This window comes from Copadichromis virginalis, unplaced genomic scaffold (assembly GCF_057382275.1).
Source record: "Copadichromis virginalis isolate Kocher_CV1m ecotype Utaka unplaced genomic scaffold, C_Virginalis_male_GT1.1 unmapped_scaffold_1, whole genome shotgun sequence".
Taxonomy (NCBI): Eukaryota; Metazoa; Chordata; class Actinopteri; order Cichliformes; family Cichlidae; genus Copadichromis; species Copadichromis virginalis.
The window spans coordinates 10,777,279-10,845,599 of NW_028188589.1; the positions used below are offsets into that span (position 1 = coordinate 10,777,279).

The 68,321-nt window shown below is 41.7% G+C and overlaps 1 protein-coding gene and 1 pseudogene across 1 annotated transcript; one reads left to right on the plus strand and one right to left on the minus strand.

Moving 5' to 3' along the window:
• Positions 1 to 5,006: 5,006 nt before the first annotated feature.
• On the plus strand, positions 5,007 to 7,307 carry LOC146679829 (uncharacterized; annotated as a pseudogene).
• Positions 7,308 to 11,153: 3,846 nt separating this feature from the next.
• Positions 11,154 to 59,312, minus strand: LOC146679830 (NACHT, LRR and PYD domains-containing protein 3-like). The gene is made up of 11 exons (XM_085450262.1): positions 59,031 to 59,312; positions 58,683 to 58,869; positions 56,754 to 58,554; positions 54,216 to 54,389; positions 53,101 to 53,277; positions 48,711 to 48,887; positions 46,207 to 46,383; positions 44,000 to 44,173; positions 22,202 to 22,375; positions 15,813 to 15,859; positions 11,154 to 15,664 (listed from the first exon to the last, which is right to left on the minus strand). Exons 1-11 carry the CDS (start codon positions 59,031 to 59,033, stop codon positions 15,126 to 15,128), a joined length of 3,630 nt encoding a protein of 1,209 aa, XP_085306388.1. The 5' UTR covers positions 59,034 to 59,312; the 3' UTR covers positions 11,154 to 15,125.
• Between the last annotated feature and the right edge of the window lie 9,009 nt (positions 59,313 to 68,321).

The following is a 68,321-nucleotide window of genomic DNA, read 5'->3' on the forward strand; positions in this document are numbered from 1 at the left end:
AGTCAAATGTAGTTGGACGTCTGCAGAGATGCTCTTTATTTCAGGCGACGTTCAGGATACAAATGTTGAAGGACTGACTTACACTGTCTTTGTGTCTTTGTTTAGAAGCAGAGCGACACAGATGGATCCAGTTCTCAACCCTGTCATCACTGTGGTGGTGGGAAAGACTTTCATTGTGACCTCTGTGGAAAAACTTTCAGTTGGCAAGCTGCCCTTAAAACACATCAACGTAGACACACTGGAGACAAACTGAAATACTGCAAAGAATGTGGGAGAAGCTTCACCACATCACATCACTTAAAACAACATGAACTGATTCACAGTGGGGTTAAAAAGCACCTCTGTGATCAGTGTGGGTCATCCTTCACCACTGAAGGTCAGCTTAAATCACACAAACGAGTCCACACAGGAGAGAAACCACACAAGTGCAGACACTGTGAGAGAAGCTTCTCACATTCAAGTCATCGTAACATTCATGAACGTGCACACATGGAAGGAAACTACAGCTGTGACCAGTGTGACAAGAGCTTCAGGAATCTCAGTTCATACTCTGCACACAAACGATCCCATGTTACTAATAAACTGTTTCACTGTTACCAATGTGCCCAAACATTCACCTCATTGTCTGCTCTGTGCAAACATCAGCGCGATCACTCAGGGCTGAAATCACTCCCATCACTGGATCACAGTGAATCTGAAGACACAGAAAGATCCTCTGGTTTCTGTGTCGGACTCAAAAAGCTTGAGATCAGGCTCCACAGAGTTCAGATAGAATCATTTAAACTTGTGTTGAACTGAACTGGTTGCTGGGCTGAACTTCTACATAATACAGATCTACATGGGATCTTCTTTTCTGTTGTTTTACTGAGTCAGTTTTGTCCTTTTTTCTCTGTCCTGGTTTTGCTCGTCTGTAAATGATTGAAACTCAGTCAAATAGTTCATTGTTCTCCAGCAAAACGTTTTGGAAACTCATGTTTAACCTTTAAAACTCTGACATGTTTTAGCACACAAGGCTTCATCGGGGAGTTCACTCATGATTGGACCATGAGAACAAAGGTTTTTAGTTCTTTCAAAGAGAGTCTTGGAGATGTTTGATGTTTCTGTTTTTCTGAAACCACCTGAAAGAAAAACTATTTTTCTTGCTTTATGTAGTGTGGAAGTTTTTAATGTTTCTTCATCTGTGATGTTCTTGAATGTGTTCACGTGAAGATGGTACAAATAAACTGTCCTTTCAGCTTTAGCTCCTAATTTATTCATTATTTATGGATGTAGCACAGCAGCCGTCTCTTGATTAACACATGGAGGGCTCGGGATCTGATGGTGTCGTCTCCCTAATTTGCCCACTGAGTAAATCTCACTCATGGCCAAGAAATTGAAATAAACCTTGTTTCCCTGCTGGATAGTGATCCACTGTAACTCTGCTCCTCCTTCCTGTTTAGGATTTGTGTGGCTGAAGTAAAATTCCCTCCATCCATCACTTATCCCAGCTAACCCAAAGTGAAATAAAGTTTTGCTGGTCTTAAAAAAGCATTACAATAATGGGCATTACCAATGCAAACTGAATGATACAGAAGATGAAAGAAGAGACTTTGATCAGTTAATAAAGCTCATGATCTGGATTCATTGTGGCTGCTACACAGATACTTCTGGGTCACTTCTCTCAGTTAGGAACCTTCCTCACCAAACTGACTGTTGGACCACACCCCTGGTTTCATGAGAAATTGTTTCAGCCATGATTTCTCTTCCTGTATTTCAGAGTAAAGACTGAAGTGACAAATGGAAGCATGTTTAAAAAACACAATGTGAGAGAGACGTTGAGGTCCTTAGAAGTTACCCTGGGTTTTTCTGTCACCCTGCTAGATGTTACACACCTTGTTATTGGACTGATTTCTACTGCTGGACTACTGCGGAGAGTAACAATACTCTTACTAATTAGCTCCCTTTCACACCTTTGGGGATATTTATTTTTGTGTTTGCAGCGCTGTGAGCCAGAACAGCGAGAGAAAAATCTGCAACAGCGACGAGCCGAATGCTTACGTGAATCGCAGCAGCTGCACATGTGCTACGCTGAATTAGAGGATATCTTTGCTCTGGATTTCTATTTCTACTTTTTCATTTCTATATGATTCTTCTTGCATCTAAAGAAAGATGATTTAATTTGCTAAATGTTGATGGCTCTTCGTGCTCAGGTGTAAATGAGACGTAATATTTGCTCTTGGTTTGGTTCTCCTGTACAGAACCTTGCAGTACAACAGAAACCTAAAAACATTATTTGTAGTTGTTATTCTTAGTTGTTCTGCTGCCTAAATACCACAGGGTCTAAATTGGTGAGCGTGTTTGCCACTATATTTGCCCTGGATGTAGATGCAGAAACTCTTGCTCTGTATTTGAGAGAGAAACTTAAAAGAGATATGACCTGTCAAATAATTGCTAGTAAACGTAGCAGGTTCAGCTCTTTCAAGGTTACTGCTGAATTAGAGCTGGGCGATAGAACGATAACGATATGTATCGCGATATAACTTTTACTCGATAGAGAAATTAAGCTATCGCGATAGACCTCGCTGCTCTTGTCCTCTTAAAAAAAAAAAAAAAAAAGGTCAGCCAATCCAAATTAAGTAGCGCAGAGCCGAACCAATCACAGCCGCAGCGTCACGTCACGTGACTTGTTATGTACAGCACAAGTGCCAAGCCGCACGTGTGTTTGTTTGGGAAGCAGCCAGCGGGTAATGGAGCCAGCGCGTAATGGAGGAAATGAGTGTGCCGACTAGGAAAATCAACCGAGCGTGACCGAAGAGAAAACAGATGATGGTTCCAATGCCGGAGAGATTGTCGAACGGAAGAGCCATAGAAGTTCCGTAGTGTGAAGGTATTTCGGCTATTTCAAGTCTGACAAAAAACAGAGTAGCGTGCACTGTAAATGTGCCGAAAGCAAGTCTGGAAATACAATAAACTGGTGCATGTGTCACACTGTGCGCCACGTTATTGTTTCGGTGAAATGAATTTCTACAATGCTGTTACTGTTAATTGTACTCTCTGCAGTGTTTAAATGCTTACATATACACACAGTTACTGTCCCTCCACACATACGACTCGGTTCTGCTTCTATGCCCCAGCTTTGTTTACTTTTTCCCACGAGGCTTCTAGACTTCTGATTGGCCAACATTTCTGCACGGTTAGGAATCTAGCTCCACCTGCTGCTTTGGCATGTTCATAGCAGCGTTTTCCTTCATTTCTGCCTTTATGTGTGGACGGGATTATTTTTTAAAACGAAAACGGAAAATCTCCGTTTTCAAAAACACCCGTGTACGTGTCGACGTAGCCTCAGTCTCTGACTGGAAGCGCTAATTCGTCATTCGGCTTTTGTCAGACTAAAGTAACTGTTAAAACTGTTTGAAAAGCTAAGCTATACAACAAGGAGAGATTGAGAATTTCCTTTTAGTTCTCAGTTTATTTGATATTGACAAAAGTTTTGTCTGTTCTTCTGTAAAACAAACTAAGATTTATTTTTAGAATTAATATTTTTTTTCTAAGTGGAATTGACAATTTAGTAGTCTGTTTCGTTTGTTCTAGTTTAAAACTTAAACGCTTTAGCGGCTGCCTTTTGTCTAGTTTGCAATATTTGCCTTTATTTATCTGAAAAAGTCTCATGTTCCTTAAGTACATCTACCCTGTTGAACTTATTATGGGAAATAAATATTTAAATCAAAACAAGCTGCTGATTATTTCACATTTTACTTGTGAGCAACGGCACATTTAAATCTTACAAATATAGTTATTTGGCTTATATCGTGATAGATATCGTTATCGTCTGAAATGAAAAAAACATATCGTGATATGAAAAAATCTCATATCGCCCAGCTCTATGCTGAATGTAATGATGTGGGTGAAATGTACAATCCTGAACTCTGGCCTGAAGGGGCTCTGGTCCGGCGTTTTTATGAACCTCGTAAGCCCGGTACAGTGGTGCCAAGCTCAGTGGATCCAGCAGGGGAGATAACTGTGCCTTCTGGTACCAACGTATCAACATGAAGATGTATATTAGGATATTATCTTACAACTGTTGTGGTCTACGTTTGGGACAGAGTGCAGGGGACAAAGCTCGACGAATTGTTGTGGACAGTCTGCTTGCAGAATGTGACATTTATGCTTGCAGGAGACATGGTTGTCCAAACAGGACCTGGGAAAACTTAACTGTCTAAATGCAAGTTTTTTGGGAGTGGGGGAATCAACAACTGATCTCAGCACAGCTATAGTCAGAGGCAGAATACCTGGAGGGGTTGCTGTGCTTTGGGACAAAAAAATAGACCCTGTGATAAAGCCCATTAGACTGGATGTAGACTGGTGTATTGGTATACAATATACACAGAACAATAGTAGTTTTATCATTCTTAATATTTATACTCCCTATGAATCTTGTCAAAATGAGCAAGAATACCTCAGTAGGCTGGCTTTTATTAATGCATTTATTCAAGACAACGATACTTACAGCATATATGTTTTGGGTGATTTTAATGCTGGGGCCGGTTCTTCGTACCTCGCTAAGTAAGTTAGCTGGATTAGATTGTTGACGATTTCGCGTGATCCTGGATCGTTCGGTTCCCCGAAGCTCATCCGGGACTTGCTGTCATAGCAACAGAGCCGTAAGCGTAAACCTGCTCGGGAGCAGGTTTACTTTATGTAAACAGGATTAGATCGCGGCCACGCAGGTATGTCCGCTTCATTTATACGAAAGCAACAGCGATATTCCACCACTGTTTCACCATAAATAAATAACATCAATGTAACTAAAGATAATGCAGCACTTGATCCTTTTATTGATTTCACACAGATACATACAGATCATTCCCTAAAAAAGGGAAATGTACTATTAACATTCTATTACATGTATGTGATTATTACAGATGTAATTCATATTTCAGAGTAGTAATCGTAAATTACTTCGTGTAATCAAGATGGGAGACCACGGCTATAAAAGCGAAGGTGGATTTGGGAAGTCTGTCGCAGCCATGTCCTGTCCGTTTACGTGAGCCACCCATTGTGGAAGGTGCGAGATTGATAAGGAGAGTCCTCAGGATTCAGCGTATATTGCGGGACAGACAGGATCCTTTAGCTCAGCGCGACAGTGTGCTCATAGAGAGATATCGATTTTCCCGTGAGGGTATTATTCACTTAACCAACTTGTTGACGTGGGGGTGCAGGACCACCACCTGTCTTTTTTTTGCTCTGCCCTTTTCTTGGTTGCTGTTATGAACAAACAAACAGATTATTTCAGGGTCTCTTTCCAAGAGACGAAAAGCAATACAAGAGATAAATATTACCATTCTGTAGAATATTCTTATATTCCACTTTTACTTGTTCCCATGTTCTAGTGGGTCCTGTTGTGGCTCTAATGTGAAAGGGGATATAATATAACAATATAATATAATGTAATATAATATTGGATAATATAGTGTAATATAATAAATCTATAAATAAATAAGTGACTGAATAGTGGTATTCTCATGCGCTTTGGGTGCCTTGAAAAGCGCTATATCAATCCACTCCATTATTATTGTTATTATGAAATTACTTACGAGTTTAATTTGTCAGCAACTTCCTGCCAGCCCTCTCTCCTTGCTTTTGCAGCCTTTGCAGTGTTCCCTTGCGTTCTGATTAAACTCTGAAACTCCTGAAATCCCTCACTCAAGAGTTCTTGCTCTGCTGCCGAAAAATACCGAACGCGCTCCTTCGACATTTTCGCCGACCAATCAGAGGGTTGCCGATCAATGTTTCTACTATCGATGCGTAGCCCCTTTTACGACACCCAGTGATGTCACATTCCTGCGTCCAGCTGTACTAATCGTCAACAGCAGGTGTGTTCGGGGAACCGGATTAGCGAGCTCACGGTTAGCGCGATGGTTTGATCTTGGATGTAGTAAGCGACGTACGAAGAACGGGCCCCTGATCTCACAGACAGCAGTTCTCAGTTTGCTGACCACTTAACTCACTTCTGTCAAGTTAATAATCTTATCTTGTCTACCAAAGTGTTGCTGCCTGCAGACAGCTATACATACATAAGTGAAGCCTGGCATAGTACATCATGGCTGGACCACTGTATCTGTACAGCTGATGGACATGCAGCTTTAGCAAACATGACTATCAGGTATGAGGTAACTGTGTCAGATCATATACCTTTTGGTTTTACTGTGAATGTGGAACAAATGCCAGCAACAACTGGAAACAATATTGCTACCAGTGTAAAATTAGACTGGTCAGCTTGTAGTGAAGATGATTTCTTAGCTTATCATAGTAATACCGATATACATCTGAACAACATTTCTTTGCCCAAAGAAGCTATTTTGTGCAAGGATGTCAACTGTAAGAATGCTGTGCATAAACATTTACTCTGCTCCATGTATGATGATATAGTGACTGCTCTGCATGAAAGTGGTACACTGCTTGATAAACAATATAAGCATAAGAAACCTAACATCAGACCTGGCTGGAAAGAACATGTATCCATGTAACACGATGAAGCTTGCATAGCTTATAAATGTTGGGTCATGGCTGGAAGACCTAAACAAGGCCCAGAATTTGAACAGAAAAAATGTGCGAATGCCAGATATAAGTACGCTGTTCGCTTCATAACTAAAAATGAGCAAATGCTGAGAGCAGATTCTTTGGCCAGGAAAATGTTGTGTAATAATATGGCAGATTTTTGGAAAGAGGTGAAAGCTCTTAATAACTGTAAACCATCTCTACCATCAACTGTTGAAGGTGTTTCTGGGGCAGATAACATTGCAGCGTCATGGAGACAGCATTACAGTGCGTTGTTTAACTGTATAAAAAGTGATCCATATGAGGACAATCTTGACATGAGTAATGACACAATAAGTGTAAGGACACGTGAAGTTTATGAAGCCATTCATAGGTTGTCTGATAATAAATCCTCTGGTTTGGATCACATCACTGCAGAACATTTAAAACATGCTAGTTTAAGGCTAGCTCCTCTTCTAGCGCTCTGTTTCACTGGGTTTATGATTCATGGCATATTACCAGACTCAGTGCTGTGTATTTTACTGGTACCAGTTATGAAAGACAAAGCTGCAAAAGTGAGCTGTTTGGATAATTACAGGCCGATTGCACTAGCCAGTATTTTATCTAAGGTGTTAGAAAGAATCTTGTTTGATAGAGTTAGTGTGTTCATCTCTTCTCTGGATAATCAGTTTGGCTTCAAACCAAAGCACGGCACTGACATGTGCATATATGCACTCAAGGAAATAGTCAGGTTGTATAAAAAATTCATCTGTCCTCATGTGTTTCATTGATGCCTCTCAGGCTTCTGATCGAGTGAACCACAGAAAACTTTTTGATAAAATGAAGAGACGGGGAGTTCCTCAATACATCGTGAGGATTCTCTCTTACTGGTACGCTCATCAGAACATGCAGGTTAAATGGGGAAGCAGTATTTCTGCCCCCTTTGGTGTCAGCAATGGTGTCAGACAGGGTGGGATTTTGTCTCCAATTTTATTTAATTTATATGTTGATGATTTGTCCATACAGCTGAGAGCCTGTAACACTGGGTGTATATTAGGTAAAGCACTGATAAATCATCTCATGTTTGCAGATGACCTGGTTGTTTTTAGTCCAAGCGGTGCTGGGTTACAGGATCTTCTTAATGTCTGTACTGAATATGGTGTGCAATATGACATTGAGTACAATGCTGCTAAAAGTGCTGTTTTGATATGTAGAACCAAGCAGGATAAACAGCTAAATTTCCCTTTGTTTAAACTGGCACAAAAACTTTTGAAGTTCATAAAAAGGTGAAATACCTCGGTCACTTTATTACTGAGCAAATGAATGATGATGATGACATATACAGACAGCGATGTAAGCTCTATGTGCAGGCAAATACTATTGCACGCAAATTCAGCTTTTGTTCACTTTCAGTTAAAGTGGCTTTGTTTAAAGCGTATTGCACACCGCTATATACTGCCCCCTTGTGGTCATCCTACAAACAATGTAGCATGCAGAAGCTGCATGTTGCATATAATGATGCGATGAGAATCCTTTGCAGGATACCTAGAAGTGGTAGTGCCAGCCAGATGTTTGTAGCTGTGGGTGTCTGGACTTTTAAAGCACTTTTAAGAAAGTTAATGTTCAATTTTAGAGAATGACTGGATGGTTCGAGTAACAGTATAATTTTAGCACTTACAGATCCGACAGTGAGTGGTTCCCGTTACTCATCCAGTCTCAGAAAGCACTGGTTAAAGTGTTTGTGTACTTATTGATTTATTTTAAGTAATTGTGTTTTATGTATATTATGGTTTTATATTTTTACAAATGCTTTATATACTTATTTATATACATATATATATATTTAATGGTTTATACCTTGTGTTGTGTGTGTGTGTGTGTGTGTGTGGGGGGGGGGGGAGTTGTGTGTTTTTTTTCTTGTCTTGTTTTTATGGACATGAAGTCTGCCAATAAAGATTGAATTGAATTGATTATGAAGTTATTGAGCTGCACATACGTTACGACCTGCTTAAGTTCGAGGTCACAGCGTCTGTAGAGCAGCTGGAACATAATGAAGTCTACAAGGTTAAAGTTTTCTCTTCAGTTATTGTTCTTTCTGCTGCTTGGTTTGATGGATCTGAGAGCTTTTGTTTTTATTATTGTTATTATAATTATCATTAATATTTTACTCTCGAGAAGCTTTAAAATAGTGTTTGTGTTTGAAAAAATTGATTTAAGAATTGAACAGAAACATCTGTCCTTCTGAAAATCGCCCAAAGGCACGGAGACAAAGTCAAAGGATGCAACCTGTAACTTTCTCTTCCTTCATGTCAGGACCATCATCCATGATTTATATAAAATGCATATAGCAACAGTAGCACTTTAGTTTGGACTTTATGATTTCTGTAACTGGAAAATATTATTTTGTTTAAAGACAGAAGTGACCGCATAGTTGCAACATCAAAGGGAAATATTAATTAATTAGCATCAAGTATATTTGTTGCTTAAGCGTTTGCACTATAACTTAAGTAGGATTATAACTTTTAAGGAAGGAAAGATTTCAGATATTCAGTTCACTGTTTCAGTTATTTTATATGAAATTAAAACATTTCCGTTGGTCAAATATGATGCTCTAAATCAAGTAAAAGTTTGAAAATAAATGATGTATTTTTAAATGCTGCAACAAATGTTCACAAAAAGTAACTATAATTAAAACCAGTTAAACAAAATCAAATGTTTGAATCATGCTTAACCAAATGCCAGGCTGGAGAGCTGAACCTAAAGTATACGTAGAAAGATTTCAATATCTGAGCAGTTTTTAATGTTTTTATCACATATAAATGTCACAGCAGTGGGTCCTGGCCCAATGCTTTGTGTTTTTGGTTTTCTTTGACTCTTGTTTTTCTTGGTTTTTGTTCTTCTTATTTATCAGGCTCTCAGTAATCTTAGTTCTCCCTCCCTCAGTGTTCATTTCAGCCTGTGTTTAGTTTCTGTTCCCGTGTCCCACGTTTCATCGTTTCATGTCGAGTCAGCCCTGTCTCTCTGTTTCCTGTGTCTCCCCAGTCAGCCCCGCCTCCCTCGGGCACTCATGTGTGATACAGAGTAATAAACCTGACTACATTTGCTACACTCTCTTTATTACCTGTTACTTTAAAATTCATACACTAATTATGTCTGCCCATCTCTCTAATGTGAAGGTCAAAGGTCAACATCCCAGTGACATAAGAATAATCCCAAAGGGGCAAAGGCAGCGGTTAATTTAGCACATTTAGCATTAAGGGTACAGCAAGGATATACTTTTACTTATTGTGGCAGGGGTGTGGTCTCTGGCCTGCTGCAGTGGAGGCTGGTGGCGGGACGTTGGACGGCACAGGTGAGGGTGATGGAGCTCATGACTCTCCCCTTTATAGTGACGGAGGAGACTGGCGTGGGGGAAGCGTGTAGTGGAGGAAGCCGAGGAGAGAGCTGGTTTCTGGCTACAAAGACGGCGTCAAACCAGAAAAGATTGCTCGTGGTCAAATAATGTGTCAATCACCTGTGAATCAAACTGTGTGTGGCTCAGTTCATGTCACAGTGTTGTTTAGTATATCTTCACTTGTCTCACTCTCCTTCTGTTCTGTCCATCAGGACGATCCTCAGCGCTTACACAGATCCTCCATCGATGTTTTGGATCCAATCAGTGATCAGTTCTACGAGGAGGCCTGGATGTTCACCAGCGCTCGCTACACCTCCATCTACCAGAAGGTGAGTGTACTCCTTTGTACTCAGATTAACATTTTACTTCTTAAAATACATTTTCATATATGAGCTTTCTATTATTTCATGGGCCATTTAATCAATATTAAAATTACAAGCATATCAACAAAGGTGAAGCTGGTTTTTTCCACTTGCTGTCACACAGTCATGGAGGAATACAATAAATACATAATCAGTCATAGATCCTGAACAATGACATTAAAAGAAAGTCTGTGGCTCTAAAAACTAAACAGTATAAAGACATGCTCCAAGCTGCTGTTTCTCTCCTACTCCTCTAGGTTTTCCACTGTCGGCCATCCAGCGATGCTGGAGGGCTACCTGGCCAATGCTGGCCTACACAAAGAGGTCCCGGCTCGGAGGAGCTGAAGAAGATCCTTGCCTTCCTCGTCAGTTTCCTCTTCAGTTCCTATCCCAACAAAACCTTCTTGCACCTATTAGCTCCAAAGAGGCTATGGTGCCCGTGGAGGTCTGGACCTGAGGCCTGTGCTCATCACGTGGATAGAAAACACTCTGACACCATTCTGGAGGTCTGATGGGACTCTGACCAAAACACAGATGAAATAAAACTTGTGGCTGGAGCTTTTAAAATGACTTTTTCACCTCATAGATTAATGCTCATGATTGCATGTTAGCAAGACAGCATCTCCCCAAGGTGAAACTCTCAGGAGACATTTACTCTTAAACTGTAATCTGGTTGAGACTACTTGAGGAGATCTTAGTAGCGAGTATGTGGATTTAGTCTCTTCACCAACAGCAGACAGACCCATGCCAAGAAAGCAGACATGTTCTCAAAGAAAGCCGAGAGCAGAGATTGGAAAAAGCTAAAAAGAAAAAGCTGCAGCTTCAGACGACTATCTGCCTGTAAGGCTGAAAAAGTCCAGTTACGCTCTATTTTGGAAAAGCTCCCAGTTTTGGTAACCTGGACTTTTATTTCCCCTCTTCTGCTACAGATGTTGACTGTGACCTCAGAGGCCAACTGGACCACACAGCTGCAGCAGGAGTGAGGGAGAGGAGTCTTCATCCAGCTTCAAAGAAAACATCCAGGTAAAGTGACGTGGATCAGCGGATAAAGCCGTCTCCACTTTCAAAGGAGATCCTCTGAGAGAGAGACTCTCTGAGCCATTTTAGCCTCAAATTATAGGACTTTATAGTACAGCAACACTTTTAAAGGACAAAAATAAGATAAACTGTGACTGTAATACAAACAAAGTATTGCATGTGTTTTTAAAAGTGTTCCTCCGATGGGCAGGATATCACTATTAGACTGTCCCACCAGCCAACTTCAACAAGAGACCACAGCAGCATTCAGTGATCAGCACAGATGTTCCTCTAACACTCAGCATCTGATCCCTGTTGGTCTGTGTGCTTCTGCTTTTGCTCAGTTAGAAACCCTGCAGCAACCCGACCCAAAACTGTGTCTTCTTGTTGGCCTCAACGTTGAAGTGTCAAACGTCCAACATCTGGAAAGGAAACCACGCCAGTGTACTGTGATGTTTCACCAACATGTGGCAGACGCTGGTCCTGCCTTTCATGCTGACATCAGCAGAGAGCCCCGCCTACCTCAAAGCCTCCCCTGTCATGTATTGATCAGGATGATTATGAAGATGAGCGAGTGCAAATAAGACTGTAAAAGTCCACGAGCAGAATGTTTGGATGCTTTCTGATGATTCATGAATATCATGAGAGTGTTTGTGTGTTTTGTCTTTTCTTTGCTGACGTTTGTTACTAACAAAGACAATTTACGCTCTGTGTGTGTTTTCATCCTTACCAGCCGCACTCTAACTGCAATGAAGGAAACAAACTGTAGAAATGGTCGACTCAGTGACTTCATAAAATATTGAAGTGGTTCAGGTAGAGCCAGTTTTTAAATGACCATGAACACTGAGCGTATTGTATCTGTACAGCATGTTTTTCTATTAGACAGATTTGTAACAGAGGCCTTGCTCTCAGTAAGTTTGAAATCCTTTTCTGATTTCTTTTGTAATCTCTGATCTTTGTGTATCCTGCTCAGTTTGCATGCTGCCTGTAGGAGTTTCTGTCTTTGTATTTGAAGAGAATTCATTGAATATACTCAGCTGCTTCCCTTTGGTGCCTCACACATCACTGAAGTTTTTCAGTGTCCAGTTATTTGTTTTTAATAGCTGTTTGAATTCTCTGTATGTTTGACCCTGTAGACTGTTTAATGGACTGCTCGTCTTCCTGTTTGTAACCACTGCCTGTTTAGGACTAAAGATTTGGATTTTTGACTTTAACACAGCCTCTGCGTGTCGTCCCTTTGTGTCCTCGTCCTCTGTGAATGTGTCACAGATGTTTCCATGATAATAACACAGCTTTCCCACAGTGGCTTGCAGCAGCATTTATTCACAGCACATTTGAGAAAGGTTCAGATTAACTCGATGAGTTTATATTCAGAATGATTCTGACAGTGGGCCACTGTGAATTGTGATCTTTCATCAGGTCAATGTTTAAGTTCAGTATTTCAAAGCAGGAGCTATGAACAGTCATCATGTTGGCATTAGAATTATTATTATTAATCATTATTAATAATGTCGTTACTCATGTATAACTTTGATTAGTATACATGAATTTTATCAATAGTCAAAATAATGAATAATTCATGTATAACTTTTATTGTGTTTTGTATATTAATTATATTTAAATAGAGATGTTGACCCTGTCTCTACAGTAGCATCAGTGTAACATACATTATTGGTCCAAGCTGTCATAAATGGGGAGCCTGATCCTTTATTATGAAAACATGACGAGTATTTTTCTTGTCAGTTGGGAAGAAGTTGGTCTTTTTTTCCTTCTTTTTGCTCAGTTTGTCTTTTCTTTGGTAATTGAAACTCTGATCAAACCTACTCATGTTCACAGCATGTAAAAGCAGCTGACAGTCCGTGGCATTGTTGTTTGTAGAGGTGCAGTGTAGTGGGAGCATAAATCAAAAGAAAACAGTAACATTTATGTAATAAAACATCTGAATGAAAATGAACAGGCCCTTTATGAACTTCAAAGGGATCTGAAAACAACACTTTTTAAAAGAGTATCTTGGGGTGTAGGTGGTCAAAATAGAAAACTGAGCTGAGACTCTAAGTTCAATCCATCCATTCGTTTTTACTTAGGAGGAAGAAATGTCAGGCTGGTGCAGGCTGGTTAGGTGCATGTGGTTATCTGTGGAAGCTCCCACAGCGTGTCTGTCATTCAATATTGTGCTGTATATTGTATCTATGCAAAGATGAACAGACTGTGTGTTCACTGGTCTCTGTGCTGAAGCTCTGATGTCATCATCACTCCCTCCTCCACCCTCAGCAGTCCCAGCATGCTGCTGTCGTGCACCCCACCCTCACTCTACACCTGAGCCACAGACCACACCCTCCACCTCAATATACACCACAGTTTTCTCTGCTGTGGAAATGAGATCAGGAGGAAATCATCATTATTATTATTTAATAAACGCTCACATTAATGTGGGCTTATTTGTTTCATATTAGAAACATTAGTTGAGTGTTTTTAGTATAAAATGGTCAAAGTCCCTCTTTTTGCTCCTCCCCTCACCTGTGGATGGACGGTGCTGTTACCGTGGTGACAGCTTGGATGTGTTTCAGTCCTGCCTGGTTATCACTGCAGGAATCTTTCACATTTATTACAGGTAATAACTCTGATTTTTCTGTGTATTATGAGCCAAATGTATCCTGATACACACAGAGATGGATGAGCAGAGGTTTTTTTTGCAGTTTATGTAGTTACTATGGACTTAATGCAGACATATTATTAAAATTAGGGCTATAACAGTTGTATTGATGTATAGCAACTTGAAATGCTCCCACAAATGGCTCCACAGCATGTAAAAATATAACAAAAGCTCTGGCGGACTTGGTTCTGTGGTCAGTCTTAAAGGGTGAAGTTAAACTCTGTAATCTTCACTGTGTCACAGAGTTCAGTGAGTCCCGTTATTCACAGTATCAATCAGATCATCAGAGAACAGCTGATCAGCAATCAGTGGTGCCAACAGCGCCTCCTGTGGTGAGAGGATGCAATAATGCAATGTAGCATTTTTCCACTCAACACTTGCAGTCATGGAAACTGTCTGTTGGATCTGTGTGACGTTGCTTTCTTGGTTAGAGTTCCTCACAAATGTCCAGATGATTCTTCTAATGAGGCGTCGACCATGTTTGCAGCTCTTTGGAAGAAAACGTCGCCCTTTGCCATCCTTACTTTTCTTTGACTTCTTCAAATGCAGCTGAACTCCAGCTGGTATTTTCTTGGACTTTGCAGCTGTTTCTGGTCATCAGTTCATTCCTGCAAACCTCTGAAGCTGAACAACAATGATGCTGCATTGCTGGCTGATCCCAAAAGGTTGATTCTGTTCATCTGGACGTTTTCAGAAACGTTTGCTCACTGATCAGGTGACTTCTTCAGTCTCAGCTGACTGCAGCTTTACAAGCTTACAAACAGCACATTTGCACAATGACTGAAAGCAGCAGCACCTGATATATATGATACTAATATAATACATATACATATATAATCCATACTAATGATGAAGGAACTGAGCTCACAGTCCATTGTTCATTCAGTGAACTACTCAGTTTATTTTGGGCCTCAGAAATGCTCACTCTGTTTGTACATCACTGTCAGCAATAGACTCATTCTGCTGTGTGGACAGGAACACATGTGACATCACTTCCTGTTTGTTTGTGACTGAAGAGGAAGAAGTTTACAAGGAATCATTTAGAAGAGTTTCAAACATCAACTGATTGAATCCATGAATCTGAAAACGTGTTTGTGAGTGAAAGAGACAGACATGTACAGACTGAACTATCTGTTCAACAGTCAGAGTGTTTCTGTAACAGGAGACACTCTTTACACTCCACTCAGCACAGGGACACTGAGGAACCAGACCAGACCATAAACCCAGGATAAAGAGTTTGAGTGAATGTGGTGTTGAAGGTGTGGAGGTGGATCAGAGTGTCAGAGGAGACTCTGTAGAAGGACAGAGTGCCAGCAGGACAGTCCACATACACTGCTGCTCTGTTAGAGACAGAGGAGGAGGAGGAGGAGGAGGAGGAGATGGATGTTTCTCTGTAATTTTGACAGACATAACGAGGACCATCATCAGAGCAGATCAGACTCCAGGACTGATCATTGTATCCAAACTCACAGTCATAACTGTCTCCTTTCCTTCTGATGCTTCTGTAACTCACTGATATATCAACGGCTCCTCTCCACTCGACCTCCCAGTAACAGCGACCAGTCAGACCATTTCTACACAGCAGCTGAGCCCAGTAATCAAATCTGTCTGGATGATCAGGATATGACTGAACCTCCTCCACATGTGTCACCTTCCTGTTGTTGTCAGACAGTTGGAGCTTTGTGTTCACTGTGTTTGTGTCGATTGTGAGTTGACAGGAATCTGATGGAGAGAACAAACACAATCCAGCTGCAGTTATTGATCCATCATCTGTTCATTGATTGACACTTTGATGATGACTCCTGACATGATGAAGATGGTTGAACGTGTGCTGCTTTGTTTTCATGAATCCCATTAAAAACACACTTACACTTCCTCAGACCTGGTCTCAACCATCGGACTCCAGCAGGCTCCACCCTGAAAGGAGGAGGGGGGTCAGAGCAGCACAGTCAGCATGCACACATGGACATTACATGGCTCTCACACACACTGTTACACACTGAGCTCAAAGCTCGGCTCCACTGTTTTATTCAAAGAAATCTACATTTACTTATCAGCACATTTAAAAACAGGTTGAGCCAAAGTGCTGCACAGAGTAGAGAGAAAATAGGAAACATACACAGTAATGACTATAAAGACTGGTCAGGATTGAAAGCTACAGAGTACAAATGTATTTCCAACCGGCTTTTAAAAATGTCCAGTGTTGGTGACGACCTGATGTGAAGGGCGACTGTTCCAGAGTTTGGCTGCAGCCATCGATAAAGCTCACCTCTGTTTTTACGTCTAGTTCTGGTCAGAAGCTGCTTATCTGCAGACCTGAGGGCTCCACTTGGATTCTTTTGTTAAAGAGAGATAAGATGGAGCCAATCCATTCACAGATTTAAAGACAACCAGATCTGGAAGTGGATTCTACCACGTACTGGTAACCAGTGGAAAAAGCTGGTGATGGGTCGTCTAGCACAGACCCACCGCTGGAACCAGACAATTGATGAGGGAGAGAACTGTGACAGCGCCGTTCCTTCACTTGACCTCAGTCGCTCTCGTCTGCTCCCTCGTAACACTGCTCTTTATTGAGCTTACATGAATATGCACAAGTTCATTATGACGTCTTACACAGGTATGAACAAAGAGTACCAGTCTGTGCATAGTGTGTGTGTGAGTGTGTGTGTGTGTGTGTGTGTGTGTGTGCGTGTGTGTGTGTGTGTCTGTGTGTCTGTGTGTGTGTCTGTGTCTGTGTGTGTGTGTGTGTGTCTGTGTGTGTGTGTGTGTGTGTGTGTCTGTGTGCGTGTGTGTGTGTCTGTGTGTGTGCGTGCGTGCGTGTGTGTGTGTCTGTGTGTGTCTGTGTGTCTGTGTGTCTGTGTGTGTGTCTGTCTCTGTGTGTGTGTGTGTGTGTGTTTGTGTGTGTGTTCCAGATGTGACCCTGTGACCCCAAAGCTGGTGCTAAGAGTCCAGCGGTCCCCCTAACAAAGGGCTCTTATACTTAACCAGACACAGAGTAGGTGTCCTCCTACACCAGGGGTCTCAAACTCGCGGCCGGTGGGCCAATTGCGGCCCGCAGGACGATAGTTTTTGGCCCCACCTTAATATGAAAATGTAATGTTAGTTTGATAATGTATGACACTTTACAGTGTTGTGGGCGGAGCTGAATTAACCCACCAATCAGGGTGGGATATGGATCTCAGGGGACACCAGCCGGGCTTGATGCAAGCAGGGAAACATTTCTCAATGAGTCAAAGTTCCAGCAGCGTTGCCCTGGAGTGTTTCTTTCTTTCCTGTGCCTGGCTGGCTTCCTCCTTTCTATTGGGCAAACGCCGACATTCGCCCCAGCGCGCTGCGTTCACAACACTTCAAAAAAAGTTGTTACCCGGGGTAGCGGTCACGTCCGGTTGGGGGCTCTGTTGGCTCTCAGGTGACTGTTTCCTCGCGGCTGCGTGCAGCGGGGCTAGGGGAGGGTCTGTGCTGACGGACGTGGGTTACTGACCTGGCAACCTGGCTGCCCCTGGGTGGGTCCGGGATGGGCGTGAGGTTCTGGGGGCGCTCCGTCTCTGGGCTGGGGCCCGGGCCGGGCCTCGGGGGCTTGGGTCCTGGTTGGTGTGTCACTCAGGCACAGCTGGGGGCCGGCGGAGCTCACGGGCGCGTCACTGCAACTCCCCCTGACTTCTGCTCCGCGGCTGCTGGGCGAGCCCTCATCTGGGACTCTCCTCAGCTCTTACTGGAACAGTGGCGCGGCTGCCCCTCTGTTGGTCTTCCTTGGTCTCTTGTGTTCTGGGGGCCTCTGGATGTCTGGAGTTTTGATCTCCTCCATACCCACTTCACACCCTGGAGGACGGGGCTGTGGCCCCCCCACACTCCCTAGCAGATCATTACATGGAGAAACCTTTGGAATGCAAGCATGCTGATCCACACAGGTATGCACACATGGGTATTCACAGACGCGGACTAAAGCTTTCTTGGCTGCTGCCTCAAAGCACACTGTGCGCTGTCTATCTTGCGTGCTGCACAATATCGTTTATTATTTAGTAAATATTGATATCTATGACTAGCTAGTTTATTGTGATGGTGCTTTGTTTTCTCTATTATTATGTTGCTCTTTGTTGTTTGCTGTCTCCTCTGTTTGTTTTTTTTGTTTGTTTTTTTTTTTTTTTTCTCCATACAGGTGACCCAGGAGTTCTTTTTTTTTTCTCTCTCTCTTCCCCCCCCTTCTCACCGTCTCTTCTCCCCTTTGGTTTTCTTTCTTTCTCTCCCCCTCTTTCTCTCATTAATTCCCCCTGTCCTATTTATTAATAAAAAAAAATTTAAAAAAATGACAAAGGATGAACTGAAGCTCTGCCATCACGTAATGTCGCATACTGAAAAAAAAAAAAAAAAAAAAAAAAAAAAAGTTGTTTTTTTAAGTTGCTGCCCAGCGGGACATTATACGTATATAGATTTATACACACGTCAGTGGGATTTAAAGTTATTTTTCCACAGAGAGAGATCTCATATTAACTCTCACAGTGATGCGTAGGCGGCGGGATAAAAGAAAAGTCATGAACTCAATGCAGCCCAATTTAGTCTGCAGTCACATAGCGACACCTGTTCATCGGCAACAACAGTCCCCGGTAACCCGGACTAATTATAGGGTCGCACCGTAATTTGTGGCTCCATGTTTTTATTTGCATCACTGCGTTTGCATTGCAGCAAACATGAACATTACATATATTTCAATATAATGTAAAAGCAGTCAAAACAACTAACATCAGAAACAGCTGATGTTATTTGTTATATGTCACGGTGTCGTTTCTGCTTCTTTCTCCTGTAACAACAGCCCGGCGCCGTGAGCAGTCGCCTTTTTTGCGCTCGCTATCCCTGCACTTTCTACCATCTGCAAACGCCACGGTGTTCGTGTCGTCATGAAAGACATGAACATCGAGCGTAAAAACAAAGGAGACTGCTACCGGCTTTTTATCTGCCGATCGCCGTGCTACGGTTGCAAGAAAAAGAAGCAGAAATGACGTTCTCTACGCGTTGAGACGTTCCCCGTCCGTCGGCTAAACGCTTGATTGAAACTTCAATGCGACAGTGACACCAAGTAGAATTATAAATGTCACATAGCCCCAAACATGTCTTTTTCAAAGCCTGCGGTGAAGAGAAAGGTTGGTGATGAGCACCGACAATTTCAGGAAAAGTGGGAAATGCAATATTTCTTTGTTGAGCACAGGGGCACCCCGACCTGTCTTATTTGCACAGAGAAAGTTGCGCTGCACAAGGAATACAATTTGAAACGTCATTACACAACTAGACATGCTGAGCTGGATGCAAAATACCAGGGAGACGAGAGAGCGAACCGGGTTGCCAGTCTTAAAACAGATCTACTGAGGCAGCAAGATTTCTCCAAGAAAGCAACCAAAGAGAATAATGCAGCAGTCGGAGCCACGTGGTTAGTGAGATGATTGCTAAAGCAGGGAAGCCATTCACAGAAGGTGCATTTGTCTAAAAGTGCATATTGCAGGCTGCAAATATAGTCTGTCCGGGAAAGAAAGGTCAGTTTAGCAACATCAGCCTTTCTGCCAACACCGCAGCAGATCGCATTTCTGACCTGTCAAGTGACATTTATGACCAACTGTGTGAGAAAGCCAAATGTTTCAGTGTATACTCGGTCGCTCTTGATGAGACCGCAGACATCACCGACACTGCCCAGCTCCCAATGTATGTCCGTGGTGCTGATGACAGTTTTGAAGTGATGGAGGAGCTGCTCACAGTAATTCCAATGCATGGCCAGACCACCGCTCAGCAGATATTTACAAGCTGTGTGATGCCATTGAGAATGTTGGTTTGCCATGGAAGAGGTTTGTTGGAATAACAACAGATGGAGCGCCATCAATGACAGGGAGGAAACATGGACTGGTGGCACAAAACAAACTGGAAGAGGAAGGCGTGGAGGAGGCCATTGCTCTGCACTGCATCATCCATCAGCAGGTCCTTTGCAGCAAATGCCTGAAGTTTGACAATGTGATGTCTATTGTTGTGAAATGCATCAACCAAATCAGATCCAGGGGCTTAAAGCACCGAAGGTTCTGTGCTTTTTTAGAGGAAATGGAGTCAGAATATGGGGATGTGCTCGACTTCACTGAGGTACGTTGGCTCAGCAGGGGAAATGTATTAAAGAGACTTTTTGAGTTGAGAGCAGAAGTGAAGCCTTCATGGAGAAGGATGGAGTTAGTGTTCCTGTGCTAACTGATCCCAAATGGCTCATGGACTCAGCTTTTCTTGTTGATATGACACATGAGCTTAATGTACTGAACAAGACGTTACAAGGCCAGGGGCAACTTGTCAGTGCTGCCTATGACAACGTGAGAGCATTCTCCACAAAACTGGCGCTCTGGAAAGCTCAGCTCTCTCAGACAAACCTTTGCCATTTCCCAGCATGCAAGGCACTCGTGGATGCAGGCACACCATTCAGTGCTGACAAGTATGTTGATGTCATTTTGAGGCTACAGGAGGAATTTGATCACAGATTTGCTGACTTCAAGACACACAGAGCCACCTTTCACATTTTTGCCGACCCCTTCTCCTTTGATGTGCAAGATGCCCCTTCTGTGCTTCAAATGGAGCTCATTGAGCTGCAGTGCAACTCTGAACTCAAAGCAAAGTTCAGGGAAGTGAGTGGAAAAGCAGACAAGCTTGGACAATTTTTGAGAGGATTGAGCCCTAGTTTCCCTCGGCTTTCCCGAATGTTCAAGCGGACCATGTGCCTTTTTGGTAGCACATACTTGTGCCAAAAGCTCTTCTCCACTTTGAACTTCAATAAGTCCAAGTACAGGTCCAGACTTACGGATGATCATCTTCAAGACATACTGAGGGTCGCAACTGCTTCCTCCCTCAGGCCAAATCTGGCTCGGCTATGCGAGAGGAAACGCTGCCAGGTCTCTAGCAGCAAGGAGTAGGCAAGAGAAGCCATGTTCAGAAGAACAGTTCATTTTCTACAGTGTTCCATTCATGTTCAGAAGAAGGTTATAGAACTGTTAATACAGACATTTCAATCTAAATACAGCAGATATAGAAGACTGAAAAAAACACACAAGTTCACTGACTAAAAATATCTTATTATTATTTTATTTATGTATTACAGATTGATTTATTTTCTTATTAATTCTTAATTTGTTCATTTTTCATATTTTGTGTTAAAAAAATAAAAATAAAGAGATTTGAGAAGATTGGAATTTTTTAACCATGCCTTTCTTGTGGAAAACCTAATGCGGCCCAGCCTCACCCAGACTCTGCCTGCAGCGGCCCCCAGCTAAATTGAGTTTGAGACCCCTGTCCTACACCATAAATCAGTAAGAGAGGGTACGACCTCTCTCATGGCCCCAAGTGGTGTGTGCATGCCAGAGCACTCTGGAAGGCACACAGAGTCTTTACAGACTACTCAGGATCAAACCTCTATCATCATGCAATCGATTATACAACTCTAAGCATATATGAGTAAATATTTCTAAGCATCAATCAACAATATAAACCTTACAGCTGGTTTTAATAACAGAATTCATTTGTTTCTCAAATGAGAAAGAGCTATCGAGAAACACTCCTAAATCTTTAGTTCTGAACTTTTCCAGTGGGCCAAGGTCAACATTATTAAATAATGCTAATTCTTTTCCTTTACATTATAACAATGTGAGGAGTTAATGCTAAGTATACTGCCATTAGCGGCTAATTCTAATTAGGGGTGAATAATTATTAGTAGCTAATGCTAATATTGTTTTCCCTTTCTTTATACAACTTGAGCAGCTATTGCTAAGTAGGCCACTTTTCTCTGCTAAGGATTTGTGTGACCATGATGGAAACTCTGATAAGCTAATGCTGCTAAGCTAATGCTGTTTATGGGCCCTGTTAGAATCAATATTTCATTCTCATTCTGTTGTTTGAGAACAATAACAGAAAAATGTGCACTTGAGAACAAATTTATTGTGAATTCAACTGTGAATGTACAGTTTGTCATTATTTAAGCTTCCATTTCCAAATGTTAGCTGACACTTTATTAGGTACACTGGTATCTATATCAGGTACACCTGTGACCTAAATGTTCCTGCAAACAGACTCCTTGGAGACCCCTACATAAATATCCATGAACTATCCAACTAGACTAGTGTGTCTGTCCCTGAAAATATTCCTGCATGTGTGATTGTTCATGTGTCATCTGCAGGAAACAAACAGGAAGTGAGTGAAAGACACAGGAAATGTTTCCAGCTCTTCCTCCTCTATCAGATTTTCTCTCCATACCTGAGAGTGTCCAGTCTCCAGCCTGGATCCTTCAGTCCAGCCGACAGCAGCTTAATTCCTGAGGGACCTGGATGATTGTAGCTCAGGTCCAGCTCTCTCAGATGGGAGGGGTTGGAGCTCAGAGCTGAGGCCAGAGAAGTACAACCTTCCTCTGTGATCAGACAGCCTGACAGACTGCAGACACACAAAACAACAATCTATCTGTCAACAGTTGTTTTCTCTTTGTCACAATAACATCTATCCATCCATTTTAACTTTATTTATAAGTGACAATACCCAACAGACAACAACAGTCATCTGAAGCTGTTTAACAGTGTAAGGTAACCGCCTCCACTGTGAGAAGCACTTGGTGATGGTGGGAAGAAGAACTCCCTTTGACACAAAGATCCTCCCAGTGAAAACAGGCTCCAGGAGGAGCATCTACCATGACTGGTTGCAGGGTGAGGGGAAAGAGAAGAGATGAGCTCAGAAAGACAAGAACAAAACAGAGAGACAAAAGTTAAGGACATGTAGTAGTGACATATAAAAGCATCAGGAGTGAAAAGAGGGGAGAAGAAAGCAGAGCATCATGGGAAGTCCGCCAACAGCCTGAGCCTATAGCAGCATAACTAAGGGATGGTTCAGGGTCACCTGTGCTTTGTCATCTCTCTCAGGTGATGGACAGCTCAGATGATGACCCCGCCTACGTGGTCAAATTCAAGTCTACATTCAGAACAGACCTGGAGACACGCAAGCATAAAAGCCAACATAGCCAGATTCAAGGAGCTCAAGTGTTTACCCAGATCTTACTGAACTTACTGCAGGAACAGAGGGTTGTTGGAGGGAAACCTGTGGAAGCAACAACATCCGAGCATCCAGAGAAGAAGTTGGCCCTGTTGGTGCTTCATCAGAGTGTGAACAGGAGGAAGACTCAGCTGAGAACAGTGTGGTGGATACAGAGCAGAGCCCACCATCAGTACAGAGGCCTGTCCATTAGAGTGCTGCTCCAACATGCAGCACATGTACTTGGCCACAGCTGCAACATCTGTACCTGTGAAAGCTTCTTCTCTGTTGCTGCTCATATTGTACAGAAGAAGAGAGTTTCTTTATCATCAGAAAATGTCAATGAGCTTGTGAGTCTTAGCAGCTGGCTCGGTGCAGAGGAGGAAGAACATGTCAGTCAGAGGAAGATAAATGCAGTTCATGTTGTCAACTCAACCTGGACTGTTGAAAGAGTTTTTCTTTGTCTTGTTTCTGACTGAGATTCTCCAAAGGAAATCCAGCACAAACACACACTTCACACACTCAAAGTCCTGCACAGTAAATGAGCTGATGAGCGTTTGTGCTGCTGCCTGATAACAGAACAATAGTTCTGCTGCTTCCTGTTCTGGAAACACACATTTATAAATGTTCACTTGCTGTTGATCAAAGGTATGTTGGTGGCTCTGGACGCTGAGGGGAACTTTGTAAAAAACTAGATCAACTGTTAACGTCCTGGCAGAGAACTTTGATTTGATATTTGATTAGATTCATGTTTCAGCTCAGACTGACAGAAATATTTGAACTGCTGCTGTGTTAATGAAAAGGGGTCAAATAGCTGATATTTGTGTTGAAGAGAGTTAAAAAAAAGTTTAACTGTTAACTGAAAGAAATGTTGCCATAAGCGGGATTTGAACCCGGGCCTCCCAGTCTGAGAACGGGTGCTCATCTAACTGAGCTAAAACACAGGTCAACCTGGCAAGGAAAATCAGTGAGGCCACTGATGATATGGCAGAAATGGGCAAAAAATATTGGAAAAAAAATTCAATATCTCAAAAAGTATAGAAGTTATGAGCACCAAAAGTCATAGCCGGCATTAGCAGAAAGAGCAGAATTTTTTAAAGTTTGAATGGCGAAAATCGGATGAAAACTGTGGGAGTAGTTCCACGGCGAAAAGTGTACGGAAACACCCGGAATAATAAAGAATAAAGAGAAACAGGAACTCAATAGTGTGGATGCCTTTGAGGGCATCCACACAATAAGTACACAATGCACTACTTTTGAACTCATGACTGAATGTTGCTGTAACAAAGCCATTAATGTGATTCAAAGTGTTCATGGTTTCCCAGCACAACAAATGATTGCACAAGTGTGACTGATCCACTTTCTAATGTGTGTGTAGCCCACACTGTGTGTCACTGTGTCACAGGTGAGTCTGTGTGTCCAGGTTCTATGAGGACAACAGGATATAGTGACTGAGTCCAGCAGCTTAAAGTCTGACTCCATCCTCCATTTAAATAACTCACAGCAACAACTGAATAGCTTTGCCTTTGTGTAGCTGACACTTCATTTTAATGTCCTTCTATTCTGGTTCATCTGGTCTCAGTTTCTATAAGCACACAGGTTTCATCAGGGACTCTATGACCTCAGTGATCTTTGCTGGGCCTTAATGCTCTGAACAAAGCTGCACATCACAAGACTAAATAGAAATGAATCAGTCTTTCATTAAGTGTGCCTATGCCAAAAGGCACACTTATTACTATTGCTCGGATTTATTATTATTAAGTGTGCCTATGCCAAAAGGCACACTTATTACTATTGCTCGGATTTATTATTAAGTGTGCCTATGCGAAGGCACACTTATTACTATTGCTCGGATTTATTATTATTATTATTATTATTATTATTATTATTATTATTATTATTAAGTGTGCCTATGCGAAGGCACACTTATTACTATTGCTCGGATTTATTAAGTGTGCCTATGCGAAGGCACACTTATTACTATTGCTCGGATTTATTATTATTAAGTGTGCCTATGCGAAGGCACACTTATTACTATTGCTCGGATTTATTGTGTGGCATCCACACTATTGAGTTCCTGTTTCTCTTTATTGTGTGGATGCTTTAAGCATCCACACTATTGAGTTCCTGTTTCTCTTTATTCTTTATTGTGTGGATGCTTTAAGCATCCACACTATTGAGTTCCTCTTGGGACTTCCGTACACTTTTTGGCACTTAACTACTTCCGCAATTTTCAGCCGATTTTCACCGTTCAAATTTTAAAATATTCTGCTATTTCTGCTAATTCCTGCTATGTCTTTTGGTATTTTTCACTATTATACTTTTTAAAATATTAAGCTTAATTTGTCCCATTGAAATGAATGGGAAACTTCTGCAATTCTGCTAAAATTTGCTTGTTTCTGAAACTTAACTACTTCCTCATATTTTCACGTAGAACAACCATTCAAACTTTAAAATGTTCTCAAATTATTGGGCTATTCAGGTATGATTCAGCTTTTTCAAATCTTTTACCGTTTTACTTTTATGCCTCTTAAAGTTTTCAGTTGCAAAATTGTGATTTTTCACAAAATACATGCGTTGTTATGGTTGCTATGCACTTGGCTTCCAGTGTGCCACTGAAGGTTTTGCAGTCTTCTCTTCATGTCCGAACAACTTCTTGCTACTTGCTCAATTTTCACTCAACTTCCACAAATTATACATCAAAACGTAGGTATTTTTGCTGGGTTTCCGAAAATGTCACTATCATTGTTGTGGGATTTATAGAATTTTGGCAAATCTCCTCAGACCAACACAAAGTCGCAAAACTCTCCATAGAAAGTCAATGGAGAGCTTGTTCAAAATCACCGCTTGATTTCTGTAATGAGAGGCATATTCGAATCGTCATATCTCCTTAACGAAGCAAAGTTAAGACATAAGGCTTGTCCCAGTATATCTTCAGACACTCCTGACGCTCACAATTCAAGAATTATTTTCTGACCTATTACCGTTCTGAAATGAGTTAGACTTGTTTGAGGGTAGGAAATTCGTCCTTCGCTCAGATTTCTTCAGATTTCAAACTCTGGAAATGAACCACTTTTTTCTCTCGTCATATCTTTTTAATGGATTTCCACAGAGACCTGAAAATTTCCATGATTGTTCACCAAAGCCTGCTGTCTCTTACGGTGAAAGAATGATATTGATACTCCAAATAGATTTAGAGTTAGAAAGCGTTGTTTGAGGGCAAGTCAAGGCAGTTTTTGCTTCGCTCTACTCAGTTATGGTGCATTAGAAGTCAATTATCTTTAATAATTCATATTTTAATGATAAATTGTCAACACTTTAAGATTCCCCCATCTCTTCTGAACAAAACGGTGTAAGAATGACCGTTCTAGCCCCTACGGTTAGGAAATTATGGTCATTTGTTTGAGGGGAGTTGTCATTATGAGAAATAGACTGCAAAAATCCTGTCTCTCTGTGCTGCGTGCACCTGTTTTGGCGGGAAAAAGTGCACAGGCTCTCTGATTGGTGGATTCAAATTCAGCAGCTCCAAGGCTGCTTGACTGAGCTAGAAACTTACTTCTCTCTCCGTGTGTGTGTGTGTGTGTGTGTGTGACAGAGAGAGAGAGAGAGAGAAAGGCTTTTAATGGGATGACCTCATTCTAAGCTTCAAATTCAATATATTTAGACTGGTTGACTGAATTGGATCTTGTGTGCTGATTCACCCAGTACAAGAATTATGCTTCTAGTCCACCTAGTTTTTGAGTTACACAACGTTTTGTAACTCCAAAAAACTGCGTTTTTCGCCTCTCACCGCGATCTAATTCTGACTCCTCATCACCCTGTTTTTCAAAGCGGCTCCTCTCTTTCCCAGTGGCGCAGTTGGTAATGACACGGGTCTGCAAGCCAAAGATCGTGGGTTCGATTCCACCTTGGTCAACATGTTTTTTTCCCTACAAATTAATACACTGTCACAGACCAGTAATTCATATTCATCATTTATTACAATTCTGCAAACTTTTATGATTTTACCAGCTTTTCTAATATGGACCTCACATTCTTGTTAACACTCCATGGCACAAATACTCTTCCCTTTAGGCTATTTCTCCCATTTTAAAGTATTACTCCTCCATAATTGTAATTCTGTTAAATCAAAGTACTTTTACTACATCTTAGTACTTCTGCTCAATCATAGTATTTCTGCTAAATCATAGTATTTCTGCTACTTTTTGGTACTTGTGCTAAATACAGTATTTCTGCTAAATCATACTATTTCTACTATATTATATTTTTCTTTCTAAATATAGCATTTCTGCTATATAATTGTATTTCTGCCAAGTATTATGTTTCCTCTAAGATATTGCAGTTCTGCTAAGTTATTCCATTTTAGCAAAGTCATTTTGTTTCTGAAAAGCTTTTACAATTTCTGCAACTTTTCAGCTTTTTCAGCTGGTTTTTGCATGCAGCTTCAGCTTTAAGCATCCACACTGCATTTTCGCAGGAAATGCAAATTTTTCTAGTTTTTATTATTATTATTCTAGTTGCCACTTTTTCTGCTTTCTTTGGCACTTAACTACTTCCACAATTTTTATGCTATTTTCACCGTTCAAATTTTATACTATTCTGCTATTTCTGCTAAACATCGCTATGATTTTTGCTATTTTTTGCTATTATACTTTTTAAAATATTCCACTTTTTTCCTTTAATTTGTCCCATTGAAATGAATGGAAAACTTCCAAAATTCTGCTAAAATTTGCTCTTTTTTGAAACTTAACTACTTCCTCATACTTTCGCCTAGAACAACCATTCAAACTTTAAAATGTTCACAAATTATTGGGCTATTCAGGTATGATTCAGCTTTTTCAAATCTTTTACTGTTTTACTTTTATGCCTCTTAAAGTTTTGAGTTGCACAATTGTGATTTTTCACAAAATACATGCGTTGTAATGGTTGCTATGCTCTTGGCTTCCAGTGTGCCACTGAAGCTTTTGCAATTTTCACTTCACGTCCGAACAACTTCTTGCTACTTGCTCAATTTTCACTCAACTTCCACAAATTATACATCAAAACGTAGGTATTTTTGCTGGCTTTCAGAAAATGTCACTATCATTGTTGTGGGATTTATAGAATTTTGGCAAATCTCCTCAGACCAACACAAGGTCTCAAAACTCTCCATATAAAGTCAATGGAGAGCTTGTTCAAAATCATCGCTGGATTTCTGTAATGAGAGGCATATTCGAATCGTCATATCTCCTTAACGAAGCGACTTTAAGACATGAGGTTTGTCCCGGTATATCTTCAGACACTCCTGACGCTCACAATTCAAGAATTTCTTTCTTACCTATTACCGTTCTGAAATGAATTGGACTTGTTTGAGGGTAGGAAATTTGTCCCTCGCTCAGATTTCTTCAGATTTCAAACTGTGGAAATGAACCACTTTTTTCTCTCGTCATAACTTTTTGTTGGATTTCCACAGAGACCTGAAAATTTCCATGATTGTTCACCAAAGCCTGCTGTCTCTTACGGTTAAAGAATGATATCGATACTCAAAATAGATTTAGAGTTAGAAAGCGTTGTTTGAGGGCAAGTCAAGGCAGTTTTTGCTTCGCTCTACTCAGTTATGGTGCATTACAAGTCAAATATCTTTAATAATTCATATTTTAATGATAAATTGTTAACACTGGAAGATTCCCCCATCTCTTCTGAACAAAACGGTGTAAGAATGACCGTTCTAGACCCTACGGTTAGGAAATTATGGTCATTTGTTTGTGGGGAGTCCTCACTATGAGAAATAGGCTGCAATAATCCTGTGCCTCTCTGTGCTGCGTGTGTAAAAAGATGCACCTGTTTTGGCGGGAAAACGTAAACAGCCACTCTGATTGGTGGATTTAAATTCGGCAGCTCTCTCCCTCTGTGTCTGTCTGTGTGTGTGTGTGTGTGTGTGTGTGTGTGTGTGTTTAGTGGGAGAGAGAGGACCCTGCCCTTATTTGGCAGCATGTCATTGTAGGATTTAAATTGAATATAGTTAGACTGGTTGACTGGATTAGAGCCTGTGTTTGTGTGTCCCTCTGTGCATTTCTGTTTCAATATGCCTCCATATTTGTAATTTTGTAAGATATTACTATTCTGCTAAATCATAGTATTTCTGGTACTTTTCGGTACTTGTGCTAAATACAGTATTTCTGCTAAATCATACTATTTCTGCTTTTCATAAGATTTGTGACTAATATAGTATTTCTGCTAAATTATAGTATTTATTCTTTTTATAGGATTTGTGCCTAACATAGTATTTCTGCTAAATTATAGTATTTATTCTTTTTATAGGATTTGTGCCTAACATAGTATTTCTGCTAAATTATAGTATTTCTGCTTTTTATACTATTCGTGCCTAATATAGTATTTCTGCTTTTTATAGTATTTGTGCTAAAACATAGTATTTCTACTAAATGTAGTATTTATGCTTAATCATAGTATTTCCATATATTTCTGCCAGGTCCCCAGGCAGCCAATCCTCTGTGAGGACTGAGAGATTAGAATTTTCAAATCAGGGCCTGCACGGCTTCCCAGCCAATCATATATGTGTCCTGAGGCATTCAAATTTGCATATTGGGGCCTTCATGGCTTCTAAGCCAGCCAATCATATCAGGGCTGAGGAATTCAAATCCACAAATCAGGGCCTGCACGGCTTCCCAGCCAGCCAATCATATATGTGGCCTCAGCCATTCAAATTTGCATATTGGAGAATTCGTGGCTTCAAAGTCAATAAGTCATCCATGTCATATATCTCTAAAAATTCATATGTTAATGATAAATTGTAAACACTGGAAGATTCCCCCATCTCTTCTGAACAAAACGGTGTAAGAATGACCGCTCTAGCCCCTACGGTTAGGAAATTGTGGTCATTTGTTTGAGGGGAGTCGTCACTATGAGAAATAGACTGCAATAATCCTGTGCCTCTCTGTGCTGCGTGTGTAAAAAGATGCACCTTTTTTGGCGGGAAAACGTAAACAGCCACTCGGATTGGTGGATTTAAATTCAGCAGCTCTCTCCCTCTGTGTCTGTCTGTGTGTGTGTGCGTGTGTTTGTGTGTGTGTGTGTGTGTGTGTGTGACAGAGAGAGAGAGAGAGAGAGAGAGAGAGAAAGCCTTTTAATGGGATGATCTCATTGTAAGATTCAAATTCAATATATTTAGACTGTTTGACTGAATTGGATCTTGTGTGTGTGTCTCTCTGTGCATGTGTGTTTCCTCATGTGTGCATATTTGTAATTGTGTGGCTGTCATAAATTTTTTTGCAGATTTTTGTCATTTAACTAGTATATTTGAGGGAACCTCAGCATGTTCAGCATTTTTTCAGCTGTCCATTTTGCTTTTCCAATTTTTCTGTTTAACTTATTACTATTGTGCTAAATCATACTATTTCTGCTATTTTATAAGATTTGTGCTTAATATACTATTTCTGCTTTTATAGGATTTGTGCTTAATATAGTATTTCTGCTTTTTATAAGATTTGTGCTTAATATAGTATTTCTGCTAAATGTAGTATTTCTGATTAATTATAGTATTTCTGCTAAATTATAGTATTTCTGCCAAATTATAATATTTGTGCTAAAAGATAGTCTTAATTGAAAATTACAATATTCATAGTTCATCACAGTGTCTCTGGTAAATCACAATATTTCTGCTCTGTTGTACTATTTTTCTAAATCATAGTGTTTCTGTAATGTTTAAGTATTTTTGGCTAAATATATTCTTTCTGTTATCTTATACTATTTCTCCTAAATTCTTGTATTTTTGAGAAGTTATCATGTTTCTGGTAAGTTACAATATTTCTGCTAAATTCTGCTATGCTATTGTATTTCTGCCAAGTATTATGTTTCCTCTAAGATATTGCAGTTCTGCTAAGTTATTCCATTTTAGCAAACTTCTTTTGCTTCTGCAAAGTTTTTACAATTTCTGCAACTTTTCAGCTTTTTCAGCTAGTTTTTGCATACAGCTTCAGCTTTAAGCATCCACACTGCATTTTCGCAGGAAATGCAAATTTTTCTAGTTGTGTGGATGCTTTAAGCATCCACACTATTGAGTTCCTGTTTCTCTTTATTCTTTATTATTCTAGTTGCTTCCGTACACTTTTTGGCACTTAACTACTTCCACAATTTTCAGCCGATTTTCACCGTTCAAATTTTAAACTATTCTGCTATTTCTGCTAATTTACGCTATATCTTTTGGTATTTTTCACTATTATACTTTTTAAAATATTAAGCTTTTTTCCTTTAATTTGTCCCATTGAAATGAATGGGAAACTTCAGCAATTCTGCTAAAATTTGCTTGTTTTTGAAACTTAACTACTTCCTCATATTTTCACCTAGAACAACCATTCAAACTTTAAAATGTTCTCAAATTATTGGGCTATTCAGGTATAAATCAGCTTTTTCAAATCTTTTACCTTTTTACTTTTATGCCTCTTAAAGTTTTGAGTTGCAAAATTGTGATTTTTCACAAAATACATGCGTTGTTATGGTTGCTATGCTCTTGGCTTCCAGTGTGACACTGAAGCTTTTGCAGTCTTCTCTTCATGTCCGAACAACTGTTTGCTACTTGCTCAATTTTCACTCAAGCCCCACAAATTATACATCAAAACGTAGGTATATTTGCTGGCTTTCAGAAAATGTCACTATCATTGTTGTGGGATTTATAGAATTTTGGCAAATCTCCTCAGACCAACACAATGTCAGAAAACTCTCCATATAAAGTGAATGGAGTGCTTGTCCAAATTCATCGCTTGATTTCTGTAATGAGAGGCATATTCGAATCGTCATATCTCCTTAACGAAGCGAAGTTAAAACATGAGGCTTGTCCCGGTATATCTTCAGACACTCCTGACGCTCACAATTCAAGAATTGTTTTCTCACCTATTACCATTTGGCCATAAATTACGTTTGTTTGAGGGTAGGAAATTTGTCCCTCGCTCAGATTTCTTCAGCTTTCAAACTCTGGAAATGAACCACTTTTTTCTCTCGTCATAACTTTTTGTTGGATTTCCACAGAGACCTGAAAATTTCCATGACTGTTCACCAAAGCCTGCTGTCTCTTACGGTGAAAGAATGATATCGATACTCCAAACAGATTTAGAGTTACAAAGCGTTGTTTGAGGGCAAGTCAAGGCAGTTTTTGCTTCGCTCTACTCAGTTATGGTGCATTACAAGTCAAATATCTTTAATAATTCATATTTTAATGATAAATTGTCAACACTGGAAGATTCCCCCATCTCTTCTGAACAAAACGGTGTAAGAATGACCACTCTAGCCCCTACGGTTAGGAAATTATGGTCATTTGTTTCAGGGGAGTCGTCACTATGAGAAATAGACTGGAAAAATCCTGTCTCTGCCTCTGTGTGCAGGCACCTGTTTTGGCGGGAAAACGTAAACAGCCACTCTGATTGGTGGATTCAAATTCAGCAGCTCCCAGGCTGACCTAGAAACTTACTTATCTCTCCATCTCTCCCTGTGTGTGTGTGTGTGTGTGTGTGTGTGTGTGTGTGTGTGTGTGTGTGACAGACAGAGAGAGAGAGAGAGAGAGCCTTTTAATGGGATGATCTCATTCTAAGATTCAAATTCAATATATTTAGACTGGGTGACTGAATTGTATCTTGTGTGTGTGTCTCTCTGTGCATGTGTGTTTCCTCATGTGTACATATTTATGATTGTGTGGCTGTCATAAATTTTTTTGCATTTTTTTCATTTAACAAGTATATTTCAGGGACCCTCAGCATGTTCAGCATTTTTTCAGCTGTCCATTTTGCTTTTCCAATTTTTCTGTTTAACTTATTACTATTGTGCTAAATCATACTATTTCTGCTATTTTATAAGATTTGTGCTTAATATACTATTTCTGCTATTTTATAAGATTTGTGCTTAATATAGTATTTCTGCTAAATGTAGTATTTCTGCTTAATATATTATTTCTGCTAAATTATAGTATTTCTGCTTTTTATAGTATTTGTGCTAAAACATAGTATTTCTACCAAATGTAGTATTTCTGCTTAATCATACTATTTCTATATATTACTGCCAGGTCCCCAGGCAGCCAATCATATATGTGGGCTGAGGAATACAAATTTGCATATTGGGGCCTTCATGGCTTCTAAGCCAGCCAATCATATCTGAGGGCTGAGGAATTCAAATCCACAAATCAGGGCCTACACGGCTTCCCAGGCAGCCAATCATATATGTGGGCTCAGGCATTCAAATTTGCATATTGGGGCCTTCATGGCTTCTAAGCCAGCCAATCATATATGTGGGCTCAGGCATTCAAATTTGCATATTGGGGAATTTGTGGCTTCTAAGCCAGCCAATCATATATGTGGGCTCAGGCATTCAAATTCAATATATTTAGACTGGTTGACTGAATTGGATCTTGTGTGTGTGTGTGTGTGTGTGTGTAACAGAGAGAGAGAGAGAGAGAGAGAGACCAACTTTAGGGCATCATCTCATTGTTGGAAAAACATTTAATATATTCAGACTGGTTGACTGGCATAGACCCTCTGTGTGTCTCTCTCTCTGTGCATTTGTGTATACATATTTGATTTTATGTGTAATTGTTGGCTGTTCCTTCTTGTTTTTTTTATTTATTTTTATTTATTTATTTTCACAGGTGAACAACAATTAGTTTTGAGGGAACTTAACCATATTCTGTTTTTATTCATCTTGTCATTTAACTTTTCCAATATTTCTACTTCAGTTATTGCTATTCTGCTCAATCATAGTATTTGTTCTAAATCATTGTTATTATGCTATATTGTAGTATTTCTGCTAAATCATTGTATTTCTACTATATTATATTTTTCTTTCTAAATATAGCATTTCTGCTATATAATTGTATTTCTGCTATATTTATAATATTTGTGCTAAACCAGAGTATTTGTGCTATATCATAGTATTTCTGCCAAATGATAGTATTTCTGCCAAATTATAATATTTGTGCTAAAACATAGTCTTAATTTAAAATTATAATATTCATAGTTCATCACAGTGTCTCTGGTAAATCACAATATTTCTGCTATGCTATTATATTTCTGCCAAGTATTATGTTTCCTCTAAGATATTGCAGTTTTGCTAAGTTATTACATTTTCGCAAAGTTCTTTTGCTTCTGCAAAGTTTTTACAATTTCTGCAACTTTTCAGCTTTTTCAGCTACTTTTTGCATGCAGCTTCAGCTTTAAGCATCCACACTGCATTTTCGCAGGAAATGCAAATTTTTCTAGTTATTGTGTGGATGCTTTAAGCATCCACACTATTGAGTTCCTCTTGGGACTTCCGTACACTTTTTGGCACTTAACTACTTCCACAATTTTCAGTCGATTTTCACCGTTCAAATTTTAAACTATTCTGCTATTTCTGCTAATGTGTGCTATGTCTTTTGGTATTTTTCACTATTATACTTTTTAAAATATTAAGCTTAATTTGTCCCATTGAAATGAATGGGAAACTTCTGCAATTCTGCTAAAATTTGCTTGTTTTCGAAACTTAACTACTTCCTCATATTTTCACGTAGAACAAGCATTCAAACTTTAAAATGTTCTCAAATTATTGGGCTATTCAGGTATAAATCAGCTTTTTCAAATCTTTTACCGTTTTACTTTTATGCCTCTTAAAGTTTTCAGTTGCAAAATTGTGATTTTTCACAAAATACATGCGTTGTTATGGTTGCTATGCACTTGGCTTCCAGTGTGCCACTGAAGGTTTTGCAGTCTTCTCTTCATGTCCGAACAACTTCTTGCTACTTGCTCAATTTTCACTCAACTTCCACAAATTATACATCAAAACGTAGGTATTTTTGCTGGCTTTCCGAAAATGTCACTATCATTGTTGTGGGATTTATAGAATTTTGGCAAATCTCCTCAGACCAACACAAAGTCGCAAAACTCTCCATAGAAAGTCAATGGAGAGCTTGTTCAAAATCACCGCTTGATTTCTGTAATGAGAGGCATATTCCAATCGTCATATCTCCTTAACGAAGCAAAGTTAAGACATAAGGCTTGTCCCAGTATATCTTCAGACACTCCTGACGCTCACAATTCAAGAATTTTTTTCTCACCTATTGCCGTTCTGAAATGAGTTAGACTTGTTTGAGAGTAGGAAATTTGTCCTTCGCTCACATTTCTTCAGATTTCAAACTCTGGAAATGAACCACTTTTTTCTCTCGTCATATCTTTTTAATGGATTTCCACAGAGACCTGAAAATTTCCATGATTGTTCACCAAAGCCTGCTGTCTCTTACGGTGAAAGAATGATATCGATACTCCAAATAGATTTAGAGTTAGAAAGCGTTGTTTGAGGGCAAGTCAAGGCAGTTTTTACTTTGCTCTACTCAGTTATGGTGCATTAGAAGTCAAATATCTTTAATAATTCATATTTTAATGATAAATTGTCAACACTTTAAGATTCCCCCATCTCTTCTGAACAAAACGGTGTAAGAATGACCGTTCTAGCCCCTACGGTTAGGAAATTATGGTCATTTGTTTGAGGGGAGTCGTCATTACGAGAAATAGACTGCAAAAATCCTGTGTCTCTTTGTGCTGCGTGCACCTGTTTTGGCAGGGAAAAGTGCACAGGCTCTCTGATTGGTGGATTCAAATTGAGCAGCTCCCAGGCTGCTTGACTGAGCATGAAACTTGCTTCTCTCTCCCTGTGTGTGTGTGTGTGTGTGACAGAGAAAGCCTTTTTATGGGATGATCTCATTGTAAGATTCAAATTCAATATATTTAGACTGGTTGACTGAATTGGATCTTGTGTGTGTGTGTGTGTGTGTGTGTGTGTGTGTGTGTGTGTGTGTGTGTGTGTGTGTGTGTGTGTGTGTGTGTGTGAGAGAGAGAGAGAGAGAGAGAGAGAGAGACCCTCTTTAGGGCAGCATCTCATTGTTGGAAAAAATATAATATATTCAGACTGGTTGACTGGCATAGACCCTCTGTGTGTGTCTCTCTCTCTGTGCATTTGTGTATACATATTTGATTTTGTGTGTATCTGTTGGCTGTTCCTTCTTGTTTTTTAAATTTATTTTTATTTCTTTATTTTTTTTTCACAGGTGAATAACAATTAGTTTTGAGGGAACTTAACCATGTTCCGTTTTTTTTTTTCAGCTTGTCATCTTACATTTTCCAGTATTTTCACTTAAGTTATTACTATTCTGTTCAATCATAGTATTTGTTCTAAATCATTGTTATTATGCTATATTGTAGTATTTCTGCTAACTCATACTATTTCTACTATATTATATTTTTCTTTCTAAATATAGCATTTCTGCTATATAATTGTATTTCTGCTATGTTATAATATTTGTGCTAAACCAGAGTATTTGTGCTGAAACATGGTATTTCTGCCAAATTATAGTATTTCTGTCAAATTATAGTATTTGTGCTGAAACATAGTATTGATTTAAAATTACAATATTCATAGTTCAACACAGTGTCTCTGGTAAATCACAGTATTTCTGCTCTGTTGTACTATTTTTCTAAATCATAGTGTTTCTGTAATGCTTAAGTATTTTTGGCTAAATACATTCTTTCTGTTATCTTATATTATTTCTCCTAAATTCTTGTATTTTTGAGAAGTTATCATGTTTCTGCTAAGTTATTCCATTTTAGCAAAGTTCCTTTGCTTCTGCAAAGTTTTTACAATTTCTGCAACTTTTCAGCCTTTTCAGCTAGTTTTTGCATACAGCTTCAGCTTTAAAGCATCCACACTGCATTTTCGCAGGAAATGCTAATTTTTCTAGTTATTATTTTCCTTTTTCCGCCTGAAATTTTGGACCGTAACTCGTCCCACAGTTTTGAGACAAGGTTCACATATGTTATATCATTTTGTGCGGCTGGAGCTGGAATGAGTTGCTATGACTTTTGGTGTTTATTACTTCTATAGTTTTTTAAATATGAATATTTTAATGCAAGTTTTTGCCCATTCAAATGAATGGACAACAAAGTGAAACTTAAGGCAAACTTCATTTGTGGTGTGCTGGCTCACTCTAGTGGTATGTCGGGAGTATTAGCAACAGATTTTTCACAATGTTGGCTAGCTAGCGCGGCTAGCTAGCCGGCTAGCGCCGCTTTACTCAAAAGCACCCAGGCTTGGCGTCTCTAACTCCTTTCATCCCCGGTCGCTCCGCAAACAGTCTTTGTCTTAGCTGGACTTATTTTTCGTTTATATGGGCCGATGATGCTAGTAGATGAGGAAAAACTGAGTTGTTTGGTGGTGGCTAACGCGGAGCTAGCTAGCCACCGGTATGTGTCTCTTTCCCCTCGTATGTGGTGAAAGAAAATGCGAGGCGGCCGCTGATCGACCGGTTTTCAGGCGAGAATGTAAGTGTGTAAACGTCAAATATCTGCTCGTTTTATCAAGAAGTCCCATATTTTATCAAGAAGTCCCATATCTCTCACGATTTTACTGCTAGCGCCGCATGGCAGCTAGCTGGCTAGCGCGGCTTGTGTGACACCCAGGCCGGGCTGGCTCACACATAGGCCGGCTCACGCTCTCGTTCAACCCCCTAGTCTCTCTTTATGACTCTTGTTTGGCTGCTGGATTTATTTTTCATTTATATGGGCTGGTGATTCATTTATTCATTTTAGTAACTGTAAAAACAGTGAAAGGTGGTGGCTTGTCCAGATGCTGTTCATGTGGAAAAAATAACTCGGTTGTTTGGTGGTGGCTAACGCGGAGCTACAACGGAGAGCAGCGGTTCTCTGTCTGGTTTCACCCCCCTCACCCTCACGCCGCCAGTACGAGTGTCCGGTGAACTGAATGTCAGGTAAGATGTTATGTATATTTTCTGGTCGTGTCCAAATTCATGGGCTGCATCCTCCTGAGGAGGTCGGGTAGGCCGGAAGTAAACGGGCATGAAATTGGACGGTCTAGCCTTCAGATTAGCGTCGCCGCTGTCTCGGTGGAGTTTAATAAACTCAGCCGTCTGCTCCTTGCTATCTAAAATATAACAGGACACTGGCGTAAATCCTCGACTGTCTCATACTTATGTTTAATCAGGTTTCTATTTGACGTTTAGTCAGCTGTGTAAAAACCAAGGAGGAGGGGGATTAATAAAGTTTTATTTTATCTAATCTAATCTAATAGCTTTAATCTCAGCCAAACCGATTTACTCACGAACAAACAAAACACTGAAAAAAGCCCAACAATAACATTTGTAGGTTGTCTAAGTGAATTATATATTACATTTAACCCGAGTAGCGAAAGTCCGCGATGATGTGCCGGGAGTTGTGCCGTTCTCGGCCGCATCAGTAACCCTCGAGCTGGTGGGTAGCAGACGTCTCCGAAAACGTCGAAGCACTTTGGCAAATATGCGATATATTGATAAACCGAGCAGATATTTGATGTTTACACAGCTACTTTCTCGCCTGAAAATATGTTAAAAGTTTATTTTGTGACCCAGAAAGATTAGTAAGAGTAATTTTAAAACTTAGTAGCGGCCGCCATTGCTGGAAACTTTTTTTTTCTTTTTTTCAAACTTTATTGAAATTACAAAATGAACAGCCAGTCATTCCAGTTTAGCCTGAATAGTGGACATACAAGACAAACAAAAGCAACAATATACAGTACAATGAAACAAGAAGGACAAATAAATAAAGGAGAGAAGAAAGAAAAGGGGGGGGATGTGACAGACTTCATAATTTAGTACTTGTGACAGCTCATTTGTTAAACATTTCTGAATGAATTTCAATCAGTGATAAACCTTTCTTATTGGAAGTTCATTTAAGAGAGTTTAAATAATCAATTTCAATCAAAAAGAAATTAAATGATGGGGTTGAGTTTTGAAATTTACATTTATGTATATGGAATTTCCCTAATAAGATATAAAGATTGACAATGGCACATTTTTCTTTTTCTTTAGTTTCAAAATAAGTGATAATGTTCTTCCCTTCAATTTTGATTTCGTATGTTGTCTTGCACAGTATATAATTTTCAATCTCTCTCCAAAATGTAGCACTATATAAACAGTCATAAAACAAATGAGTAACACTTTCAAGTTCAATTGCCATTGCTGGAAACTGGAGTATGGCTGGGCCGCGCCATGACGTAATCGGTCTACAAATGCGGCCTCAGGAGGATGCAGCCCATGAATTTGGACACGACCAATAAGTCGTACAGCTGGGTGGGTGCTGTGTTACTGATGGTGAACTTTATTGCATTCATAAGGTTAGTTATTGGGTTGCCAACCGCCCCGTGCAAACGAAATCGTCCCGCATTCAGAGAAAATATTACGCGTTTCGTATTGAGCTGAAAAGGAACACAGTTTGTCCCGTACTTCAGGTAGAATGGAAGAAGACACAAAGCTGGATTTATTCTGTCGTTACTCAGCCTCCCCTGTCATTCTCTCGCCTGTTGCAACTTCAATCGTGAAACTGATCAATGATTGGCTTTTCTCTCTTGTTTGTTTATCGCGCTAAACAACAGCAGCACGTTTAAGCTTGATCAGCTGTTGTTAGAATTCATTTGATTTTAATTTCTATTATCAGCTAATGTTTGATGGAGCCACAGCTGAAAAAAAAGGGCTGGTCCTAACCATGAGATGTCCTTACTGAGTCATCAGAGCTGAACTGGTGATGGAGAAACAGGTTTACCTTTTAGGTGACATGAATGAGTTGAAGGGAAGTTATGAACTGTTTCTGAGAGACCACTAACACCAAGCTCCTTTTTTTTGTGTAGCTGACAGCTGGTAACTGTGCAGGGGCGGATCTAGCACAGCTTTTGCCAGGGGGCCAGGTAGGGCATTAACAGGGAGAGGGGGACACAAAGATATACTTTTCTTTCTTACTCTCATATAAAATATTTAGCTTTTATTCAATAGTTATCTGAATCTTACAACCAAAGTTTGTATAATAATACACAAGATTGGCTGTAGACCATTGTTAATCATTCAGAACACTGTGTAAAAGTAACAAAAAACAAAAAGTGAATGCAAAACTGCATAAATATTTATTTTACGTGTTTGATGTGTGTGGCAGAGCGTGGCCTGCTGTGCCGCTGCAGGGGAGGTGGACCCACCTCAGCGGCATCTGCAATCACGCCTCTCAGGCGTAAAGTCTGTGCTCTCTCGGCTGTTTCTTTTTTCTTTTTTTTTTTGTATGTGTCGGGCTGTAAGATGAAAAGCTACAGCCGGCTGTGTGGGTACAGCATCTATGTGTGAAAAGTGGTCCATAACGTAATGCTTCAAAGCGTGTTCATGCAAACATTGTCGGGTCTGCTTATGAACCTCTGCGCACAGCGTCTACAAATCGGGGCTGTACGAAGTCACCTCATCTTTACACAAAACTGTAAGCTGTCATCTGTGAGGCGCGAGCGGTGTTTGGTTTTACCATAGTTCATGGTGGAGAATGGCTGCTCTGCTGAGTTTTGCTCTCTGTAGCCGTTTGAATGGCAAACTACACTGATTAGCGGCGGCATAGGCACACTTAAAATTTCTTCAGAAATTTTCGCTTTCTAGTTCTCACTGCTGTTTGACTTCAGCTCTCAATGTCCCACCATAACCCATGGAAAGAATTACTGTCCATCCAGGCTGCTGAACATGAAGCTGATGAAGGTGGAGTATTGTGAGGGCTGATGGAGATGATGATGAGAAATCCAGGAGCAGTGGGTGGATGGCAGCATCAGCATGAAGGATCAGTGTGAGAACACATCATCATCCACAAAGGAAACCAGTCTGAGTGTCTGACGCTCTTGTTAGAAAGACGCAGTCCCAGCAGTTAGCTTGTCTGCTAGTTAGCTGAGAGCTAACTCACTTGTACATTGAATACCAAACTGTGTAAACCAGGGGTGTCAAACATATGGCCCGTGGGCCAAATCCAGGCCTTGAGATAATTTCATATGTCAAATATTGATGAATTTTCAGGCTTGCTGATAATCAATGTGAGCACGGCTGAGATTTTAAACACTTTAAGAGACAGACTGGGATCATACCATTATGTGAAAGAAGACATGTCCCATAGACAGCAAGGGTAGTGGTATAGACCAGGGCTCGTATCCCTAAAGAATCTTTGTGTAAAAAGTGGCTCCTAGCAGCCAAATTATAAGAAAATTCTCAGAATCATGACGTTTTCTTAAAATGTCCCCTAAAAGTGACACGACAATCCCAGTTAATATAAAATATAAAATAATATATTCCTCAAGATTCCTAGCGCTTAAAAGGGCTCCTAAGGCGAGATCTGCTAAGAGCAGGGAAGAGGACTTTTAGTGGAGTTCCCCTAAGCAGCTGCACAAAATGGCCAACAGAAGAGGCAGGAGTGATGTCCTGCAAACACTGCATGACAGGGAATTATTGAGATGCTACAGATTGGATCGTGCAGGAATCATGTTTGTGGTGGATCTCCTTAGAGATGCAATTACTTCACCAACTCGACGCCACAACGCTATTACACCGGAGACGAAAGTAATCACAACACTGAGGTATTTGGCAACCGGGCAAATGCAACAATGCAGCATTGATGACTTGGGTCTGTCCCAATCCTCTGTCAGCAGAGTCATCACCCAAACACTGACAGCTTTGTCACAACCTAATATTGTGACACAATTTGTTTCATTCCCGCTGGATGCCCGCACTTTACACACACATAAAAGGGCATTTATGGACATTGCAGGATTCCCTGGCGTTGTGGGTGTAATTGATGGAACACATGTGAGAATAATTGCGCCATCAGAGGACGAGGCTGTCTTTGTTAACAGGAGGAATTTCCACAGCATCAATGTGCAAATAGTCGTCAATGCGGCCTGTAAGATTTTGGACATGGTGGCTAAATGGCCAGGCTGCACACATGATGCGAGAATGCTCTCCGAGAGTGGCATCAGACAGCTTTTTGAGAGACGCTATGTGCCAGCTAATTGCCACTTGTTAGGGGACAGTGGCTACCCATGCAAACCATGGCTCCTTACACCTTACCTCCAGCCACGCCAAGGGCCTATAACAGGTAAGCCAAACAATACAAAAATCATGGAAATGAAATGCAAGCAATATGTTAGAGCATCCAAGTAGTGCAATATTTCCATCAAATAATTAAAGGTCTCTGTATTCTATTGTAGGGCCCACAAGACAACAAGAGCGGTGGTGGAGCGGTGGTGGAGCGTGGCATAGGCCAGCTTAAGAGGCGCTTTCATGTTCTCCACGCAGAGGTGCGTCTGAGGCCTGAAAAAGTCAGCAAAGTCATCATAGCCTGTGCAATATTACACAATATTTGCAAGGTTAGACAGATTGCAGAACCTCTGGAGGATGGCGATGAGGATGAGAATGAAGACAACGATGAGGATGGTGGTGAAGAAGATATTTACATTCCACAGGGGAACCTAGCCCAGAGTGGACTGCCTTACAGGGCAAACTTCACAAATTTACATTTCAGGCAAGCTGTAGCCCCATGTCTTTTGAGAACTTGTGATGGTATTAAGAACTACCACAGTTTTACTACACATCACCTGCAATTGTTAAATGCAAGACACAGAACACAATCTGTAAATGGTTTATTTTTTAGGTGTTCAATTTTAAGGCGGTAGTACTCCTCCTGAAGGGAAAGGACTTTTTTTTGTTGTTCACACACATCAATTGTGAGTTGCAATCTGCTCTCCTGCAGGGATGCTGACGGAGCAGGTGCTGCGGATGGGAATGGTGTTTGATCCGCCGGGCTATCCTGATATTGTGTCCCAGGAGTGCCTCTTGCCTTGGCTAGTGACAGTTGGGCCAAATTTTCCTCGTAACATACCTTTATGTTCGTTCACCAACTGGGCCAGCAACAAACCTATAACCCCTACAGCTTACTATTCATTTTCCAGATATTTTCTTGAATGTGAAATATTATTTACAATTACAGTATCCCTAAAGATTCTGAGAGGATTCTCAGAATCTTTAGGGATACGGGCCCAGGTACACAGAGAAATGGGAGCTGTATTGAAATGCAAGCGTGTCAGGAAAGAGTGAAAAGGCAAAATGAGCAGCATCTGGCTGCATTTCAGTGATATTGGAGACCACAAAGCTGAGTGCAACATTTATACAGGAGATATACAGGAGACGCTGAGAGTAGAACTGATAAAATTAGGAGCTGGCTAAAGACAGACCCATTTTTATTTCCACCCATTTTCCATTGTGGAGGACAAAAGGTTTCAAACTGGTCCAGGTCTTAAACCTCACGTGTTCTTCCTAATAGCAGTAAATGGATAAAAATAAGGCTTTTATGAAAACACTGAATAAAACTTGCTGCCTTTAAAAAGACTAAATGTACAGTTCAGTATTGAATATTACATAAAATAAACTATATATAAAGTGTGTCTGAATGGCAGAGATGCAGAAATATGTGCATGTAGCACAGAGCCACGGCTCAGTGTCTGAATGAGTCTCACAGACCTGAATGTGCTGTTGAAGCCATTTATAATTATAACGTAATTCTTTACTCGTTTGATCTGCTCCTTACCACAAGCCACCAGACGTAGAAGGTTTTGGACTTTTAACTATATTTTCTGAAGTTTTACAACTTTTCTTACTGTTAAAAAACTCGTTATGGCCATTCATGCTGTACAAAGTAATTAGACATGTGTGGTATCTACAGAAACGTCAGAATCTCAGCTAAAAGTTCACAAAACCATCTCAACAACCACCAAACAGCTGAAACAGCAGGTGAACAGATTACACAAAAAAGATGTAAACACAAATCCCCCTGATCATCTGTTTTTTAAACATGAAGCGTAGTTTTGGACGTTCATTTACTGCTGGTTCAGTGAATTTTGGTTGGACAGTGATGAAACCTGCAGCCTCAGAATCTGTGAGAAGTCTGCTTTTAGCACACAACAGCATTGTTGTGTTGTGTGCTGTGGATTCACCTCTGCAAACTCATCACTGTTTCACCATCATGTTTCTACTTGGACAATAACAAAGGAAGCAGTTCCCAGGAACTACTTCCTGTCTTGTTAACATAAGAGTATGTTGCCCTTCAAAACACCTCCACTTCTCCTCTTATTAGAGGACTGCCTTATTATTAATCTGCTAATTCTGTCAGTTGATGAAAGAAAAATGCTTGATCTCACCTGAGAGTTTCCAGTGTACAGTGTGGACTCTTCAGTCCTTCAGACAGAAGCTTCACGCCTGAATCCTTCAGGTTAATGTTACTCAGGTCCAGCTGTCTCAGATTAGAGGTCTGAGAGCTGAGACCTGAGGCCAGAGCTTCACAGCTTCTCTCTGACAGGTCACAGTGACTCAGTCTGAAAAATAACAGATAAACAATTACAAAAATAAAACACTTATGTTGAAGTGTAATGAGATACTATTATATTTAGCAATATTTCATCTTGTTTTGTCAGGAAACTGAGCACTGATGCAGAGCAACATGTGGAGAGAATCAGAGGAGAAGAAGTGAAGAGAGAACAGCAGTAAAACAACACTGAATTGTTCAGTGTGCTTTTGATATCAACAGAATGTGTCAAATTTCTTTATTTTGTATTTGTTTTAGTAGAATTGATGATTATCACTTAGATAACAACCACAGGCCAGGTCTAAATTGCACTTTGGTGACAGTTACACCCAGAAATATTTCAGAAACGTGGACAATTTGTGCTCCATTGTATTCAGTATTGAACAAACTAAGTACCGATGACCACTTAATATTTTTGATATTTTATTTGAGTTGTTCCACCTGATCTGTGTTAACTAGAATAAACATTTAAAAGCTAAAGCTATGATCACATAATTACTTACAGAGCTTTGTTGGAGGCTTTGACCACTGGCAGCAGCCTCAGAAGAGCCTTTTTAAAGGCTCATGTTCTCACTTAGATCATCGATTTCTACTTACATTTCATTCTGGGAAAAATGGAGATTACTTTGAAAACAAGAACTATTTTCCCCAAAAATCAGCCCTGGATTAGTAAATCACTCCAACATGTTCTCAGGCAGAAGAAGCTGTCTTGTTATGAGGGAGAGAAGAAAAGCAGCTAAAATCAGGTGTAAAAGTAAAGCAGAGGATGAGCTGAATAAAGGACACTCAAGGTTGACTCGGAAAGGAATGAAGTCCATGTTGGGGATGCAGAACAAGGACCAAAGATGAATGTGATGCTGAATCAGCAGAAGACTTGGACTCATTTGATTCCAGCTTTGATATCATTGATTTCAATGAAGAGCTTTGTGATTGTAGCAAAGGGCTGGTAGCTCTGAGAGTCCCACTGATGAGGTGTCTGTGAAGGTTCGCAGTCATCTAAAGAGCTTAGAAAAAAAGGCATCTGGACTTCTTTAAGTTTCTTGAAGACGTTTCACCTCTCATCCAAGAAGCTTCTTTATTTCTAGGGTCAAATAGTGGAGAGTCCCAGATTAGCCTGTGTACAAACAGACTTCAGCCATTTGAGTGTGAGTGTGCGTGGATGAGAGCACAAACAGGACACTCTGATCTCTGAATGTGTGTGACGCAGTGAAAAAGAGGATTGTACTGGATATACTGTGACTGACAAACAGAGTTTAAAGAGAAAGGTGTTTGGATTAAAATGGATTATGCTAAAGTGAACGTGCTAATGAAATCTGAACTGACTGAAATGTGAAGTGAAGATAATTGAGGTGTAAAAGAGAGAAACTTATAATAAGGTGGGGCTGGAGATCAAACACCTGATTGGTTGAGTAGATATCAGATCGACAGTTTAACAGTTTTCCCTGTGGATTATAACTTTAAGAAGATGTGACATTCATCAAGGAATCCTGCTCTCTGGATTATTTCCATCAACACTGAGCTGGATCACATCTACAGTGCTGGAAGTGCCCGTCTCACCACCAACCTCTCTGTGCACATTCACTTTTTAACCCTTTGTGAGACACTAAAGGTGTAAATCTGAGTATTTATCTATGTTAGTGCGAACACCTCTAATAGGTTGGTTTAGTCTTTCCAAGTCATATCTTCCCTTAGATCTGCGGTCCAGGCTCCTAAAATCATCCTAGTTTAACATCCACTACAATCTAGAGGAGAGCTGCACTAACAGGTGTGACTGATGAGATCTGACCTGCAAGGATACTCATGTTTATGCATATCAGGACAAGCAGGGAAGACCTGGACATCAACTCTGTCAGGCTGCCCGAGTCCTCTCACCCACATCAGCTCAGAACTCTGCATTATCTACTGAGTCAGACTCAGAGGATCAGGGATCAGAAGTTCTACAAAGAGTAGAACCAGACTTCCTGTATAGAGGTGTGTGGGCCTACTGATCCACAGTGTCAGCACAACTTTCACATCTCAGCACAACTAAAACATGTGACTGACCTCAGAGTTTCAAATCGACATCCTGGACTCTCCAGGAAACCACACAGATGCTTCACTCCTGGATCCTGCAGGTTGTTATTGTTACTCAGGTCCAGCACTCTCAGATGGGAGGGGTTGGACTTCAGTGCTGCTGCCAGATAATCACAGCTGATCTCTGACAAATCACAGTCCTTCAATCTGAATAAAAAATGAAAGATGTAAGTTTATTAGACAAAGTGTGAGCTTGAAATCATTCAGTGTTTCATCATCTGTTCAGAGCTGAAGAAGGTTCAGAATGTAGAAGTTTAGAAAATGGAAACTCCAAACAGCTGAAGCCAACAGGAAGCAGCTTCAAACAAACAAGAGAAAAAAATGAATTTTTCACATTGAAGTCGTACATTTATCATAAAGTTGTCAAGTTTTGCTGTGTGAAATAAAAAACTGAACAGGACTCCTCAGAGTTGAACCCTCTGCACAGAGGTTCAGGTTTCTATTCAGGTCCCAAAGTGCAGAACAACAAGGTTTCAAACAGCTTCGTTCCAGCAGCATCAGCCACAGAAATGCAGAGATAATTCTTTGGATCTCTTGGTTGTGTTGTATGATGCTGTGTTTGCATATGTGGTGTCTGTGTTGCTTTGTGAGGATGGATCACCCATTTACTGCAGCCCCAGATAAACAGAGCTGGACCTGAACCTGGTAGCTTCACTTAGAAGACACTTGTGACGGGAACGTGTGAGAAGTTTTGAGCAGACAAGTGTTGATTTTGAGTCTGGGACGAGGTCTCCACAGTCTTTGTGGAGATCCACATTCTGCGTACTGCCTGTGAGAAGCTGCAGACATTTCTCCTCCAAATCCACTGAGCAGCTGCTCGTGGTGGTATTAGCTTCATGTGTGCGTGTTAGCATTAAGCCTCGGTGACACTCTGCTGTGGACACGGTCACAGCTGGACGCGTGATGGATGAGTCGTCCTTCCTGTTAAACTTCTTTGAGGTGAGCTTGAAGCTGCTGCTTGGGGCGCATGCACAGCTGGTTATTGTACTGGAAATGTTCTGCAGACGAGTCCACGTGCTCACAACAAAGCTCAGTGTGGACGACGCTGTGCACGCTCCAATGCTGATTGGTTAGAAAGTGGGCGGGAACAGGGAAGAGAGCGACAGCAGTGTTCAGCACAAACACAAAGGATCAAAGAAGAAGAACATGACAAGCTCAGATGGAGGCTGCAGTGGACACTTTTCATTGTTTTAACATTCGCTTTCACTTCAGCTTCACCAACAACAGCACAAGCAGAGCAGCCCACTGACTGCGTGGCCGTGACGGCGCCCCCTGGTGACTGTAAACCACTACAACATGTAGACGGCCGTCTGCTGCTCATTTCTTTGCCACCATCACAGGAGCTCTTTATCATGTTCTACACTCTCATTGGTTCTTTGTGTGCTTGTTTTTTAGAACAGTAGTCATTGTGATTGTTCAAAGAAGACAGTCAGCTGTGACTAAATGTAGCTCCTACAGCAGTGATTGGAATAACTACTGAAGCTAATCCAGTATCAAAGCTCAGGAATCAGCAGCTCCCACCTCGTTTTCTTTGAACAACTATTTTTAGCTGCTGTGTTTTTGTGTTTCTGCGGACCTCAGACATCCTGCTGCTCTGGAGAACTGAAGCTCTAAAGGCTTCAGCCTTTATCTCCAAGAAACAAAGCTGATCATGGAGACCCAGCAGGTCAGCTGATCTGTGGACAGCACCAGCATCTTTAAGTAAGTCTGAGAGGTGAGCAGTCTTTGGAAGCCTTTACTGTCTGATAGTCTCAGAGCAGGATTTGGATCATTATTTGGCTTTTCTTCTATTATTATGTTTAGTTTCTGCTTCACAGATATTCTCTGAGATGTTCTCTGAAATGTTTCCCACTGTTGGACAAACTTTCACAGTTTCTTCATAAAGGAGATCTCCTGTGCAGTCCATCTGTGATAATATGTTAAACACTGAATTATGATTCATATCTGAATGTACTGACTGTTAATTATTGATGAGAACATAATCAGTAAATATAAATATGTTTGAGTTTGGCTTTGATGAATCAGAATAAAAGTAATAAAATAAGGATTTTAGAGACAGGCCGAACTCAGGCCAGCTGACAGCCTGTGTACAAACAGACTTCAGCCATATGAGAGTGAGTGTGAGTGAATGAGAGCACACACAGGACACTCTGATCTCTGAATGTGTGTGACGCAGTGAAAAAGAGGATTGTACTGGATATACTGTGACTGACAAACAGAGTTTAAAGAGAAAGGTGTTTGGATTAAAATGGATTATGCTAAAGTGAACGTGCTAATGAAATCTGAACTGACTGAAATGTAAAGTGAAGATTATTCATTATTTACTGAGTCAGACTCAGAGGATCAGGGATCAGAAGTTCTACAAAGAGTAGAACCAAACTTCCTGTATAGAGGTGTGTGGGCCTACTGATCCACAGTGTCAGCACAACTTTCACATCATATTCATCTCAGCACAACTAGAACATGTGACTGACCTCAGAGTTTCAAGTCCACATCCTGGACTCTCCAGGAAACCACACAGATGCTTCACTCCTGAATCCTGCAGGTTGTTATTGTTACTCAGGTCCAGCTCTCTCAGATGGGAGGGGTTGGACTTCAGTGCTGCTGCCAGATAATCACAGCTGATCTCTGACAAACCACAGTCCATCAATCTGTATAAAGAATGAAAGATGTAAGTTTACTAGACAAAGTGTGAGCTTGAAATCATTCAGTGTTTCATCATCTGTTCAGAGCTGAAGAAGGTTCAGAATGTAGAAGTTTAGAAAATGGAAACTCCAAACAGCTGAAGCCAACAGGAAGCAGCTTCAAGCTTTTTGCTCACGGTGCACCATGTAAAACCGGTTAAAACCAATAAATAAATGTTTAAAAAAAAAAAGGAAGCAGCTTCAAACAAACACAACAAGAGAAAAAACTGAATGTTTCACATTAAAACCCCTGGGGAGCCCTGTGCTCATTTTTGTACATGTTAGTTTTACAGTTACAAGCCATTTGCACTGTGTTGAATGGAATATAGCCAAATTCTCTAAAAAAAAGTTTGGTATAATTTCATTTCAAAATTCAAGTCTGACTTCCTTAAATTAGCTTCAGTGGCTAAGCTAACAATAAACTAGCTCTTAAGGCCCTAGTGGCCGTTTTGGGCACATTGAAACCCATTATAAACGCTATTTTTCACTGCAAATTAATTACCCTTAATGTGTTCGTGATGTCTGCACTTCCGGTTTCATTTTGAACTAGAGGCCTTAGAATTGTAATTTTTTTATTTGGCCACCGGGTGGCGCCCTTGCTCCACATTTGACGCCTGCTCGAACATACACCTTTTCCAGCGGGCGGCTCGAGACAGACACCCGGGAGAGGCAGACTGATTCCCCGCGTGCAGCAGCAGCTTGGCCGGCTGCTCGTTCGGGACCATTTTCTGCCCTTAGGGCCGTTAGAGGGTGCATTTTTTTTAATCAACAGGAAATGACATATTTGTTGTCACGTGGTATCGGACGTATGCGCTGGAGACACGGAGACCCAAGCAAGAATGCCCCGGGGCTGCTCGACACGTACCCGCGAGAGAGGCACTCCTCCCGGGGAGCCTCAGCAGCTTGGCCGGCTGGAGACCATTTTCTGGTCCTGAAAAAAAAATTAAAAGTGGATCGAAATGATTGTTGGTGCCAATCTTTGGTCCATCTAAAGGCCTAATTATAATAACAATCAAATATTACTTCAAATGTTTTTTTTTGAAAATATTTAGTTTTTGTTTTTTGGGGCTAAAAAACAGGGCGCTCATGTAATACAACTGGGATTTAAAGGGTTAAAACAACGAAAATATAATTAAAACTTTATATGAATATTTCAGGGAGAAGTAGTTTTAAAAGACTGACCAATTTAAAGTGGAAAAAAATATGAATATAAAGTTTTTATAGCACCTTTTGGGGAATGTACATTTTTGGTCCCTAGGGCCTTTAAAGGGTGCATTTTTTTAGGGCCACACAAGGGTTTAAAGTCGTACATTTCTCATAAAAACAGGAAAAAGACTTGAAAAAGTCGTGTTTTTACTTCCAGGAACAACAAGGCTTCACTTTTAAAGGTGAAGTGTGAAAGAAATGGACATATTTGAAGTCCAACACCTTTTTCCAGTCACATTATTAAAGCAGACAAACTACAAGCTCATTTTCATTCCAACAAGTCATCTTCTGACCTGGACTAACAACACTGGTCTCTATGTGCAGCTGGCTGTGAGACCAGTGCTCAGGGAGCGTCTACAAAGGGCAACACTGAAAGAACATCACACACTCATTTGAGGAAATATGATGAAATGTTGTGTATTAGCAGCAAGTTATTGAATCATTTTCCTCAGAAACCAAACAAAATGATTGACAAACATGTTTTTACAAACTCAGTGTTGGACTTGGATCAGCAGGATAAGCTGATGTTTAAAGGCATTTGAGTCTCGCTGTATGAGAGTCCAGTTATTACTCAATATTTATGGATGATGTTCTTTCAGTGTTGCACTTTGTAGACGCTCCCTGAGCCTCACAGCCAGCTGCACATGGACCAGCTGACATTACCCAGCATTAGAGGCGGGTGTAAAAAAATGGATTTTCCTATTTAAATGGTTTTAATTTGAATAAAACGATGTTGATTCATTCAAGCCTGAATCGATGTTTAATATAAATGTATTTTGCCAGAATCTCAGGTTAAAGCTCCCAAAAGTATTTCAACAACAAGCAAACAGATAAAACAGTAAATGAGAGCAGTAAATGAGAGCTTCTCCTCTGCTCTTCTCCCTGTACACCAACTGCTGCACCTCCACCCACCAGTCTGTCAAGCTAATCAAGTTCGCAGATGACACCACCGTCATTGGGCTCATCTCTGACGGGGATGAGTCTGCCTACAGGAGGGAGGTTGAACGTCTGGTGTCCTGGTGCAGCCACAACAACCTGGTGCTGAATGCCCAGAAGACAGTGGAGATTATTGTGGACTTCAGGAAGCACACAGCCCCACTCCCCCCCATCATCCTGACTGACACCCCCATCACCTCTGTGGACTCATTCCGCTTCCTGGGTACCACCATCACCCAGGACCTGAAGTGGGAGCCCACCATCACCTCCGTCATCAAGAAAGCCCAGCAGAGGATGTACTTCCTGAGGCAGCTGAAGAAATTCAACCTGCCAACACGGACGATGATGCAGTTCTACACTGCAATCATCGAGTCCATCCTCACCTTCTCCATCACCGTGTGGTACGCTGGAGCCACTATCAGGGACAAACAGAGACTGCAGCGTGTTGTGCGCTCTGCTGAGAAGGTGATTGGCTGCAGACTCCCATCTCTGCAGGACCTGTACACCTCCAGGACACTGCGGCGTGCAGCCCGGATCTCAGCTGACCCTTCTCACCCTGGACACAGTCTGTTTGACCTGCTCCCCTCAGGCAGGAGGCTCCGGTCCATTCGCACCAGAACCTCTCGCCACAAGAACAGTTTCTTCCCCTCTGCTGTTGGACACATGAACAATAACCACATGACTGTCCCCGCCACTCACACATGACCCTACGCTGTGTCACTGCATCATTTCATGTCTGGCACTGATCACCACCTGCACTCATGTATATATCCTTCTACGTAGCACTCTTAATTCTTATTCTCATGTATATATCTCATGTATATCTCATGCACATATCTTTCTTTCTACATAGCACTTTAATTCTTATTGTTTGCACTGAAGCACCGCAGCAAATTCCTAATGTTGTAAACCTCAACATCTGGCAATAAACCCATTCTGATTCTGATTCTGATTCTGATTCTAAACACACAAAGATGGAAACACAGAGCGTGGATCGTTCACTCGACGGCACGTACACGGACACGCCGTCGGGGCTGAAAGTGGACAGCTCACAGATCCTGAAGCTGCAGGTTTCATCTGTCTCCAACCAAAACTGACTGAACCAGCAGCAGAAGAAGATCCAAACTACGCTTTACGTTTGATGAACATCGTCATGAATTCTCTCTGACTTTGACGTTTACTTCCTGCACAGCTCTCTCTCTCTCAGTGTACTTCAAGAACAGTTTACCTTCAAAAATCTGTTTCCTGCATTATTCACTGCTTATTACGCACCAGTCTGCTGTTGTGTTCACTGCTGTCGGCCTCTGAAAACAAAGCCTCATTTCTGCTGTTCAATACTGAAGAAATTTAGACCTTTTAAAATGATGACAGATTACAAACTCTCAGCTGTGTCTGTAATCAAACCTCTGTAACTTTGCTTCACTTCAGCAGCATCAGGTCATGTTCACATGTTGATTCATGGTTTGCTTCAGGTTTTGATCGACTGCAGAAGATTTTGAAGGTTATCTGCTATAAAAAGCCAGAAGAGGAAAATCTGCTTCATGTGTTTCTGTTTGATCCTCAGTGACTTTGACACAAAGGCCTCTGCTGTGATGATCACACCTCTGATCAAGTCTCACAGTGTCAGCTTTGTTTTTATACATATGGATATGTGCTGATAAATGATCAGAATTATAATATTTCCCACTGTCTGCTGTGTGCCGTGACCTTTGACCTGCTAAAGACAGTCAGCTGTGGATTATTCATTGTTGTGTCTGATACTTAGAACTGTGAGGAAGAAGCTACACAGTTAATCAGGGTCCCCTCTCTCTGAATCAGGAAAGGTGTGGACCGCGGGCCATACGTTGAGTATCACTGTTTGAAATGCAAACATTGTTCTGCTGCAGTCAATGGACTAAACCAGAGAAGAAGAAAACAGACTTTACCATGAAGATCCTCAGTGTGGATCAGTATAATATCAGCCTGATGTCTGCAGTTTAGTGTCAGCACAACTTTCACATCATATTCATCTCAGCACAACTAAAACATGCTGACTGACCTCAGAGTTTCAAGTCCACATCCTGGACTCTCCAGGAAACCACACAGATGCTTCACTCCTGAATCCTGCAGGCTGTTATTGTTACTCAGGTCCAGCTCTCTCAGATGGGAGGGGTTGGACTTCAGTGCTGCTGCCAGATAATCACAGCTGATCTTTGACAAACCACAGCCCCACAATCTGTATAAAGAATGAAAGATGTAAGTGTATTAGACAAAGTGTGAGCTTAAAATCATTCAGTGTTTCATCATCTGTTCAGAGCTGAAGAAGGTTCAGAATGTAGAAGTTTAGAAAATGGAAACTCCAAACAGCTGAAGCCAACAGGAAGCAGCTTCAAACAAACACAACAAGAGAAAAAACTGAACATTTCACATTAAAGTCGTACATTTATCATAAAAACATGAAAAAGTCGTGTTTTTCCTTCCAGGAACAACAAGGCTTCACTTTTAAAGGTGAAGTGTGAAAGAAATGGACATATTTGAAGTCCAACACCTTTTTCCAGTCACATTATTAAAGCAGACAAACTACAAGCTCATTTTCATTTCAACAAGTCATCTTCTGACCCTTTATTATTATTGTTATTATTCAATATTCATGGAGGATATTTTTAAATTAGGCTCAAATATGTGACAGACATTTCATCCCATGTCAGGTTGGCCTCATCCTGGTCCGGATTATCCAGCACACACTCTGACCACAGGCCCAGGGGCCACGCACAGCTGGGCTCCATCCAAGAGACAGGAAACAAACCAACACAATAATAAAAAGCACCATGTGATCTTCTTACATCTTCAAGACAAACATAGTAAAAACATGAGCATATTTGTTTCCTGATAAAATGATGTGACAGGTAGAAGTAAAGTAAAGTGGTGGTGTTACAGCCTTTCTCCCCTCTGCTGCCGAGGCTGTTAGTCTCTCCCAAACTCAGCTACAGGACTTCCAAATGAATGAAAGCAGCAGAAGTGGCTTTACAAATGAAACCACAGTGACAGACAGCAATTAAGAATCTCCTAAACAATCCAAAGATAAGAAAAGTTCACCTGCCAATTCTATAAAGCTTGGTTGTTTATACAATAATATCATTTAATGATCAGCAGTGGGGATGTTTGGATCCTGACCTGACAGTTTCCAGTGTACAATGTGGACTCTGCAGTGCAGCAGACAGAAGCTTCACCCCTGAATCCCACAGGTCATTGTTACTCAGGTCCAGCTCTTTCAGACTAGAGGACTGGGAGTTGAGAACTGAGGACAGAGCATCACAGCTTCTCTCTGAGAGGTTACAGCCACTCAGTCTGGAAGAAAACAAACAAACAAATTAATTAAATCAGTCAAATGAAAGATTTTTTTAACGCCAGCATGCAATACAATTATTGGTTAACTAAATAGCTTCATTAAAACACAACTCTTCTTCTATAGCAGCACTTACTCCTTGTAAGCTCCACCTGCTCCACCTTCTGAGTCAGTTGTTCACACCAAAGAAAGCCACCATCAGCTCATGCGGCTAACATACCGGCGCCAGCTGTGGTCTCAAGGCTGGAGCTGAACATAACAAATCTCACCCTGATAATAGACGGTGTTTAGACTGTTCCTTCCCATCCTAAGCATGCTTATCCCCTCCCGGTGCAGACGGTGGGTCGAGGGGACCAGCGCAAATGCTGCAGGCCCAGATGCACTGTCTACACCGGCTGTCTCTCACCTTTTACCCATCCCTGCTGCTTGTCATGTGTTTCTATGGCGCATTGGGTGGCTGTAGCTTAGGTGGTAGAGCAGGTCATCTACTGATCGGAAGGTTGGTGGTTCGATTCCCGGCTTCCCCTAGTCTGCATGCCAAATATCCTTGGGCAAGATACTAACCCGAAATTGCTCTCCGATGCATTCATCGGAGTATGAATGTGTGTGAATGTCAGTTGTGCTTGTGCGAATGGGTGTGAATGGGTGAATGCACAAGTTGTGTAAAGCGCTTTGAGTGCTCAGAAGAGTGGAAAAGCGCTATATAAGAACTAGTCCATTTACCATTTACCATTTAAGAGTTTTCATGTGCTCTGCGCTAAGGTCATATTTTTCTGTTCTCAAACTGATCTCCCTGCTGGAGCTCAGTCTGGGAGGAGTTCTTTTTTCTCCTCATCTTTCCTGCTGTTGAGCATTTTCCGCTGTTCGGTTCCGGGTCGCTGCTCTAGCGGCTGACCGGCCAGCTACCTAGCCTGACCTGTCTCCCCAATGTGATGTTTGTGTATTGTATGTACGGTTGGAAAGCTCAGTATCCTAATTGCCCCTTGAAAATAAATACAGTGTTCTGAATCTGAACTTTACATGAGAGAGATGGAAGATGATGAAGGGGAAGAGTTTTCAGAACTCGAGGCCTTTTGTCTTCACTGTATAGGACAAAGAAGACAGGAAGGGAGGGAGAAGTGAGGAGAATAACACATAGGAAATGGTCTTGGGCAGACTCAAACCAGGCCCTGAAGTCACGACTCTAACCTTCAGTGCATGGGTCACCTGCTCAGCCAGGTAAGCTACAGCAGTCAGCAGTGTGTGAGTTAATTTGAAGACAATGATGACCATAAGTCAGGTAAAAAAAATACTATTATCAACCAACAAGGGGAAAACAGTGAGCTTGAATGGCCAAGCTTTGACCAAGGGTGGCTCACTCCTCGGTCTTCTTGCACAAGGAGTGAACCACCCTGCATGGCTATCAATGTGGTGCAACCAAGGCCATCATACAGTACAGGCCATCCAAGCTGATTTTAACTTTTCCTCCCAGATACCACCTTAGAAATCATCTAGATTAGGATATGTTGGCTGTTCTAGATCCAATCACAACAAACAGAGAGCTGCTGTGTGTCCAAGGTGAACAGGAAGAATATATACATGCATAAAGTCAATAAAGTCAGAAGGTTTGCTTTAGACTGTGCTGCAGTTTATCATCAAACAGGCACCATGCTGCCAACAAATGGCATCAAGTCTGACTTGAGGTTTTTGTTCTTTTTTTTAAATCAAGATTAAATTTTATAGCAACCACAGCAGAGATGACCAGGGAAGGTGTGCTTGAGGGGATATAGCTACAACAGCTGGTTTCAGACTGAAGATGAACTGAGGTGCTGCACCCAAGTCTGCAGGTTCAGGGAGGGACAAACATCTGCTGCAACCAGATTGGAGTGAGAGGAGAGAGCAGGCCAACAACAACAAAGAAACAACAAACACACTGTGGAAGACCAAAGCAGAGTTTAGTTTAAAGTGGAACTAAGGATGTTTCTCTGGCTGCCAGGATTCACTGAGTAATTCAAATGCTTTCTTTAATGCAGGACCCACCATGCATGTAAAAGCAAGTGTTTCACCAACATTTGTGACTAAACATAGACCTGCAGTAGAAATGTATCTAGGAGCATACATGTGAATATAAAGTATCACAACATCAGGCACATGCAGCCTAAGTGTTTAAACAAAGACTGATAACATAACAGCAGCGGTGATGATCAGAGTTTATGGTGAATCCAGCGTCTCGAGTACACCGAGTTCTGGAGGCATCAAAGAGGTCACAGTTGTATTGGAGAAATCCCCAAACTTTACAAATTCATACAAAGACAGAAAACCTGGTGAAATAAATTACTGACACAGTTGGATGTTAAAAGTAAAGACATGAGTACAAATGTACTTACAGAGCTTTGTTGGAGGCTTTGACCACTGGCAGCAGCCTCAGAAGAGCCTCCTCTGAAGCAGAGTATTTCTTCAGGTCAAACACATCCAGATCTTCTTCTGATGACAGTAAGATGAAGACCAGAGCTGACCACTGAGCAGGAGACAGTTCATCTGTGGAGAGACTTCCTGATCTCAGGGACTGTTGGATCTCCTCCACTAGAGAACGATCATTCAGTTCATTCAGACAGTGGAACAGATTGATGCTTTTCTCTGCAGACAGATTCTCACTGAGCTTCTTCTTGATGTACTGGACTGTTTTCTTATTGGTCTGTGAGCTACTTCCTGTCTGTGTCAGCAGACCTCGTAGGAGAGTCTGATTGGTCTGCAGTGAAAGACCCAGGAGGAAGCGGAGGAACAAGTCCAGGTGTCCATTTGGACTCTCTAAGGCCTTGTTCACAGCACTCTGGTGGAGAGATTGAAGTTTTGGTTTGTTAAATAGTTTAGACCATGTAGAGGTTGTTTGTTGTTCTTCCAGCAGATTGAGTCCAGAGTTGATGAAGGTCAGATGGACATGAAGAGCAGCCAGAAACTCCTGAACACTCAGATGGATGAAGCAGAACACCTTGTCCTGGTACAGTCCTCTCTCCTCTTTAAAGATCTGTGTGAACACTCCTGAGTACACTGAGGCTGCTCTGATATCGATGCCACACTCTGTCAGGTCTGATTCATAGAAGATCAGGTTTCCTTTCTGTAGCTGATCAAAAGCCAGTTTTCCCAGAGACTCCATCATCTTCCTGCTCTCTGGACTCCAGTGTGGATCTGTCTCAGCTCCTCCATCATACTTGAACTTCTTCACTTTGGCCTGAACCACCAGGAAGTGGATGTACATCTCAGTCAGGGTCTTGGGCAGCTGTCCTCCCTCTCTGGTTTCCAGCACATCCTCCAGAACTGTAGCAGTGATCCAGCAGAAGACTGGGATATGGCACATGATGTGGAGGCTTCGTGATGTCTTGATGTGGGAGATGATGCTGCTGGCCTGCTCCTCATCTCTGAATCTCTTCCTGAAGTACTCCTCCTTCTGTGGGTCAGTGAACCCTCTGACCTCTGTCACCATGCCGACACAGTCAGGAGGGATCTGATTGGCTGCTGCAGGTCGTGTGGTTATCCAGAGGCGAGCAGAGGGAAGCAGTTTCCCCCTGATGAGGTTTATCAGCAGCACATCCACTGAGGTGGACTTTCTAGGGTCAGTTAGGATTGTAGTTTTGTGGAAGTCCAGAGGAAGTCGACACTCATCCAGACCATCAAAGATGAACACAACCTGAAAGTCTTCAAAGCTGCAGATTCCTGCTTCTTTGGTTTCAGTAAAGAAGTGATGAACAAGTCCCACCAAGCTGAACTTTTCCTCTTTCAGCACATTCAGCTCTCTGAAAGTGAATGGAAATATGAACTGGATGTCCTGGTTGGCTTTGTCTTCAGCCCAGTCCAGGCTGTATTTCTGTGTTAAGACTGTTTTCCCAATGCCAGCCACTCCCTTTGTCAGCACTGTTCTGATTGGTTCATCTCTTCCAGGTGAGGCTTTAAAGATGTCTTCTTGTCTGATTGTTGTTTCTGGTCTGTCTGGTTTCCTGGATGCTGTTTCAATCTGTCTGACCTCATGTTCATCATTGACCTCTGCAGTCCCTCCCTCTGTGATGTAGAGCTCTGTGTAGATCTGATTCAGGAGGGTTGGGTTTCCTGCTTTAGCGATGCCCTCAAACACACACTGGAACTTCTTCTTCAGGGTGGATTTAAGGTTACGCTGACAAACTGCAGCTTGAAGTTCTGAATGAGAAGAAAAATAAACACTCAATTCCAAAAAGAACTAATCTTTAAAACATGTTGCTCCATCTTCCATCTCTGGAAAATGTTCATTTATCCAGCAGCTTAAATCTTTAGATAAATCCTCTTACTGCTCTGCAGACGGTCAGCCAGCTCCTCCTGCTTCATTCTCCTCAGGAAGTCCACTGTGATCTTCACAAATGCCTCTCTGCTGCTGCTCCTCTGACTCTCTAAGCATTCTGGGTAATCTGGACTCAGAACCTTCTGGATCTTCTTCAGCTCGTTCTTCACAAAAGTGATGATGTTGTCCTCCAGCAGCTGGAACAGAATATTTATGAATGAGCCAATCAGACTGAAATCATGGAGCCAAACATCAGATCCATGTTGGACACACTGACGATCCACTGGTCTACAAAGAGCAGCGTGGAGATGACTGTGAACAGAACAGATGTAACAGTAGTTGTTGTACATGTACAGACCATAAATATGGAGTCCAGCTGTGTTTGATGCTGCTGGGCAGACTGACCACTGGGAACCTCTGAGCTCTGCTGGTCCACTCTGTGGAGGAACCATGAAGGATTAGATCAACACAGGATAAAGATCCAGGAGTTTCTGCTCAAATAACTTCATCTGAATCAAGTCTGTCAAGTTTTAAACTCTCAGATTGTGAACATATCAGTAATTTTCAGTCTGTTTTCATGGACGTCCTTTCAGTGGTGATGTCAGGGATGATTTTGAAGAAGCTCATCAAACTGAACCATCAGCAGATCACTGCTCCAAAACCAGAACATGATCCGAGTCTCCCTCCACCACCAGAACACCAGCTTTACTAACGTGGTAGATCAGTGTAGTACAGATCAATAACTGATGAGTCATTTGATCAAAATCACTGAGTGCTTCACGTCTGACCCTCTGATGCTTCTGTAGACATTTTGCATATTTAATGAATGTCTGACAGTTTTACATTCATTCTATGAACACAGTGGAAATGTTGTGTTATAGTCTCCATGTTGTTTCCAGCATCATAAATTCTTAAGTTCAGAAAATTAGATTCTTTCTTCACAGCTGAAAAACAACAACATTTATTCTCTATTGAAATCTGCATCGTCCACTCCAAAGGTCACAATCTGAAGGTAACATCTGGTTTTGTTCCCTGTGGTTAACTCTGAGCATCAGTATGGTGGGATTTATCCACTACATCCACACCACTGTGGTTCAGTGTTGTCCTGATGGAGTAACAGCAGCCAGTATGATCCAGGCTTTAGCTGCTGGGACTCTGTGTGACCTCTCAGACTGTTTAACAGATCAGACACAAAGAGAATCAGAGCAGCTCTGTTCTTTAAAGACAAACATGAACCCACTCAGGTCACACTTTCCCCACAGATATGAGCATCACTGTCCTCAAACAGCAAATGACCAAGTCGAACATTTGGATCTTTTCTCTTTCATTGTTTTCTTTTTAATGAATCTTTGTAACAATCTGAGGATGTTTCAGGTCATATTTATCCAGGAAACACAAACATGTAAAGGAGTCATCACAGCTCTCTGACCTCGTTGCTCCAGGTTCACCACTGAAGTTTGGAACGTCACCTTTGGACCGGTCACTCCTCACAGACGGACAGCTGGACCCTGCAGACTGTGACCTCTGACCTCTGCAGACACAAACATGATTGAAGCAGCTGTGATCACACAGACTGCAGATAATGCAGCTGTTTCCTGTCAGTAACATCCTCTTAGATTAGAGTTCAGCTTTTTACAGGAAAACTGGACAAAACTGATTTTTGTTACAAACTCATTTTCATTTCCTCTCAGCTCACAAACACAGTCAGACAATCAACCAGAGTCAACACTGATTATAATGTCAGTGCAGAATTATTTCTGTTACTCAGTGAGTTCAGCTCTCTGACCTCGTTGCTCCAGGTTCACCACTGAACTCTGGATTTGGATCTTTGGACCGGTCACTCCTCACAGACGGACAGCTGGACCCTGCAGACTCTGCTCTGTCCTCCTCTTCCTCCATCATCATCTTCAGTCAGTCTGAGAGGTAAACCACAAACACTCAGTGAGTTCACATTAACAGGAGGAACTGAGTTACAGTCGCTGACCTCTGACCCGTCATGTGACCTAGAAACGAGGTCAATATGTCTGTAGGTTCAGTCATCCAGGTCATGTGATCTAAGGAGCTTGGAGAGAAAAGAGACGTCTTTAAGTTTCTGGAAGACGTTTCATCTGAGAAGCTTCTTCAGCTCTAAAACCAAACGGTGGAGAGTCCCAGATATTTAAACCTGAGAGGGAAAGAAAGCATGTCGCTGACCCACCACTGATGTTATTTCAAGGAGGAAACTGAGAGCCTTTGCACCAGGAGCACAAACATCAGCTCCAGCAATGATCCACTGATGTGTTTTTATTCCATGTATGAATGTTGTTATTGACAGAGATGACGTTTGTGTGTCAGTGATGCAGTGACTGTTGTTGTTACCTGTACAGGCTGGTTAGACTCTATGAAACAGATCATACAGATCTCTGCATGTTAGAAGAGACTATTAAAGGTCATGAATGAGACAAAGGCAGGGAGGCGTCCTTTACAGCTAAACAGCAGAGTGAGAGAACAGCCAGCACCTCTACATTTATCACATTATACAGCACATGTATGATACTGACAGGGATGAGAAGAATTTAGTGATTCTGATCCCATCATTGATATTACTTATTGATTCTCAGTAGCTCTGCTCTGACAGTCACCACCATCACTGAGCAGCATATCAAAGACATTTGTGCACATTAACTGCATGTTGTGGCTCAAATGTTTGTGCATGTTGGAGGCATTTCCTCTTTGTTGTGATCAGTGTTGGTCATTACTCAAAACAGTCATTATTACACATATTACACAGAACACTTTGATTAAAAGTAATGGAGTACGTTACTTCATTACTCCTCATAACATTACTTTGATGTTACTGTGTAAAATGCTCATTTTATCACGGTGCTGGTCTGGGGTCAGTGTTTACTCAGCTTTAACGTCACTCTGGGTTCTTGGCTAGCCTAGCTTTAGCTTAGTGTTAGCATGCTGTGTGCTAGCTCAGCGTCAGAGCTCTGCAGGTGTCTCGTGTGTAAACATTAATCACAGTGACAGTAAAGGAGGTAAAGGGCTGTGACGTCATCACGTACGCTGCGTCCTCTGTGGGCTCTGAGTGAACTCAAAGTACAAACTACAAGTACACAAACACGAACGTAGCTCAGAGTGGCGGACACACTCGGCCTCGTTGGTCCAGCTGTGAGTCCGTTACCGTGAACTATGGAGCGGCAGATTTGTGCTGAACTAAGCTGCACACAGCTGATGTTAGCCAGGAAACATTACACACTGACTTTAATGGAGAGACCGGAAATACAAACACACACAGTTTGTTGTGTGAAGAAATCAAACACGAGCTGAACAAACAGTAAAGTTCCTAAAGACAAACTGTTAAAGGAGGAAACAAAGCAAACTTACAGTTTCTTCACACACCAACAACAAGCTCCACTCCACACCTGGACACTAAACACGGACACACAGGTGAGCTGCTTCCTGGAAGGAGGCGGGACTCCACCTGAAACTCAGCACAGGTGGGAGGGGCTCAGCTCTGTGTGTGCTGATGTGTTAACTTTAAAAATATGCCGTCTGACTGCTCAGACTGAGTCAGAGTAAAGTTCACATGCTGACGTGTGGAGACATGAAACCTTGTTGTAGCTGCAGGTGTGAACACACTGATCCCAGATCAGCTCTGCTGTATTTGTAACATGAACATTTCTGCTGCAAAGCTTCAAATGTTCAGCATGTTTCTCTGTTTCCAGTCTATAGATCCAGTCACACTTTCTACCTTCACCTGTGCAGTAAAGACTGAGAGCAGAGCTGAAACCAAGCGTCCAATCAGTGAGCAGCATCAACACCGGAGCTTCATTCAGACTCTGTTATTGAAGATGTTGTTGGTACAAAGTTCATCTGCTGCTCACATGAATCCATGAAAGATTTATTTCACTGAATGTTTCTTCAAAGCTCATTTCAACCTGTTGAAGTCATGAATGAAAGTGCAGACTGAGAGTGGATCACATGATGTTTGAGGTGTGTCATGTGACATGTTCAGTATTGTCACACATGTCTAGATTGTCCCTGATATCATAACTGCTCAAACACTGATGATTATATTTGAAGAATTATTCCTGATGGCAGCAAAGTTTGAATGGAGCTCTCTGTCTGTGCTGATTTGTCGCCCTCTGGAGGTCAAAGCACAAACTGCATGATGTCACTGTAACCACCACAGTGACAGGAAGTGTTTTTATGACTGAAACACTGAAATGATGCTAACGGCTGTCGTTAGGCTCACTGACAGCAGTGCTGATGTGTTCATGTCAAACACTGGCTCAGGTCAGACTCCTTCATCCTTCTCCAGCGTGAGGCCGCCCTCAGACCCACAGGAGCTCTGACCTTTGACCTCCTGACCCTAACCATTTTAGTCTTGTTGCATCTTTAAATGCAAATCCATCCAAACTGTAGCCGAGCAAAAGAAGCTGGAAGCTGTTCTATGAATGATGTTGTTGAAGGAGCTTGGAAAGAAAAGCGTCTGGACTTCTTTAAGTTGCTTGAAGACGTTTCACCTTCATCCGAGAAGCTTTTTCAGTTCGAAGGTCAAATGGTGGAGAGTCCCAGATTTTAAGCCCTATGGGAGTGTCACCAAAGAGGGACATGGACACCTTAATGCCCACTTACATCCTGGGACATTTGATCACAGGAAATCACATGATAGCGTGGGGCTAGATCTCACAATGGCTTCACCCAAAACCTTGGCTGATTGTGACCCACACCCGTTCTCACACCGTGGCTCGTGTGATTCGGTAGAGGATCAACAGGGGCTCCGTGTCCCTGAATTTAAACTGAATTTAAACACAACTGCTGAGTTCATGTGTTCTGCTCTGACAGCTGCCATGTGTCACAGCCTGGATAATAAACCCATCAAACTTCACTCAGCTCCAATAACACCATCAGTGTTTGATCTTCAGAGGATTCATCAGCTTTAACCACGATAGAAGCAGGAAGTTAAGATGAAGATGCACCAGGTTGTGACTGAAGGACAAAGCTGAAACATACAGATGTGAACAGATTCAAGATTCAAAGCGTTTATTGTCATATGTACAGAAGAAAGAGCATGCTCAATGCCAAGTTAGATAAGGGTTAAAAGAACAAGATAAGAATAATAAAAACATAAAAATGAGGATAAAAAATAATATAAAAAAATAAAATAAAAAGATAAATAACTGCAAATAAGTACAAATAAGTAATTGAAGACACGTGTGGGAGGAGGTATAGCCCCCCTGAGAGGGGCAACGTGTGAAAGTTTGTGGATGTTCTTTGTCTGTGTGTCTGTATATAAGATGTAAGGGCGGTGGCCACAGAGATGATCCTGGTGTTTCACTGGGATGCTGTCTCCACATTGCAATGTGTTTATTAAACCCACTTCAAATCAAGCTCACTGGGTGTGTTCCAGACTATATAGTTAGTGTAGTTGTTGTTTTGTTTTGTGTGTCAGTTCTACTACTAAGTGTCTGTAACGTCGGGTTGTGTTTAGTGGTTGAGAGGAGGCGGCAAAAACACTTAGCAGGATAGTCAAAAGAATACACACTCACACTGGGAATTCCACAGTGTGTCCTTTAATGCACCATATAATGGATTGCATTTATATAGCGCTTTTCGAGACCCTCAAAGCACTTTTACAATTCCATTATTCATTCATTCACACACTGGTGGAGGTAGCTACAGGTGTAGCCACAGCTGCCCTGGGACAGACTGACAGAAGCCAGGCTGCCACATCGCGCCATCGGCCCCTCTGGCCACCACCAGTAGGCAGTAGGTGACGTGTCTTGCCCAAGGACACAACAACCGAGACTGTCCGAGCCGGGGCTCGAACCGGCAACCTTCCGATTACAAGACGAACTGCCAACTCTTGAGCCACGATCGACCTTCTCTTCGTCTACCATATAAGCCCGGCTGAACGGCTGCAGCTTAACAAACATAGTGTTTACAAACATAGCACAGTGTTCGTACAACCCATAACGTTGCAAAAGAAAGGTGTCTGGAGAGGTAAAACATAAAATCCGTCCCTCCTCGTGCACTAGCGTGCAAGCACATGTCCACACATTCACAGAGAGGGCAGTGGAGCATACCGATGACAACATTAACCCTCAACTTGGGTTGTCTTAAAGAGACACTATGGCTGTGTCCCAATTCAGGGTCTGCACGCTTGAAGTACGCGCACTACGCGTACTACGTACTATAAGTACGAGAAGTGCGGAAGTGAGAGGCTTGTAAAATGGGACGGTATATGCTTCGTCGCGCTGTTCGGGTTGCCTAGCAACCATGATACTAACCGCGAGACACGTTACATACAGCTTTGTTTGACAGAAATGAAGGAGAAAAATGTTTTGTTGGTCATTCATTTTTGTCATGACATCACTTTAGTTGAGTATCTGAGGCTGAGACCACGGGACTGTAAACATGATTGTTGGGCTTCATTTCTGTGCTGAACAGTCGTTTAAGATTAGTTAGTAAATAACAATTAGTTAATGTTGTTCACCAGACTAAAGTCATCTCACTGTGGTAATGTAAATATAATATGGCCAATATTATAGTATTGTCAGATTATTAAGATATATATATATATATATATATATATATATATATATATATATATATATATATATATATATATATATATATATATATATATATATATACACACACACATATACATACAGTGGGGCAAAAAAGTATTTAGTCAGCCACCGATTGTGCAAGTTCCCCCACCTAAAATGATGACAGAGGTCAGTAATTTGCACCAGAGGTACACTTCAACTGTGAGAGACAGAATGTGAAAAAAAATCCATGAATTCACATGGTAGGATTTGTAAAGAATTTATTCGTAAATCAGGGTGGAAAATAAGTATTTGGTCAATAACAAAAATACAACTCAATACTTTGTAACATAACCTTTGTTGGCAATAACAGAGGTCAAACGTTTACTATAGGTCTTTACCAGGTTTGCACACACAGTAGCTGGTATTTTGGCCCATTCCTCCATGCAGATCTTCTCGAGAGCAGTGATGTTTTGGGGCTGTCGCCGAGCAACACGGACTTTCAACTCCCGCCACAGATTTTCTATGGGGTTGAGGTCTGGAGACTGGCTAGGCCACTCCAGGACTTTCAAATGCTTCTTACGGAGCCACTCCTTTGTTGCCCGGGCGGTGTGTTTTGGATCATTGTCATGTTGGAAGACCCAGCCTCGTTTCATCTTCAAAGTTCTCACTGATGGAAGGAGGTTTTGGCTCAAAATCTCACGATACATGGCCCCATTCATTCTGTCCTTAACACGGATCAGTCGTCCTGTCCCCTTGGCAGAAAAACAGCCCCATAGCATGATGTTTCCACCCCCATGCTTCACAGTAGGTATGGTGTTCTTGGTATGCAACTCAGTATTCTTCGTCCTCCAAACACGACGAGTTGAGTTTATACCAAAAAGTTCTACTTTGGTTTCATCTGACCACATGACATTCTCCCAATCCTCTGCTGTATCATCCATGTGCTCTCTGGCAAACTTCAGACGGGCCTGGACATGCACTGGCTTCAGCAGCGGAACACGTCTGGCACTGCGGGATTTGATTCCCTGCCGTTGTAGTGTGTTACTGATGGTGACCTTTGTTACTTTGGTCCCAGCTCTCTGCAGGTCATTCACCAGGTCCCCCCGTGTGGTTCTGGGATCTTTGCTCACCGTTCTCATGATCATTTTGACCCCACGGGATGAGATCTTGCGTGGAGCCCCAGATCGTGGGAGATTATCAGTGGTCTTGTATGTCTTCCATTTTCTGATGATTGCTCCCACAGTTGATTTTTTCACACCAAGCTGCTTGCCTATTGTAGATTCACTCTTCCCAGTCTGGTGCAGGTCTACGATACTTTTCCTGGTGTCCTTCGAAAGCTCTTTGGTCTTGGCCATGGCGGAGTTTGGAGTCTGACTGTTTGAGGCTGTGGACAGGTATCTTTTATACAGATGATGAGTTCAAACAGGTGCCATTCATACAGGTAACGAGTGGGGGACAGAAAAGCTTCTTACAGAAGACGTTACAGGTCTGTGAGAGCCAGAGATTTTCCATGTTTGAGGTGACCAAATACTTATTTGCCACCCTGATTTACGGATAAATTCTTTACAAATCCTACCATGTGAATTCATGGACTTTTTTTTTTTCACATTCTGTCTCTCACAGTTGAAGTGTACCTCTGGTGCAAATTACTGACCTCTGTCATCATTTTAAGTGGGGGAACTGCACAATCGGTGGCTGACAAAATACTTTTTTGCCCCACTGTATATGTCCATCCATCCATCCATCCATCCATCCATCTTCATCCGCTTTATCCGAGGCCGGGTCGCGGGGGCAGCAGCCTAAGAAAAGAGGCCCAGACCTCCCTCTCCCCAGCCACCTCCTCCAGCTTATCCGGGGGAATACCAAGGCGTTCCCAGGCCAGCCGAGAGATATAATCTCTCCAGCGTGTCCTGGGTCTTCCCCGGGGCCTCCTCCCGGTGGGACATGCCTGGAACACCTCACCCAGGAGGCGCCCAGGGGGCATCCTTGTCAGATGCCCGAACCACCTCAGCTGGCTCCTTTCGATGTGGAGCAGCAGCTGCTCTACTCTGAGCCCCTCCCGGATGGCCGAACTTCTCACCCTATCTCTAAGGGAGAGGCCAGCCACCCTTCAGAGGAAGCTCATTTCTGCCGCTTGTATCCGCGATCTCGTTCTTTCGGTCACTACCCACAGCTCGTGGCCATAGGTGAGGGTAGGGACGTAGATCGACCGGTAAATTGAGAGCTTCGCTTTTACACTCAGCTCCCTCTTCACCACGACGGACCGGTGCAGCGTCCGCATTACTGCAGCCGCAGCCCCAGTCCGTCTGTCGATCTCCGGCTCCCTTCTCCCATCACTCGCGAACAAGACCCCGAGATACTTGAACTCCTCCACTTGGGGCAGGAACTCATCCCCGACCCGGAGTGGGCACTCCACCCTTTTCCGGCTGAGAACCATGGCCTCAGATTTGGAGGTGCTGATCCTCATTCCCGCTGCTTCACACTCGGCTGCGAACCGTTCCAGTGCGAGCTGGAGGCCCTCACCCGAAGAGGGCCTCCAGTCCAGGCCTTAGTCCATGGGGCCCGGCCGGGCACAACCCGAAGAGGAGACATGGGCACATCCTCCCGCAGGCCCACCACCCACAGGACGCGCCATAGGGGTCGGGTGCATTGAGTGCCGGGTGGCGGCCAGGAGCGGAAGTCCTGGCGGACTGACCCCCGGCTGCCAAGACTGGCAATAGGGATTATATATGTATATGTATTATATTAGTATCATATATATCAGGTGCTGCTGCTTTCAGTCATTGTGCAAATGTGCTGTTTGTAAGCTTGTAAAGCTGCAGTCAGCTGAGACTGAAGAAGTCACCTGATCAGTGAGCAAACGTTTCTGAAAACGTCCAGATGAACAGAATCAACCTTTTGGGATCAGCCAGCAATGCAGCATCATTGTTGTTCAGCTTCAGAGGTTTGCAGGAATGAACTGATGACCAGAAACAGCTGCAAAGTCCAAGAAAATACCAGCTGGAGTTCAGCTGCATTTGAAGAAGTCAAAGAAAAGTAAGGATGGCAAAGGGCGACGTTTTCTTCCAAAGAGCTGCAAACATGGTCGACGCCTCATTAGAAGA

Bases quoted from the DNA above. Each gene is read 5' to 3' on its own strand.
- LOC146679830 (XM_085450262.1), bottom strand. The intron at 58,555-58,682 runs GTAAGAGGATTT...CTTCTCATTCAG, and splicing joins GGCTGACCGTCTGCAGAGCA to AACTTCAAGCTGCAGTTTGT. The intron at 48,888-53,100 runs GTCAGTCAGCAT...TTCTTTATACAG, and splicing joins TGTGGACTTGAAACTCTGAG to ATTGATGGACTGTGGTTTGT.